The sequence below is a fragment of the Euleptes europaea genome, chromosome 3 (assembly GCF_029931775.1).
Source record: "Euleptes europaea isolate rEulEur1 chromosome 3, rEulEur1.hap1, whole genome shotgun sequence".
Lineage (NCBI taxonomy): Eukaryota > Metazoa > Chordata > Lepidosauria > Squamata > Sphaerodactylidae > Euleptes > Euleptes europaea.
This window is the reverse complement of record NC_079314.1, coordinates 99,807,349-99,868,807: the sequence shown is the minus strand read 5'-3', so window position 1 is coordinate 99,868,807 and position 61,459 is coordinate 99,807,349. Positions and strand designations below refer to the sequence as shown.

General features: G+C 44.2%; 2 protein-coding genes across 2 annotated transcripts; one reads left to right on the top strand and one right to left on the bottom strand.

Moving 5' to 3' along the window:
* The first annotated feature begins 14,360 nt into the window (after positions 1-14,360).
* On the top strand, positions 14,361-22,742 carry LOC130474884 (protein mono-ADP-ribosyltransferase PARP12-like). The gene is made up of 4 exons (XM_056846578.1): positions 14,361-14,387; positions 15,361-15,491; positions 19,296-19,447; positions 22,459-22,742. Exons 1-4 carry the CDS (start codon positions 14,361-14,363, stop codon positions 22,740-22,742), a joined length of 594 nt encoding a protein of 197 aa, XP_056702556.1.
* Positions 22,743-24,780: 2,038 nt separating this feature from the next.
* On the bottom strand, positions 24,781-61,194 carry AKR1D1 (aldo-keto reductase family 1 member D1). The gene is made up of 9 exons (XM_056846577.1): positions 61,102-61,194; positions 43,617-43,784; positions 39,284-39,400; positions 37,386-37,463; positions 35,757-35,879; positions 30,401-30,510; positions 28,706-28,871; positions 27,686-27,768; positions 24,781-24,860 (listed from the first exon to the last, which is right to left on the bottom strand). Exons 1-9 carry the CDS (start codon positions 61,192-61,194, stop codon positions 24,818-24,820), a joined length of 981 nt encoding a protein of 326 aa, XP_056702555.1. The 3' UTR covers positions 24,781-24,817.
* Positions 61,195-61,459: the final 265 nt, after the last annotated feature.

The window sequence follows — 61,459 nt, the reverse complement described above, 5'->3', positions numbered from 1 at the left end:
TCCGCCACTGACAGTTTTGATGTGCCTTAGGGTATGCTTTGGACAAGCCAAAGCAGACCCCCCAGAAACATAAATTACACCAGATATGTTACTTATGGGGAAGGTAGGCTGCGTGGTATAGCCCGATCTCGTCAGATCCTGGAAGCTAAGCAGGGTCGGTAATTGGAAGGGAGACCACCGTGGAAGTCTCTGCAGAGGAAGGCAATGGCAAACCACCTCTGCATCTCACTTGCCTTGAAAGCCCCTTGCTGGGGTCGCCATAAATCAGCTGCGAGTAGATGGCGCACGTTATTTTCAGGCGGGGCCATCATGGACTGCTCTTGGAGAATGCCCATGATAAGACTCCTCCCAGCCGTCCTGATCTGGAGCCCTTTTTAAACAATTTTAAAACGTTTTCAAAATATCGTTGTAGTTTTAAATTTGTGGGTCTGAAAAAAGGGTGCATAGCCGTTGATATGCTTGCGCAGGCCTTTGGAAAGGCAGCGTATTCTGAGGAATGAAATTGACAATACCAGAAGCTGCTTGTACTGGGGTCTAGGTAATATCACACCTCCATTAAACTAGAGAAGAAATAGAGAGTGATGTGGGGTCCATCCCCCCATATGCCTTCAGTTACCATTCTGGATGCTTGGTCAAGTTTCATGTCACCATATCAATAAGGGGGAAATCACTTGCATTGCTCCATAGGTGTAATCAGTTGTACCAAGTAATGGTGACAGATCCAGCAAAGCAATAGACACAAACAAGTGATTAACACAGGCACAGTGATGCACAGTCTTTTCTTTTGAAGCCTTTATGGAAAATAAGTTCTACTGAACTTCTATTTTTAATATCCAAACTGAATGGAACACTAGAATTAAGGGTGTGCACATAACCACCTTTTAAGTGAAAATTTAAAATTATGTACATGAGAAAATATGATCCGTAAGATATTTATAAAGTTGTATGAAAATGTACAAATATATCAAACAAAGCACAGGAGTCTGGTAGTCTTCCTGCTTTCAGATGGAACCCCTTCCATCTGCAAAAGCCAGCATGGTGTAGTGGTTAAGAGCGGTGGTTTGGAGCAGTGGACTCTAATCTGGAGAACTGGGTTGGTTTCCCACTCCTACACACGAAGCCAGCTGGATGACCTTGGGCTAGTCACAGCTCTCTTAGCCCCACCTACCTCACAGAGTGTCTTTGTGGGAGGGGAAGGGAAGGTGATTGTAAGCTGGTTTGATTCTGCCTTAAGTGGTAGAGAAAGCCACCAGCATATAAAAACCAACTCTTCCTCCTCCTTCTCACTAAAATCTACTTCATGAAGTGTTAAGTTGCTAAATATGTAGTGATTTTTCTGAACTGCCAACCTAATGTTCATTAGCAACGTAAACCTAAATTTTAGTATTTTCAGTTTAACACACTAGTACCTGTTACAAACACTGTATGAATTTTACAGTAGTTATTGATTGATAATGACTTGTACAAAATAGGAGATGGGAGTCTATGGAATTGTTGACTCTCACTACAGAGATTCTAGCTTGTATAGATTACAACATGTGAAGCATTTCTGAAGGAACAAATCCTTATTCCGTTTCTATTTAATGCAAGTTACTTTGATATTAAAGTTGTTTAGGTCAGGGTTGCCACCTTTATTACTAGACCAGGACTTAAGCAGCATTTCTGAGATGTGTATGTAATCAACAATTAAATACGTAAAGGACTTGAAATAAAGCAAAGGTTTTACAAGTTATTGAGGATTGTTCTGTCTTTCTTTCATGCTAAAACGGGGCTGTTTTGTAAAGCTGCTATTTCATTATTCATTTGTAATCAGTCTTGGAGTGACAACAGACATGCCATTTTCAGAGGCAGTGTGGGCAGTTTGTTACCGTCACTGCTGCCTGCAAAGCATATTTACATTTTTTCATTGGGCGAAAATGCATGGTCTCTTTATCCTTTATTCCCTGTTTCAGCCAGGATTCAGCCAGGATCAAACGCTAAAGCAACCATGCGTTTTCGCCCATTCTAAAGAGGGGGCCAGCTTTGGCAGGTTTTTCTGTGAGTCTAACTAATTTGCAGAGAATTTTCCATAGGTGATTATTGGCTAATGCCTGTCCATAGGTATCTATTGTCTAATGCCTGTGAGATCACCAACCCATCTTCTCCACAACAGCAGTTTTGTTACTGACTTTGAAATATTTTCAGGTAAGGTGAACGTGTGTGTGTGTGTGTGTGTGTGTGTGTGTGTACCTTTTGTCAATTTTTTTTCATAGTTTGACAACCCACTAGACACATGGTGGGAGAGGCAGGATGTACCCATTGCTGTCAGCATGAGAACTACCTGATTCAGTGTTTGGTTTTCTGAGTCCAACTGTTCTTAAAATGCAAGTTCCACTGCTCCTTGACCCTATGGACTCTAAACCTTGATGACACACACTTAGGTTTATGGGCTCATCGACAAATTGTAATAGCTATCACGAGCCAACACAGTCTTCCGTCTGCTGGGAACAAGAAGGAGGACTGGTTTGTTATTTCTGCAGCTCAGCAGCTGAGCCAGAGTGGTGTTGTGGTTAAGAGCGGTGGTTTGGAGTGGTGGACTCTGATCTGGAGAACCGGGTTTGATTCCCCACTCCTCCACATGAATGGTGAAGGCTAATCTGAAGAAGAAGAGTTGGTTTTTATTTGCCAACTTTCTCAACCATTTAAGGAAGACTCAAACCGGCTTACAATCACCTTCCCTTCCCCTCCCCACAACAGACACCCTGTGAGGTAGGTGGGGCTGAGAGAGAATGTGACTTGCCCAGTGTCACCCAGCTGGCTTCATGTGTAGGAGCAGGGAAACAAATCCAGTTCACCAGATTAGCCTCTGCCGCTCAAATGGAGGAGTGGGGAATCAAACCCGGCTCTCCAGATCAGACTCCACCGCTCCAAACGACCACTCTTAACCACTACACCACAGTGGTGAACTGGATTTGTTTCCCCACTCCTACACATGACACTAGTTGGGTGACCTTGGGCTAGTCACACTCTCTCAGCCCCACCCACCTCACAAGGTGTATGTTTCCCCACTCCTACACATAAAGCCAGCTGGGTGACCTTGGGCTAGTCACAGCTCTCTCAGCCTCACCTACCTTACAGGGTTTCTGTTGTGGGGAGGGGAAGGGAAGGTGATTGCAAGCCGGTTTGATTCTTCCTTAAGTGGTAGAGAAAGTCAGCATATAAAAGTCAGCATATAAAAACCAACTCTCCTTCTGCTGCTTCTTCTGCTTCTTCTTGGAGGTTGGACAGAGGGGTTTACTGATAAAGACCTGATTATCAGAAGTAGCTGGTGGTCTTGGGTGCTGGATGAACAGACAGCAGGGAAAAGCTGGTATGTTCTTTGTTTCCTGGAAGCCGGAGCCAGATTGGGCCCATTTTAAGAAAAAGCACCACCTGTTAGCTCCATTATTGTCATTGTATAAATAAATATGTTTACACAAAGGAAAATACTCTGCCTCTCAAGTTCTTTCGCTCTGGGAGGAAACCGACTCTGGAAACGCTGCTCTGAAACACTGGGCACGAGAAAGGGAAAACTATCCATCACTTAGTGCACGAAACGTTACGAGCATTGCTTATTACTTTTACAGTGCCACACTAGTGCAAGAAACTTTACGTACACGTGTGTCATCAAGTCACAATTGGCTTATGGCGACCCCCGGGCAAAGGCCTTTCAAAGCACGTGAGAAGCAGATGTGGTGTGCCGTTGCCTTCCTCTGCAGAGCCTCCCCCGATGGTCTCCAATCCGAGAACTGACCGTGCTTAGCTTCCAAGATGTGACTTTATTGGGCTATACCATGTGGCCTTCCCTTCCAAGGAACACTGCACAGCTGAATTAATAGACAGGAATCTACTTCCAGGACATTACTGTCTCAAGTTAGTTAAAAGACGATGAAAAGGACAACCTGATACTTAGGTTCAGGCCCTATGCCATGACCAAACCAGAGCTTGTTCATGACAGGCACAAACCTGATTTACAGAGTAATGTTAAGATCTTTCTCCTGGAAGTAAGCTCCATTGAATAGACCTGAGTAGGGTTTGGGGTAGACTTGCTTAGCTAGGATTGCTGAGTGAGTAGTACCTTTCTTCTTCCCCTTGCATGGCCTGCAAAGACTGAAGACAGACATCTTCAATTAGCTCCAATTTGTTGTGATATCTGACTATGGGCATATTGAACGGAGTTTTTTTTCACCCTTTCCTAGTAATCAGGTGTGCAATCCTAAGTAGAGTGACACCCTTCTATGCCCATTGGCTTCAATGGACTTAGAAGGTGTAGGTGTGCTCAGAATGACACTACAAAGTTCTTTTTAAAAAAAGGTAAAGGTCCCCTGTGCAAGCACCAGGTCACATCCCGATGTTTACTAGGCAGACTGTGTTTACGGGGTGGTTTGCCAGTGCCTTCCCCAGTCATCTTCCCTTTACCCCCAGCAAGCTGGGTACTCCTTTGACCGACCTCAGAAGGATGGAAGGCTGAGTCAACCTTGACCCGGCTACCTGAAACCAACTTCCATTGGGATCAAACTCAGGTTGTGAGCAGAGCTTGGACTGGAGTACTGCAGCATACCACTCTGTGCCATGGAGTGGTAACTATAGTTTAATCCTTAAGAATCCCATTTATTGGGAAAGAAATGAACATCTGTTTTTATTTAGTTTAAGGGCATAACATTCAAATCATAACATTCAGATGGCATAACACACTGGAGTTTGTTGAAGGCTTCCATTTTCAGTCTTGACACATCACGTGGAGGAAAGAGGGAGAGAGCACGCAAGCCAAATCATGTCATTTACAAATGGAGAGCACCTTATGGCAAAGAAATGCAACCAGGGGTGACTGCAGGGAAACAGCCCTGCATAAATGGCCTGGGTCTCCCAGATCTCAGTTGGACACTGAACCACTACACCACTCTGGCTTTTTTTTTTAGAGAGCCCCCCTCCCAACTTCTTTCACAGAACTACATTCCCAGTTTTTCTTGGAGAGCGGGAATAACTATTAAACCAGTTCTGGAGCAGATATAGTATCACAGCAACATACAGTTGGAAGGTACCTCCTGGGTCATCTAGTCCAACCCTCTGCACAATGCAAGAAATTCACAACGACCTTCCCCCACCCCCAGTGACCCCCTACTCCATGCCCAGAAGATGGAAAAACAACAAACACCCACCTCCAGGATCCCTGGCCAATCTGGCCTGGAGGAAAATTGCTTCCTGACCCCAAAGTGGCGATCAGTATTACCTTGGGCATGTAAGCAAGGGCCAGGAGAGCCAACCCTTGACTCATATCTTCCTGCCTCTCATGATCTACCGAAGCTCACAGAATCAGCACTGCTGACAGATGGCCATCTGAGCCTCTGCTTAAAAACCTCCAAAGATATGCCCTTAGCTGCTTGGAACCGTTGGCCTATCTCTCTGGGTTGGTGAGCACAGCTCCGAGGATGATGCTGGAAAGGGTTAAGGGGGGTGAGCCTTTGCCTCAGAGGCAGGTGATGATTATCCAGGCAGGAAAAAGAGAGGCCTGGAAGGCGGTGCTTTCTAGGCGGTGCTTTAGCTCCTGGTAGAGTTTAGCCTGCAGTAGGGGGGAAAGTTTGGATTTTGATGTTCTGCGTTGTGGAAGCTTCCATGTGGAATCTGTCTGGAATGACACCTGCTAGTAAAGATTAGTTGTTAAACTCTCATTTCCTTATTTTTCTTGGTAGTAGTTTTTCCTGCCTTATGCTTTAAAAAACGGTGTTAAGATTCTTAACTGTGCTGTTGGATTGAGGCTATGAACAAGGCTTGTTTGGAACAGAGTTATTTCACAAGAGGAGAACTTTTCCCCCCAAGGTTGTTTTTGCAAGAGAGTCACTGCCGATTTTCTCTACAGAGTCCTAGAGGTAAGAGCAGTTGGACAAATGCCTCTTAGCCCTGTGCTCTTAAGGATCCAACAAAAGTTCTGTTTTAAAACCTGTCTGTGTTTACAGTTCTGCTGTAGGAGCAATCGAATATCTTGGGGAGACAGATGGCGGGCCTGCGCGGAAGCCCTTCTTTTATGCAGGCATTGCCCATTACCCTTCATGTAATACCCTTCATGTCAATATACATGATGCATTCTATGTCAATGTCTAATAATATGAGTGTGTGTGTGTGTGTGGGGGGGGGAAATGTAAAACTAAGAAAGGGGTTACTTTTGGAGTGGTCCCATGTTGGGTTTCCAGAAAGTAGCAGCACTGATTCCTTGCTTGCCTCCTCATTCAGTCTTGCCCTGTTGCTTTCTAGGACGGTTATGCGTGGCAGCTTTTGCTCCTGTGTAAAAGGTATGTTGGTTACTCGGCATTAGGGTTGCCAGCCTCCAGGTAATAGCTGGAGATCTCCTGCTAGTACGACTCATCTCCAGCCGATCGAGATCAGTTCACCTGGAGAAAATGGCCGCTTTGGCCATTGAACTCTATGGCATTGAAGTCCCTCCCCAAACCTCGCCCTCCTCAGGCTCTGCCCAAAATCTCCCGCTGGTGGCGAAGAGGGACTGGGCAACCCTAGTTACAGAGGGTGGTGACCTTCGCCCCCACCTGTGTTCTCTGAAATACACAAATCTGCCTTTTAGGGTACTGACTTTGTATCTTGGAGCTGCAGACAGTAGGGTTGCCAGGTCCCTCTTTATAACCGGCGGGAGGTTTTGGGGGTGGAGCCTAAGGAGGGTGGGGTTTGGGGAGGGGAGGGGCTTCAATGCCATACAGTCCAATTGCCAAAGCAATTTGAACTTCTATAATTCAACTGAAAAAAAACCTCCTTGAACGTTTACATACTGTGGGCTCTGTCCTCTACCGCTGGGGTAAGAAATGAATTGCATAGTCACACTCAGCAGCTTCTATGTTTTTAGAATGGTATAGCAAATTACAAAATATTGTTGTACGTTTAATATTTTCAGGCTGATGAAGGCAAGCTTATGGTGAAAGCGCTACAAATATCCGGGATAGCGTTTCCTCTGTTACCTTTCACTTGCTTATATTGCGAAGCAGTCTGGATTCATCAAGCTATTAGCCTTGGATTTTTCTACATTGAACTTTCTCAGTCTTGTTGGAGACAGCCATTGCGCCTGATTTATCATTGCTGTCACACTGTGAGCAGCTTTTGTGTATATAATTTGTATTCCTTAGATAGAAATTGTTATTGTCAGCACTGTTGTTTGTTCATTGATGTGTTGCGCTGTCCTTGAATATATATATTTGATATAATTTGCCTGCACTGTTTCTTTGTTGCCACTACCTGGAGGATCTAACAATTTGCTACTTATGCTGAAACAACGATAGTTAAGAAAATCATCACAGGCTCAATATCAAGATAATAAACCCCAATTTATATAATTATATAATTGTACTACAAACTAGTACCAACTCAACAGGATGCAATCTCAACTTGGAAACATAAGAATTACAAGGGTTGCTTCACCAACATAATCAAATAACCGGTTGCCGCACCGGAAATAAAATTGGGCCAGTGATTTTTAATTCTTATGTTTCCAAGTGATTTTTAATTCTTATGTTTCCAAGTTGAGATTGCATCCTGTTGAGTTGGTACTAGTTTGTAGTACAATTATATAATTATATAAATTGTGGTTTATTTTCTTGATATTGAGCCTGTGCTGTGATTTTCTTAACTACCTGGAGGATGGCAACCCTAGGCAGATAGGCAGGGAATTTTTTTGTCATTTCAGTTATTGAGTGAATTGGTCAGTCTTGGGATGGAACCTGTACATATATGGTTCTGGCTCTTTTGAGAAAGGGCAGTATAAAATGAGATAGATGGGGAAGGTACAGTGGTTCCTTATGCCAGCCAATTTTTTCTCTGCCATAATTTCTTTCAAGTTACTTCTTTCATTAGGATCCTCAAAAACTAATGAACTAGTTGACTCCTTAGCTTAATAAGAACATGTGTTTCACTTTGCATTCCAGGTGTAAGGCCTGGACCGACAGCTTTCTCGCACCCCTTTCCCATGTGGTTGCTGCAGTTCAGGAATTCTTCCGACGATGACTGGCGCTAGGAGGCCAGTCTGACACCCCTGGTCATGCTCTTGGATTCTATTGTCAGAATAGAATTCATCTGGTATTGGCTGGATGGCGCTGGCCAGTGGATTGAATATGGCAAAAAGGTGAGCTGGCGACCCAAAGCCAGGTGGTTTTCATGCATCGATATTTTAGTTACAAAGCATCTTATGCAAATTGTTTATAAAACGTATTCCCATTCAAAGCATGTGGAAAGCAGTGACTGGGGATGCTTTCATGCACGCTCCATGCACGTTCACGGCCATTTGCAAGTGGATTTTGCTGTTTCGCACTGGAAAGTACAGTTGCAAACGATTGCTGAAGTGCATTGAAAGTGTATGAAAGCAGCCTGAATCATAATCTGAGGCCTTTTCTGCATGGCTGTTTCCCTTGTCATCACCCCTCCAACAACTTTGGGTTTTTGTGTTGATTATACAGACCGTTTCTGGCCGTCAGAGGTCGCCTTGCTCTCCCCACTCATTTCCGTGCATTTTGCCCACCTTTTCAGGGACCTGTTTTATCATGAATTAGAAAACTCAGGCAAAACCCGCAGAAATGCAGGGAGAGAACGAGGCGACCTCTGACGGTCAGAAACAGCATGCATAATCAACACAAAGACCTGAAGTTGTCAGAGGGGTGGCTGTGAGGAAAACAGCCATGCATAAAAGGCCAATGCAAATACAGATTTTTTATTTGGTACCCAGTTTTAGAGATGCTTTCCCATAAGCCTCTGCATTGGGTCAGATGTAGCCGGAACAAATCCTTTTAATCAACCTGGCCGCATGACAAAACTCTGCTGGGATTCCTGTGTTTCTTGCCGTGTCCTGCTGTACTTGAAATGTATCTTCTTCACATAATGAGCAAGTGGGGAAAAATGGCTAGTAGTAAGTGGCTGAGCAGTGACAGAAGCTGGAGAAAAGTTACCACACCAGACAGGTATCACTCGACTTGAGGGTTTTCCGATCCGAAATGGTCCCAAGAAGCTGTTTGCCTCACTGTGGCAAACACACAGCTAACCTGCCCGGTGACACAAATAGCATATCAATGGGGCTATTTCTGACCGGAAAATGGCGTGGGGGAAGGAAAGGCTTAAACCCCCTCCCCTTGTTCTGGAGCAGGGGATTTCCACGGGTGTGTTGGGATTTTCAAATTGTTCTCCCAAAAAGTGAGAATAGACTTTCCTTTAAGATCTCAGCAGAGGCCTAGTTCATTGCAAGAATGGTCAATGTCTGCCAGAGGCAGGGCTTCATCTGTGGCAGCACCCCAATTTCGAAACGGTCTCCCTGGGTGAATTTCCAGGCACCTACTTGGTTTTCTGCAGGTGCCCTTTTTAAAACAAAATTAAATTAACTGAGATGGCGTTTGATTGCTGTTTAATTGGTAGGGTTGCCAACCTCCAGGTACTAGCAGGAGATCGCCTGCTATTTCAACGGATCTCCAGCTGATAGAGATCAGTTCACCTGGAGAAAATGGCTGCTTTGGTAATTGGACTCTATGGCATTGAAGTCCCTCCCCTCACCAAACCCCGCCCTCCTCAGGCTCCACCCCAAAAACCTCCCACAGGTGGTGAAGGGGGACCTGGCAACCCTATTAATTAGGCAGTCATCTTATTGTTGCTTGCTTGACTGGCTCTTTTTGTGAAGGTGCAATTCTGATAGATCACACTGACCGTTGTCTGTCCTGAAGACCTTTGTTGGGTGTTTTAATAAATAGTATCCTAAGACAAGGTGGCTCAGTTACCTTGCATGGTGGATTAGGGGCTGTAGTCTGTTCAACATTGTATAATTCCTAAACATTCAAAGCTAATGATATGATTTTTGTTGTTGTCTCCCCGCTCTCTCCTCACTCCTGCATTTTATTGCAGCATTCAGAACACAGCGCTGCTACGATATCCTCTTCTGACTTGCAGGCGGCTTTTCTAGCTGACCAGAAAGGCATTGTATTCTTTCGTGCGGGTTCTCAGCTGTATGAACTCAACTTCCACGGTAGTGTGTGTGTGTGTTTCTGTGTGCTAATGATCATCCGTTACTCTCGCCTCCGTATCGTTCCTTCACATAAAGTCTCTTGAACTACCTCATGGGATTTTATCAGCCCCGGTCTTCATAAAACCTGACTGTGGTTAACTTACCACAGAAAGTAATGGTCCCTTGTTAGATGTTTCTTTATAGTATGCTTTCCAAGGTTGCAGTAGTTGGGAATGGTCCACACCCAGTCAGATAGGACTGTTTACTTGGCAGGGGAGAGATGAAAACAAGACCCTCTCAGGAGTGAGGACATATCTCTCTTTCCCCCTCTCCCTCTCCTTATTAGGTCCTGCTGCCCTGGCAATCAACTTTCCCCGGGGTTAGAAAGGACTGTAGAAAGGACTGTAAGGAGAAAATGTGAAAATTAGCATCTCTTTGCACCTTCAGTTGATGGGTTGCAGGATACAAACCATGGATATCTTTGTCGTATCTTTGGGACTGTCTCCCCTGGTATACCCCATGAAGAGCATTACGATCATCTGCTAATAATCTCCCGGTGGTCCCTGGCCCTAAGAGTGTGCAGCTGTCCTCAACGAGAGCCAGGGCTTTTTCAGCTCTGGCCTGGTGGAATGCTCTGTCAGATGACACCAGGGCCCTGCGGGACCTTAAGGAGTTCCACATAGGGTCGCCAAGCCCCTCTTTGCCACCGGCGGGAGGTTTTTGGGGCGGAGCCTGAGGAGGGCAGGGTTTGGGGAGGGGCGAGACTTCAATGCCATAGAGTCCAATGGCCAAAGCGGCCATTTTCTCCAGGTGAACGGATCTCTATCGGCTGGAGATCAGTTGTAATAGTAGATCTCCAGCTAGTACCTGGAGGTTGGTCAAATAAAACAGTAGTAGGCAAAAGTAAACAAGCAAAAATAGCAAAGTGCAATCAATGTATTACACGAGTGTAACAAGATAAACAAGCAAAGCTAAGCAACCGAGGTTACAAAGCAAGTAGGTAGAAACAATAAACTTAATACTAATAAATATGCAAAAGTTCATGTGAAGCATATAGTTGCGTTCTAGTCAATTTCATGTTCTTCGGACAACGGAGGAGTAGGTGGTGGTAACGCGGCTCCGGAAGTATTCCAGCGTTTTCGCTACACAAGGTAGCTTCATCAGCCACGAGGGCTTAATTGTACAATTCCTAGGATAAGTTTGGAGCTCCCGAACGGGCTGCTAGCAAAAAATTCATACGTGGAAAAGACTGGAATACTTCCGGAGCCGCGTTACCACCACCTACTCCTCCGTTGTCCGAAGAACATGAAATTGACTAGAACGCAACTATATGCTTCACATGAACTTTTGCATATTTATTAGTATTAAGTTTATTGTTTCTACCTACTTGCTTTGTAACCTCGGTTGCTTAGCTTTGCTTGTTTATCTTGTTACACTCGTGTAATACATTGATTGCACTTTGCTATTTTTGCTTGTTTACTTTTGCCTACTACTGTTTTATTTGACCAATATCCATTACAGTAGAGTGAGTTATTTGTATAGTACCTGGAGGTTGGCAACCCTAGTTCCACAGGGCCTGTAAGACAGAGCTTTTCTGCCAAGCCTACAGTTGAGGACAGCCACAGATATTACAACTGCTGGCCTCCCTAGTCTCTCACTTCCTCCTCCTATGTATATAAGATCAACCTGAAGGGATGCCTGCCCGTTTGCTTGGCCCATATGACTGGCTTGTTGCCCCACCTTTGGATTTTGTTTGATTTTAAATGGGATTTATTGTTATAAGTTTTAATATTGTTATAAATTTTAAATGATGTAACCCACCCTGAGCCAGCCTTGGCCGGGGAGGACAGGCTAGAAATCACAAAACAAACAAACAAATAAATATCACTTTCTCCATTTTAATTCTCACAACGTCCCTGCAAAGTAGATTAAGCTGAGAGGAGGTCTCTGGTCACCCACTGAGCTTCATGCTGCTGTTTCTCCCTGGTTCTAATCTGACACTTTAAGTACTGTGCTGCGTGGGCTCCATCATGAAAGCTCTGCGCTATCTAGAAATTTAAATATCTGGCCTATTTCTCCCCGCCCCCCAGCTTATCTAAAAGTATTTGAAGAATGTGAGGGTATGACATTGTGGAAAGCAGACCAGGATCCGGGTCTTATAAGAAAGGCAAGATTTATATTGTTCCGTAATGCTCTGCATTTATGCTAGAGCATTACATGAATTGTTACTTGGTGCCGGAGACGAGTCGTTTAATGTTAATCCTTGCTGTTTTCCTTCCAGACATGGTCCAGAGAAACCTGTACTATCGAACCCAGAGAAAAGTCTGCCGATGGCCCAGACTTGTGTTTTTTGGAGGTGAACACACACACGGAAAGGGGTACTGGCTATCTTCCTTCGCTCTAACGATAAAGCAGTGTGTGTGGAGCAGGGATCTCCAACGTGGTAGACGTGCAGTTTTTCTTCCCTCGGTTATCCTAAGTGTGGAGAATAGACTCAATGAATGGCTGTTTCCCTCTCAGTCACTCCAACAATGACTTTGGGTCTTTGTGCTGGTTGTGCATGCCATTTCCAACTGTCACAAGTCGCCTTGCTCCCCCCCTGCGTTTCAGGGACCTGTTTTATCTTGAATTTTAAAATGTGGGCAAAACGCAGGGGGAGAGCGAGGCGACCTCTGACGGTCGAAAACGGCATACATAATCAAAACAAAGACCCAAAGTCGTTGGAGGGGTGACTGCGAGGGAAATAGCCATGCATAAAAGACCATTGAATCTATTTTCCACACTTACGATAACCGAGGGAACCAAAACTGCAGTCTACCAAGCAGGTCGAGTGGAAACATGTCTTTGCTTGTTATCCTGCGTGTCCAGGTTTCTTGGGGAGGGGGGGTTCGGTTCTTTTCTCCAGGCAGTCAAAGCAACGCCAGTCTGGTAGACAGAGAGGGTTGTTTTGAAATATGCTGAGAAGCAATGCAGTGTTAGAATCACAGAGTTGGAAGGGGCCATACAGGCTATCTAGTCCAACTCCCTGCTTAATGCAGGATCAGCCGGCCCTAGAGCATCCCTGACAAGTGTTTGTCCAGCCTCTGATTAGAGAGTGCCAGTGAGGGGGAGCTCACCACCTCCCTAGGTAGCTGATTCCACCATTGAACACTTCTTACTGTAAAACAATTTTTCCTAATATCCACCCCAAGTTCAAAAGGTTGGAAGAGACCATAAGGGCCATCCAGTCCAACCCCCTGCCATGCAGGATCCCACAATCAAAGCGCGCTGCTCCCGACAGATGGCCATCCAGCCTCTGCTTAAAGACCTCCAAAGACTGGGACTCTACCACCCACCGAGGCAGTGCATTCCCTGTACTTTTCTGCTCGCAATTTAAACCCATTATTGTGAGCTCTATCCTCTGCTTAAACATTCTGAACTCCCTCAGCCTCTCCTCGTAGGGCTTGGTCTCCAGGCCCCTGATCATCCTTGTCACTCTCCTCTGCACCCGCTCCATTCTGTCCACATCCTTTTTGAAGTGTTGAGACTGTGTCATAGGTTACCCTGCCTTTTCAGGCAACAGCTGGAGAGTCCTCAATTTGAGTCTGGTAGCATCTTAAAGACCAACAAGATTCCCAGGATCTGGAGAGTCAAAGTTCCATTCATCAGATAAAAGCTGGAGAGACCTAGGATTGAGTTGACTTGCAATAAGGATAGCTAAGGGCCAGCCCACATGCAATACTCAGAATCTGGGGTTGGGTTCCCAGGCTTACCTCTTAACAGCAAAAAGCAGCTGCAGATGCCCCTGATATGAATCTGGGTTGCAGTTGGTGGGGTCAGCCGTACATGTGTATATGGGGTGTGGGGTGGAGTTAAGCATTTCTGCTTTGGCAAAATCCCACTAGGTAGAGGAAAGATACTTTAAAAAAAATCCTTTCTCTGACTCTGATCTATATCAGTCTCTTCCCATAGCTAAGATGCATGCTTGGAGGTATCAGGTCATGGATCTTCTAGGTCAAGCCCCTAAATGTAAAAGGAGACAAAGCTCTGCTACATTTTAATGGCTGTACAGGAGAGGGATTTCAGCAGGGGCTGCTCTGCCCATTTCTGTGTGATAAGCTGGTGCTACAATCCCTGCTTTTCTATCGCTTTCGAGAGCCCTCTTTCCTTTGCATCTGGTCATCATCTCCAGCATAGCTCTTAGAAAGTCACGGTGTTTGAGAACTGGCTGTCTAGAGAATGCCGGTGTAATGGGCTTTCTTTCTTGCTCTCATTTCCAGGTGTTTCTTGGAATTCCCTTCTCTTCCCTTCCATTCGTTTCCTTCAACCTGGGACCACTCAGTGCTGCCGGACCTAGGCTATAAGGTATTGATAAGGCAGCAGAAGCATGGCTTCCTGCAAGAAGTCGCTGAAGGCAAGGGGAGAGGTCTGGCTCATGGTGACTTTATCACATGTCAGTTGTGAATATAGTCACCACAGCACAGCAGAAAGTGGTTTGCTGTGGTCGTAGCACCCTTGCTGAAATGCTGTACCAACCTAGAGCAGGGGTCCCCAACGTGGGACCATGGTGCCCCCACCTACACCTTTTCTGGTGCCCGCCAAGTGTCTTTAGGAAGTGGGTAGGGCCAGGTAGAGCTTTTGCCCAGCAAGGCTTCTGATTGACTACTGGAGGTTTGATTGGCTGTGCAATTTTTTTTTTAATGTTGCTTTGGTAACAGCTACTACTACACTGCAAGGATCTACACTGGGTTACTGAAGTTAAGCTGGGGCAATCATTTTGTGGCTGCCTCTGCCTCCTGCAGCAGCCATTTTGTGGCAGCCATTTTGTTGCTGTGCCCACCACACTGGGTCAGAATTCCAAATATGCCTGTAGGCTCAAAATGTTTGGGGTCCCCTGGCTTAGAGGGTAGAATCTCAGAATGGGTTGCGTGGAATAGAATGCATTCATGCACTGTGTCCTGTAGGCTGATGCTCTTGTTTTATTAGTTTATTGGCTCTTAAGAGCCCCGTGGCACAGAGTGGTAAGCTGCAGTACTGCAGTCCAAGCTCTGCTCACGACCTGAGTTCGATCCCAAAGGAAATTGGTTTCAGGTAGCCGGCTCAAGGTTGATTCAGCCTTCCATCCTTCTGAGGTCAGTAAAATGGAAGATTACTGGGGAAGGCACTGGCAAACCATCCCGTAAACAAAGTCTGCCTAGGAAAAGTCTGGATGTGACATCACCGCATGGGTCAGTAATGACCCAGTGCTTGCACAGGGGACCTTTACCTTTTTACCTTAATGGCTCTTGACTTCTTGTGTGTGTAGTCCTAGTTAGAACTTGAAAAATGTGGCAAACATGGAGGACTTCACAAGTGCTCTGTTATTTGTGCTGTTGGTTGGTTCCTAGCTGGTGGCTGTTTCCAATTCTACTAAAGAATATAACAAAGTGAAAGAACTGTTTGAGAAGACGATGGAAGGATTCGTGATCCGGAGGCTACAAAGGAATCAGAACCCTTCTCTTTGGCAAGTCTTTCAGTGGTTTGTATTAGATCTTTACTTCATGGTAGTCTTGGGATGAATGATTATTGCATGAGGATTTACTCCTGGAAGAAGATCTGTAATCATGCCCCTGTTTTCTTGGTTACTGTTAACTGATGTGGACCTGACTCTCTCCTTCTGTTCCTTTCTGCATTAATTGGTGGAAGCTTTATAAAGGTGCCAGAGCTCACGTACAGATAATGATTCTTTCCAAGACATGAATGGGGTCGGACAAGGTTTAATTTTGTTCCTGTCTTACTCTAGTCAAGTATATACTGCAAGTTTCAGAAGTAATAGAAGGGCTGAACATGGGCTTATGCAAACATGGTTGGATCCTACAATCCATCCGCTGAAAGCATTGATGGCCGCAAATCTTCCTGGCTCTTCCATCCCTCCCACAGCCATTTGCAATCCCAGGAAAGGCTTATTCCTGAGGTTGCAGAACCTGCATGGAGTAATAACCACATGGGTCAGGAGGCTGTAGTAGAGAGGGGGTGAACTTGCTGTCTCCTGCCATTTGTGTGAGAAGAAGAAGAGTTGGTTTTTTATATGCCATTTTCTCTACCTTTTACAATCACCCCCCCTTCCTTTCCCCACAACAGACACCTTGTGAGGTAGGTGGGGCTGAGAGAGTTTGGAGAGAACTGTGACTCGCCCAAGGTCACCCAGCTGGCTTCATGTGGAGGAGTGCGGAAACCAACCCAGATCACCAGATTAGAATCCCACCTGTCAGGATCAGGCGTCTGTCCCTAGCATCCCATAAGCAAATTCATCCAGGCAGGTAGCTCTGAAGCAGTAATACTTTATTAGGAGCAAAAAGACAGATTAAAGGACTGACTGCCTACAGGCAGGTGAGGCTGGTAATGGCGAACATAGGCAGGTTACATGTTTAAAAGCACTGCAGGCTGTGAAGGTAACATGGCTAAGCTACCCCTGAGATAAGTGATTCCCAGGAAGGAAGACTAAACATTAGAGCGCAGCTGTGGAAAACAGGACGAGCAAAACTGTACACAGTTTACAGGCATGAGAACCAAGGACTTGACATGTAGCCAGAAGCTGGCCTACTCATGTCAAGAGCCTTTACTCCTGCTAACAGCAAAGGCCAGACACCACCTCTCCTAACCACTACACACCACGCTGGCAGCTCTGCTGCCAGAAGAAGCTGGAAGGATCGATTAAGCACCTTTCCCCTCCCAACCCATGCAGCTGTTACTCCACGCAGTTTCTGCAGCCATGGAAATTAAATATCCTGGAGTCAGAAATGCAGAAGAGCTGAAAGGACTGGGGACCCTTGCGCTGGATCCAAGCTGGGGGGCAGGGGGAGGTAGCTAGAAGCCCAGGATTTGGGAGCTAGGGTATAGTGGAGGCAAAAGACCACTGGCAAGTACTTCTAATGCTAAGTGTCTGGTGGGGTTGGGCTCACTTCGGGCTGAATGCGGTCCACTTCTTTTAAATTACAACATCTCCTGTGTTGAAGGATCTGGACATCTTAACAGCTGAAGCTGAACAAATCCGTGCCATAGGACCACGAACGTGCCTTCTTAAAAATATAAGGAGTGCCTTGCTGGATTCGACCAAAGTCTAGCATTCCCTGGAAGACTCCCAGCAACCAGCAGGCAATAAAGTAGTACAGTAGACATTGACCTGTGATCTGTTTGTGAACTGTAGTCTCTCTCCTGCCTAGTCAGGAGACCAGTGATAAGATCCAGGCGGTGAGTTCTCAATGGAAAGGTGAGCCTGCAATCTCTCAGTGAGAGACCTTTGGTCCAGGACTGTCTCACAGTGCCCTTTTCAAGTAGAGGCCCTCCAAACCATCCCCTCGCCTGTAGGGCTAGGTAAAGCTATCTTTATAATGGCCACAGAGGACAGGGGCATCCCTTGCTAGTGACTGACTCGCAACATTTGTCCTCTAGTTTCCACATTCCTCCTCTGCATGACATTTAGTTCTTGGCTTTTGCTTTGAAACCCTGGCTCTTGGATACGCAAAAATGTAAAATAAGTGTTTGATCTGTTTTTGTACAGATTTTGGTATGCAGTATGTAGGACTGACCAGTTTGATTGCTGTGACCAGGCCCTGGGAAGCCCCGTGAAGGCGCACGGGGGAGAGGGGCCAATTTCCCCCCGAACTCCGGATCTCGCACCGAATTTCGCGGATCCGAAGCGGGGGAGTTCGGACTTCGGCATGGCCCGAATTTAAAAGGGCCGAATTTTGCCGAAGCCGAACTGTACCGAATTTTTTTTTCAACAGCCCTACTACCTACCCCAGTACCTTTCTAATTACGGTGTTGGTTGGGTTGGTATTTATTTATTCAGGATATTTCTGTGCTGCCTCTTCACAGTCCTTCTTTAGGTGGAAAACAATACATAAAAAAGCCATTGGGAAAAATGGTATGGGTGTCATGAAAATAAATGCAACTTGATTTAACAAGTCACGACTTGTGGACTTACCCGGTCCGGCTCCGAAGGGAAAGGGGGTGTGTCCTCAAGGCAGGGGGCTGCTCTCGCCACTCGTCTCGCAAGGCCCCGCTAGCCCCGTGGATTCCTGGTGATCGGGGGTGGCGCGGGGAGGTGATGTCAGGCCGGCCACCTGACCTCAGTGCTTTCCCCTGCGCCTATTTAAACTGCGCGCAGCCCGGCCACAGTCCTGTTTGCGTGCGGGACAGTGGCAAGACCCATCCACCCTCCCTCTTTTATGGTAGTGTAATTCCTTTTCGTCACAGCTTTTGGGCGGTTTTTGCATGGGGTCTGATCCAAGATGAGAAGAGATGTTTTTTCTTCCCGTTTGTGAGGACCCCCATAAGGGGTTTTGGGATGGAGTACAACAGCATTACCCAGCTGGGGAGGCTTGTGTTCGGTGCTCCAATCCCAGGTGGCTTCCTGTCCTGGTGGGGCCATCTAAGCACTATTCCGGTGCTGTCCCATCAGGCGGTTGGGCTGTTTATCGATGCTTTTGATACATCGGATGACAGGGTGGTGATCCGATACTTGGATCCGCCCCCATGGTTTTCTGCCAATGCTCCATTCTGTTGTGATCAATAAAGCTGTGGCCATTTTATTACCCAAAAAGTACAGTGTTTGTGTGTTTATATTGCTGTTCCTCCCTCCCCCCTTTTCCAGGGAGCCGTTTGCCCGTGGGACCACAAGTAGGGCTATATAAATAAATGATAATAAACCAAAATGATCAGGGGACTAGAGCAACTGCCCTATGAGGAACAGTTAAAACGCTTAGGGCTTTTTAGCTTGGAAGGAAGGCGGTTAAGGGGAGACATGATAGAGGTCTATAAAATTATGCATGGTATGGAGAGAGTGGACAGGAAGAAGCTTTTCTCCCTCTCTCTCTCATCATACTAGAACGTGGGGTCATCTGCTGAAGCTGGAGGGTGAGAGATTCAAAACTGATAAAAGGAAGTATTTCTTCACACAACACATAGTTAAATTGTGGAACATGCCCCGGGATGTGGTGATGGCTACCAACTTGGAAGGCTTTAAGAGGGAAGTGGACATGTTCATGGAGGAGAGGGCTTTCCATGGATAGTAGTCAAAGTGGATACTAGTCATGATGCATATTCTCTCCAGGATCAGAGGAGCATGCCTATCATATTAGGTGCTGTGGAACACAGGCAGGACAATGCTACTGCAGTTGTCTTGTTTGTGGGCTTCCTAGAGGCACCTGGTTAGCCACTGTGTGAACAGACTGCTGGACTTAATGGACCTTGGACTGATTCAGCATGGCCTTTCTTATGTTCTAAATGTTTGTTTGGTTTCATTTTACTATTTTTTTAATGTAGATATTTCTGTTTCTAGGCAGAAAGAGCAGATGAGGAAAAAGAATGGAGGGAAAGAGGTAGATGAAAGGCTCTTGTTCCACGGCACCAGCGCATCTCACCTGCATGACATCTGCGAACAGAACTTTGACTGGAGGATCTGTGGGACCCATGGAACATTGTATGGAAAAGGTGCTGAAGGGGATGTCTGTTGGCATGAAGCTCAGGGTCTTCCTCTTCTGCAGCAAGGCTGAACAGGGAGAATAAATTTCTCATGTCTCAATTCTTACTAGAAGTCTCAAAAATGGAAGGTTGATGCTCTGAGAGGAACCATTTTCAAGAATGGTTTCCCTATAAGTCTGGGCATAAACCTGCTTCTACCAAGTTGGTCCTTTATTAAGGTCAGTTGAACATTGATTATAGGTGAACATTCAACTGGTGACCAAATATTCTTGAAGCATTCACTTCTTTAAGAACAACAAGGAGGATATTGGTTCTTGTAGGTTATTCGGGCTGTGTAACCGTGGTCTTGGTATTTTCTTTCCTGACGTTTCGCCAGCAGCTGTGGCAGGCATCTTCAGAGGAGTAACACTGAAGGACAGTGTCTCTCAGTGTCAAGTGTGTACACGGTTAACCTACAAGAACCAATGAACTCTGACCGTGAAAGCCTTCGGCAATATTAACAAGGAGGATAGTTTATCAGGAGTGATTCTTGATAAGAGCTGTGTTATTAGCCTGGTTGGATTTAAATGGATTTTGCTGATAACTGATAACGCTTATCCAAACTTTAGTTTCCACCCTATGCAGAGCGGCCTCATATCTCAACACCACATTGGAAGTACGTTTGTATGCGTTAAACAGGGCCCTTAAAATTTTTGATTGAACTCTTTTTAATATTGCAACGTTATTGTATGGTCCTAAATGCGCCCCATATGTAAGTTGGGATAAGGTTTTAGCCAAACATAGCTTAATAGCAGTTGGGATAAAACCTCCCCCTTAGGTTGTAAAAAAAACCCTAAGAATTGCATTGGAGCTTCCTTGCGGCAAATACCGCAGCTTGAACTTGCCCCGTTTGTTTCCCATTAAATTGAAACACTAGTCACAAGTACTTAAAGCACTTAACTTGTTCAATATAGTGCCCATCCACTAACCAAGTCGATTTATAAAACTTGTTATTAAAATATTCTATCGTTGTTTTTGCAAAGTGAATGGTTGGTTGTTCCTTTTGACATTGCTGGACTAATGCACTTCGTGTCTCTTTAGTCCCACTCTGGTTTGGCAGAGGAGAACCGTATCATCTGCATACATTAAGATGGGAAATTTTTTCCCTTCCATTAGTTTAGGTGCATGAATGTCCATCTCCTGAAAACACTTTATGGTCGTTTATGCATGGGAGTTTTACCTGAGGTTCGTTGCTTGCTGGACCCACACTTTCCTGTTGGGAATTTGTGCACTTGCAGTCTCCGAGCTTGAATCAAGTCCCACCCCTTTAAATGCTGCTCTGTAATTGGTAATCTGCTCTGTAATCTGCCCACGACCTGAGTTTGATCCCGATGGAAGTTGGTTTCAGGTGGCCGGCTCAAGGTTGACTCAGCCTTCCATCCTTCTGAGGTCGGTAAAATGAGTACCCAGCTTTCTGGGGGTAAAGAGAAGATGACTGGGGAAGGCACTGGCAAACCACCCCATAAACAAAGTCTGCCTAGTAAACGTTGTGATGTGACATCACCCCATGGGTCAGGAATGACCCGGTGCTTGCGCAGGGGACCTTTACCTTACCTAATTGGCTTACTTATAGTGCGTACTGTCAGAGAAAAGCCGCCCCCCCAACCCAATTGCTACATAAAAAGCATTTTAAGAAAAACAACAAAACAAAAAACAGAAAATGGAGCAATCTGAAAGGAAGGGTGGGGGGAGAGAAATCCAAGACTTGGTTTTAAAAAGATTTTCTTCTGCTCAGAACAAGTTCCGAGGAAGCAGGAAGGATTTCAATCCCCGCCTTTGGATATGCTGCTTTGTAATTGGCTGTGAGTGAAACTAAGCTTGCATGCCCGCACTTTGCCTTATGCATGGGGGTTTCACCTGGGCTGAGCTCAGGGGAGAGGGATGAGTCGGGTTAACAGAGGAATGGGAAGACCCGGACATTGTGAGGGCTGGCAGCGAGGTCCTCTCTAATGGATGGGGAAACTCACGCATAAATCCAAGGAACAACCGAGACAGACTGGGGGCGAACGTGAGTCAAAGTACCCATGCATAAACGACCTATGAGGGAATTAACATAGATGTTAAACAGGAAGGGAGCCAAGAGGCATCCTTGTCTCACACCCTTCTGTGTAAGAATGGGATTAGGTAGGTATACATGACTATACCTTATACGTAAACTTGTGTTTTCATGAAGTTTCATAATCAGATAAAGAAGGCATTTGTCTGTTGTTGTATTTGCCGTTTTTAACCATACTCACCCACGGGAGACCGTATCAAAGGCAGCTCTAAAATCTATGAATGCTGCGAACAATTAACCTTTTGCAAAGCACGCGTTTTTGGATAAGATAATCCAAGACTAAACATTGGTTCAGTGTCGACCTTCCCTGTCTAAACCCTGCTTGCTCCTCCTCAAGGTAGCTTACCTGATCCAACCACTCACAGAGTTTTAGGGAAAGGTGTTTGGTATAAAGTTTGTTAATTACATTCAGTAAACTAATTGATCTGTTACCTTTCTTAAAGATGGGGACAATAATAGCTAGTCCCCAATCCTGTAGAATTTGGGCTGTTAGATCAATAAACGTAAAGGGAGCTGCTAAAACCGTTGCCCACCAATCTGAGTTTGATTTTAAAAGCTCAGGAGGAATAAAATTGCTGTCAGGGGCTTTCCTGCACGTCAGTGGTTGTATCCAAAGTTTCAGTTCTTCTGGAAACACTGGCTTTATGTATCAACCCATCTTGAAAGGCCTGGCTCTAACTGAGCTCATGAACACATGAAGTTGCCTTATACTGAATCAGACTCTTGGTCTATCAAAGTCAGTATTGTCTACTCTGACCGGCAGCGGCTCTCCAGGGTCTCAGACAGAGGTCTTTGACATCACCTACTTGCCTAGTCCCTTTAACTGGAGATGCCAGGGATTGAACCTGGGACCTTCTGCATGCCAAGCAGATGCTCTACCACTGAGCCACAGCCCCTTCCTAATTACTGGTGTCTTTTCCCTCAGGAAGTTATTTTGCGAAGGATGCCAGCTACTCCCATCGGTACTGCCAGTCAGATACCCGCTTCAAGATGATGTTTGTTGCTAGAGTTCTAGTCGGAGACTATGTTCAAGGGAATGTGGCTTACCTTCGCCCTCCATCCAGACCTGACCGGCACAACAACAGCTTTTACGACAGCTGCGTGGACACCCTTCTGGATCCTTCCATTTTTGTCATCTTTGAAAAGCATCAGATTTACCCGGAGTACATCATAGAATACAAGCAAGTATCCCACTGCGCAGTCATGTGAAGTGGCAGCAATGTGTCCGTCGTCGTCTTTCCCCCCTCAGAAGCATAAATTTTATATCCCTTTTTTATAAACCTAATAAAATGTTTATATTAGACTGTAGATTACTTTTAAAACTTCCAGGCGTTATGAAACTGAAATGCTATTAAGTCAGACAAGCCAAATCCCATTTGGAATTATTGGCAATTATTTTATGATAGGGAGCTGGAGCTGGCTGGAATCCGTTTGTCTGTACAACAATAAACTTTAAACTGGTATCTTCGTAAACCTGTTTCCTTATGTTCTGGAGGTGAAATCACGGAAGGAGGTATGGATGTGCGTGCGCCTTGGGAAACGAGTAGCAGGCTGCTCGGTTTTGTTTTTAAATCGAGGTTGAGTACTCGGTAGTGTTAACTTCCCACAGAAGAAGTACCTGCAGCAAGGCCTCAGCTGAAGAACCGAGGGACAGCTGGGGCACGCACTTTTCACAGGGCCTACTCCAAACAGTGCAGATCTGGGGCTAGGGTTGCCAGCTCCAAGTTGGGGAATACCTGGACGTTTTGAGGGTGGAGCCTGAGGAAGGTGGGGTTTGGGGAGGGGAGGGACTTCAATGCCATAGAGTCCAATTGCCAAAGCAGCCATTTTCTCCAGGGGAACTGATCCCCGCCACGTGGAGATCAGTTGTAATAGCGGGAGTTCTCCAGCCACCACCTGGAGGTTGGCAACCCTATACGCCCTGTAGGTGTGGTGTTCAATTTGTAGTGGATTGCTTTAAGGGCAAAAACATGGAGGGGGGATAAATGGCAAATAAAGGTGGCTCGCGAACAAACCAGCTGCCAACAATGACTGTTGCTGTCATTGAGAAGAATTGGCTGACTTCCCATTGGTTGGAGCCTGACTGAGTGAAAGCTGGCTTTGAATTGTGCTAAGTGTTACAGTAGGATTTGCCATATGCTAGAAAGTGTTAAAAGGCCCCATCCTGAGTTTTGTAGCCTGGCTTAGCATATCCTTGGCATAAGCAATGTTTCCTATGCTATCATCATCTATGTATGTATTTCCCAAGTGCGGCCCCATCTGCGGTTATCTAAATCCATGGATCGGGGCCATGCCACAAACAGATTTTTCTGCAAAATTGGGGGGGGGCCCTAAGTTTTCTGAAAAGGTAAGAAACCACTCATTGGTGGGTTTAAATTCCTTTCAAATTAACTACTATTGGTAAGCTGGAGAAGGGCCTGGCAGTGGCTACTGCAACAGCAGAACTCAGGAGCTGCTCTGGGCTTGATCGTGGCAAACACTGGGAGCTGCTCCAGGCCTGGCCACATTGGTAGCAGAGCCCAGGAGCTTCTCTGGGCTTAGCCGTGAAGGTAGTGGACACCGGGAGCTTAAAACAATACCCATTCCCATGTGGGCTACTAGTAGTATAAGTTGTGCACAGACATAGATTTGTCCAAGGCTTCAGTAAGCCACCTTCCCTCTTATACAGTGTAAAGAGGAACACTACTGCTGAGACAACAGAAGATGAGAAGAACTTTTTGACGTAGAAGAGGATAGCTTTATTCTTTAAAAAAAGTTCTGCTTCCAAAATTTGCATCATTTGTTTTGAATAATTGCAACTCCCAAACAACATTTCCTGAATATTGTCGAAGGCTTTCACGGTCAGAGTTCATTGGTTCTTGTAGGTTATCCGGGCGAAACATCAGGAAAGAAAATACCAAGACCACGGTCACACAGCCCGGATAACCTACAAGAACCAACATTTCCTGACTTTGCATCTGGCAGTTTAACCATAGAGATTCTTTAAAAGTTTTTAGCACCTGATGTTTTTGAGAAAAGTAGTGAAAAAGTGGAATCCAGAGTTTAAGGCAGAAGATTTATCCCCTTTTCATCAAAATGTGAGTCGCAATCTCTAAAATTAGGTGCACATGAAAACTGAATTGCTCTTCTGAAGGCACCTTGGTTTACATATCCATAAGTGGTGGTATCGAGGGAGCGATTGTGTGTTATGATGAGAGAGTAAAGTTTTGCCAATATAAGAAACAAAAAGGAGGAGGGGGGAGTGACCACTACATTAAGAATTCGTCCTTGGCAGCATCATAGTTTCAATATTCATCATGGAAGGGATATTCAGGATGGTCTTTCCACCTGTTGAAAATTGGAAAGTATTATTATTATATTGAAAACATACTCCAGAAGAGTGGCTGACATTTTACCTATCCATCCCTCTCCCAGCCAAAAGACACCCATTCGGTTTGCTAGAGGCATAATCCCCAGGTAAGTTGTTTTTTTTCCTGCACAAGCCACCTGTTACAGAAAGGAGAAGCTGAAGAACAGGGTAGTTTGTGCATCTAGTTCACAACGGACCGCCAGTAGCACAGGACTCTTCAGAAAGTCTAATAAATCAACATAAGCTGTCTATCAAAAAAGCATGATTAAAAAACCTGGTAAGAGTGAAGTGTTACAGAGATGGGCCATAGAGGTCAGACACCAGTAACAATGAACTCTTGCATTGGCTGCTGGAGTGTTTCTCCTGTCCTCTTTGAAACCCAAAATATTTGGCCTAGGCACTGCTTTAGCCCAGTTAGGCTGCAATGACTTCCTTCAGTACAATCTTAAGGCCAAACTGAACTGCAGGAGGAGTGTAATGCCTTGCCTCTCCAGACTCGGCCCACACACATGCAGTTTCTTTTGGCAGTCAGAAGATGACTTCCATGGAAGCTCATATATTATGGATTCTGACTGGCCTTATAAAAATGTATTTCTTTGCTGTTCCTCTAAACAAGTTGCACTGCATTGTATTTCTACAACCCAGTTAAAAAAGCTTGTTTTTGTTTAGGGGGCATGCTGACTGGAGCCAGGAACCCTTTGAAAAAGATAATTTTGTTCTTGCAATAGATGATCAGTGCATTGCTATGGTAAGACCATCAGACTGGAAATTGGGAGATCCAGGTTTAAGTACTCAAGCAGCCATGAACATAAGAAAGGCCATGCTGCATCAGACCAAAGTCCATCAAGTCCAGCAGTCTGTTCACACAGTGGCCAATCAGGTATCTCTAGGAAGCCCACAAACAAGATGACTGCAGCAGCATTATCCTGCCTGTGTTCCACAGCACCTAAGATAATAGGCATGCTCCTCTGATCCTGGAGAGAATAGGTATGCATCATGACTAGTATCCATTTTTACTAGTAGCCATGAATACCCCTCTCCTCCATTAACATGTCCACTCGCCTCTTAAAGCCTCCCAAGTTGGGAGCCATCACTACGTCCTGGGGCAGGGAGTTCCACAATTTAACTATGTGCTGTGTGAAGAAATACTTCCTTTTATCTGTTCTGAATCCCTATGAAATTCATAGGGATGCCATAGGTCAATTGCCCTTATAGACTAACCTGCCTCAAAGTGGTACTGTGAGGACAAAAGGGAGATGGGCAAAACTACATAGGTTCCTGGAGGAAAAATGAAAAAAGGATGGACAGCTGGACTTGAGTCCAGTAGCTCCTTTGAGACCAATGAGATTTTTGGGGTCTGTAAGGTGCTACGGGACTTGAATCTAACTGTTCTACTGCAGACCAACACGACTACTCTCTGAAACTATCTTCAAAAAGGATGGATAGATGTTCACATGGACACACTGAAATATGGGTGGCAACCACAGGAGATAACAAAGCAGAGTATTTGGCATCTTTATCTTTTTCTCCCTTACACTGATACCTAAAATTGTGTAACTGTGGCTCAGTGGTAGAGGAGCTGGCTTGCCTGCAGAAGGTCCCAGGTTCCGTCCTCAGCATCTCCTCAGTCCTCAGTTAAAATGATCAGATGATGCAAAAGATTTCTGCTCGGAAAGCCACTGCTTATTGACCTTGAGAGAACCATGGGCTAAGAAACTATAAGGAAGCTTAATGCATCCAAGTCTTTCATATTTCTATGCATCTCTTCCTCCAAAGGTAACATACACAAGCCTTTCTTCCTCTGTTATATCCTCCGATCAACTCTTATGTAGATTAGGATGATCCATTGTGAGTGACTCAGGGATCTAAAAAGGCAGAGCTGGGATTTGAGCTCATGTCTCACTTCTCCTAGCATGACACTCTAACTAGTACTCCAAGACTGCCTCTCCATAAGCCTGGCTGCAGTATATTCACAACTGAGGCTATTCACATTACACCAGTGTGGTTTCAGTAATCATGTCCTGGTTCCATGCAGTAGGACTTTCAGCCAAAAACCACTGCCTTCATTTAGCTCCTTGAGCTGGCAAAGGATGAGCTGAGCTGGCTTTTTAGGCTTGGCTCTCATATTTTCTCCCCCACCCCCATCTTCCAACTATTATGTTAGGTGCTGTGGAACACAGGCAGGATGGTACTGCTGCAGTCGCCTTGTTTGTGGGCTTCCTAGAGGCACCCGGTTGGCCACTGTGTGAACAGACTGCTGGACTTGATGGGCCTGGGTCTGATCCAGCAGGGCTTTGCTTATGTTCTTATGTTAACTCAGTCATCCAAATGAGACTTGGCTGCCCCCTCTAATTAAACTTCTGGGACTTGAACCACTGGATTCTGGATGCCTTCACTGGTTATGTAAGGACAGTAATGTCCCCAATGTATATTTCCTGAAGTCTGTTTAAATGGGAAGCTGGCATCTGTGCAATTCTTTTCAAATCTATTTTGCTGTAGAGCTGCCAATAAAAAAACGTCAACGGTGCAATTCCCTAGGAAAGATTTAGCAACGCTATAAAAATATCACATAATGTGTGATTCAAGCTTTATTGAGAGCAGCTATAAATTCCCCCCAGGAATCATGTAGGTTATCTCAGGCTGTGCAACACACACAGCTGCCACCCGAGGCCTTCCCAAGAATCTGTAGCAGCCCTAAATGAATTTAAGGCCAAATCAGGCATATTACTGGCAATTCTGTAAATGAGCTCCCAAGCCGCCCACCCATCCTTTTAGAAAGCAGGTGTGCCAGACTGGTACTTACATTAGCATCTCCACATAGCGGATATTTTTGTTCAGCGCTTCAATCTCCTTCATTTCCTTGTCAGTGAGGGAAAAGTCAAAGATCTAGTGGCAGGAGGGCCAGAATAAGGAGAAACAAACACTAGTTATTTTCTGCCTTGGGGTGATGGGTAGAGCAATTCTAAAGGGGGAGGTAGTTGCAGGTCACCCGGAGACGGCGCAGCCACGTCGCCTCCTGAGTGGCTTTGCTGGCCTGGTGCAGCAATTTCCCCCCAAACTCTGTGAAACTGCTGTATGCAGTTTCACGGGGCTGCACCACCATTTTTGCAGGCACAAGTTCGCGCCAGCAAAAAGGGGCATTCCCCCGGGGCAAAAGGGCTCTGGGAGCTGACTAAAGTCAGCCCCACCCCAGGGAACACCCCTTTGGCACCAGTGTGAGCCCTTGGAGAAATGCTTCCGGGGTGACTCTGCTGGCACCCATGCGTGGTGCTGCCACGTGGCTCCCTAGCACCAGTGTTCACTTGGTGTTGTGAAGGGGGAGAAGGAGCTGATGGTTTCCCTCCCGCTGCACTTTTGGCAGTGGAAAGGGTGGTGGGGTTCTTTGCTCCTTTTCCCTGGCTCCATGTGCCTGCTTCCAAGAAACTCATGGGGGTTATCCCATTTTATGCTCACAGCCACCATGGAATATAGGTTAGATGGAGTCATGATTATTGATCCACTCCATAGGGACCATACTGAAAGATGGACTGTGACTCAAGTCCAGCACTCCAAGCGCTATACCCTACTGGCATCTTATTCTCAAGAGCATGAATATGTCCTCCAGGACCCACAGATGGGGGAGCGTCCAGAAGGCTGTTGCTATATCCTGCTTCTGCTTAGTGACCCTGGACTTCCTTGGTGATCTCCCATCAAAGAACTAACCAGGGCCAGCTGGCTTAGCTTCCAAAATCTGATGAGATTGGGCTAGCCTAGGCCAATGAAAGCTCATACTGGAATAAAATGTGACACCTGTGAGGTGCCACAAGATTCCTGTTTGTTTTACCTGGAAGTTCTGCCTAATACGCTCTGGGTTGAAGCTTTTGGGAATGACCACCACCCCTCGCTGGATGCTGAAGCGCAGAGCCACCTGTGCTGCCGTCTTGTTATACTTGTCTCCAATGGCATTCAGCACCGGGTCCTCCAGGAGAGGAGGGGAAGATACGTTGACCCTTGCGGAAAGGAAAATGAAACGAAATAGATTTTTTCTTGCACAGGAAGATTTGGGGAAGTGGGGGGAGAGGGAGGAAGAAAAGACTGGACCAAACAATGAGGTTAGAAAACAATACTTTAAATTGCTCCCATCTCCTGAAGGTGTTCAATTCACGGGGTTATATCAGGACAACTAATATGAATTATGGAAATAACCAGACCTTCTATTTTTAGGCGAGCGGGTTATAAAGCTTCTCCTTTGGCGTTCCTTCCAACAGACAGGGCATGCTTGTCTACACTGTTCCTGTCTTGCTCTCTGTGTAGTAAGTCCAAGGCAGTTTTTAGAGTGGGCAAAGAGAGAAATGACCTGTCCCTTCGAAGGGTATCAGGATGCATGAACTGCTATGGTGAGAATGCCTGGAGAAACAGTGGTTCTCCAGCGGAGGGCCCTGCTCTGTCTCTGAACTGGGAATGATTGAATGATTTAACGGCAACCAGTGTATGGGTGCAGCAAACTTGCCAGTCTCCACTGGAGGCTGATATGGAGGACACCAACCCAGAGCAGTAAATCATGCACAGGCACAGTGGGCAGTCTCCTGCAAGGCCATTTCTTCATCTGCATTGGCTTGTATGAAAAACTTCAGACTTATGCAGAGCTCCATGTTGATTTCTCGAGTCTTTTATGCATGGCTGTTTCACTTGCCATCACCCCTCCGAGGACTTTGGGTCTTTGTTTGGATTATGTATGCCATTTCTGATCGTCTGAGGTTGCCTTGCTCCCACCTGCATTTCCCCACGTTTTGCCCGCGTTTTCAAATTCGAGATAAAACAGGTCTCTCAAAACGTGGGGAAACACAGTGGGAGAGTGAGGCGACTGCTGATGGTCGGAAACAGCATGCATAATCCAAACAAAGACCCGAAGTCCTCGGAGGGGTGACAGCGAGCGAAACAGCCATGCATAAAAGACCTTAGTCTTTAAAAGATTTTTTTAAGGAAAAGGAGCCACTGTAGGCTGCAATTAGGAGCTGCAGAAAAGCGGGCCAGAAGGGGATGCTTCAGGATTTTTTTAATCCTACTGTTTCCCCCTTCAGGCTGCCTTACTCACACAGGCGAAAGGTTGTAGGCCAGGGGTGAGTTACATAGAACTCTGGGTAACAGGTAACTGGGACACTGTGGGCTGAGAAGAAGGGCTGGTGTAAACATGATACCATGTTTGTAAATATATATATATATATATATATACACACACACACACACACACACACACACACACACACACACACCCTTATCTCTGCTAGCTGGTATCCAGTGTAAACCAGTTCACCTTCTCTACATGCAGTGTTACCATGCCAGAGACCTGTAACCCATAGGGTGCTGGGCAGGCATGTTAACACATTTCTTTTTTAAAATTCCAGTATGTAGCACACTCAGTACCCCATTGTCTGAAAAAACTGTGACAGCAGCTTGTCAACTTCCAAGGAATCAACAACTATGAAACTCAGTCACCCCATTACAGAAATTACCATTTCAAGAGATAAACCTTACTTACCAAGATTCATCTCTTGAAGTTCCTAGAGGGCTGTACCCAACAAGGACAATGTCGTGCTGTCTGCAAAATTCTAAGAGTTTGGGCTGGGTAAAATATGGGTGGCATTCAATCTACATAGGAAAAACAGAGACGAACCAGGCTGAGAACAAAATGAACTGGCAAAAGGCAGAGATTGTTTACAAAGTTAGGCAGTATGTTTGCGGAAGCCCCATTCCACAGGTGGAAGGAAGCACTGAACATCAATATCATCCTGCTCTTGTGGCTGTGAAGCCCTAGTTGGATGAGTTGCAACAGATTATTCATGAACATTCCAACTGCTCAGGGACAAGACTGTAGAAAAGATGGGAAAGGACACTCTGGCCTCTCGCGCTGGCCAGAAGAACAAGCAAGACTACCAGAAAGGGGACACCTTGTAGTTAGAAACCCTACCCCAAACTTGCAGTTGGCAACGCTTACTCAAAAATTTTAACATACGCACAAAAGGCAGCCATGAAAGGGTGAAGAATTTTTCTGTTAAAAGTCCCCATTTGTTAAAAGTCCCCTCACAAATGCTTTTCTTGTAGGGGAATACAGGTACCTATCTTTCTCCCCTTATTGAGCATGTATATGTATGACTTTTAGCAAAAAAGCCACCAGAGGGGAAGGAAGCTCTTCCCTTATCTGAGTTTTTCAGTTCCCACCTCCTGCATTAAAAAAAAAATGGAAGGAAAAATTTACCCCAGATCAAGCTATAAAAATATCATACCTTCCTCCAGTTAGTTAATACTCACTCCCAAATTCCGATTCTATAATCCAGTTGGTATTAATCGCTCCCATCACGAGGCTGCCAGGTAGAAGAGGCAGCATCAGGGGCTATCCGCTTCAGACCTCCTATGAGAGTCCCTAAACTTGGCCTTGATGAATGGGAATTCAGATTACCTCATAGAATCAAGTCACAAAAAATGAAGCAATGGAATGTCTCTCTATTATACAGTATAGTTGGCTTGTGGGTATTGTAATATTTGATGTTATTTGCAGAGGTTCCTACGGTTTTAGGAATGGGATTAGATTGGTTTTATGTATTTGTATTATTTCGTTGGCCCCGGTTAGTACTTGGATGGGAGACCGCCAAGGAATACCAGGGTCGCTATGCAGAGGAAGGCAATGGCAAACCACCTCTGTTAGCCTCTTGCCTTGAAAACCCTACTGGGTTGCCATAAGTGGGCTGTGACTTGACAGCACTTTACACATACACATTTGGATTATTTTATATGATTATCCAGGATACCTTTGCATATTTATTAAATTATTCGTGTGCCTATTTTAATTGATGCAATTGCTCATCGATGTAAACCACTTCGAGCTCTTAGCCGAAGAGAAGCGGTATAAAAATGAAATAAACCAAAAATAATAGTATGCTACACTACTTGAGGACGGAGATCACTAGAATGCATGATAAAGCAGTCCGATCACAAGACTCGTTTTAGCTGTAGGTCGGCCTGTTGCAGAACGAGGGGCGCGGCCCTGCGGCCTCACCCTTGACTGATGGGCATAGACATTGATGCACATTAGCCAGGGTAACAATGCTTCAGCCAAAACTGTTCCCTCTACAGAATGGGATCTTCTGATAGAAATCTCCTTTGACGACAACACTCAAATTGGCTCCAAGAAAAGCAAGAAGATAAATCAACTTCCACAATAACAGTTTTATTATGAAACAGGAACAGGAGTACTATACTTGCAAGTCAACCCAACAGCATTTTTTTTTTTTTACTTATTTTGGTTTTCAGGACGTTCAATTGTGTCAAATTCTGACATCAAAGGAAGATAGTTTTCGAAAAGGTTTTCTCCATATCTGTTTTTTCCAACTGAGGAAAAAATGACACGGGGGGGGGGGGGTGGCTAGCAAGCTCAGAATGAACATTCAACCCTCGAGTGTGGTGTAATGGTTAAGAGTGGTGGACTCTAACCTGGGGAACCGGGTTGCTTTCCCCACCCCTTTACATGAGGCCTGCTGGGTGACCTTGGGCTAGTCACAGCTCTCTTAGAGCTCTCTCAGCCTCACCTACCTCACAAGGCGTCTGTTGTGGGGAGAGGAAGGAAAGGAGTTTGCAAGCCGGTTTGATTCTCCTCAAAAGGTAGAGAAAATTGGCATATAAAAACCAACTCTTCTTCTTCTTCTTCAACAAAAACAGGCCTGACTTTAGTTTTAAAATCCAGAATGGAGGAAAGTGGTTTAATTTTGCCCTGGGCCTCTGAGAACTCTAGCTGACCCTGTTAATTCTCATCCGGGCCAAAATCTTGTAGCTACAAAGCTCCACACAGCTGCCTCATTTTGCCTCACAACTAATGGTGGGAAGTTTATCACAATACAGGGATACCATTTGCTCACCATTTGTTCCAATTCATGTTAAATTACTTTTGCTCACACTGGAGAACGTACTCAACTTAGGTTAGTCAAAGCGTTTTGATTCCAAGCTCAGCCTGAGTTGGTAGAACACACCGACCCTTTCCTGTTGCCAAGAAAACCATGTTCCAGCACTCATAGTGGATTCTATCTTGAGAGCTTAGAAATTCATCATAAGTTAGATAACCAGACCCACAAAAATAAAAAAGCAGCTTTTCCAGCTTCATTGTTTCCCATTTAACAGGTAACATTATATATATGTGCTGGCAGCGTCAGACCAAGAAAGGTGGTAGTGGGGTGGTAGTGGATAGCTCAATGAAGATGTCAACCCAGTGTGCGGCTGCTGTAAAAAAGGCAAATTCCATGCTGGCCATAATTAGACGAGGAATAGAGAATAAAACTGCTGATATCCTACTGCCCTTGTACAAATCTGTGGTGAGACCACACTTGGAATACTGTATACAGTTCTGGTCACCACACCTAAAAAAGGATATTACAGAACTTGAGAAGGTGCAGAAAAGAGCAACCAAAATGATCAGGGGACTAGAGCAACTGTCCTATGGGGAGCGGTTGAGACGCTTAGGGCTGTTTAGCTTGGAAAGAAGGCGGCTAAGGGGAGACATGATAGAGGTCTATAAAATTATGCATGGTTTGGAGAGAGTGGACAGGGAGACGTTTTTCATCCTCTCCCATAATACTAGAACATGGGGTCATCTGCTGAAGCTGGAGGGTGAAAGAGTCAAAACAGATAAAAGGAAGTATTTTTTCACACAACGCATAGTTAAATTGTGGAACTCCCTGCCCCAGGATGTGGTGATGGCTGCCAGCTCGGAGGGCTTTAAGAGGGGAGTGGACATAATAACCGGTTACTGGACTTAGAAGGTTTTGATAATAGATATGGGTGGCATGGTTACCTATGGTATGATAAACTTAAAAATCATAAGTCTTTTCAACATCATATTGTAAAATCTTCATTAATAAAAATTTGGTTAAAATATAAACATCTCTTAGAACCTAGAACACCCTTATGGATCTCTGCACAAGAGATGTTAACATTGCGACCATTGAGACCATCTCAATTCGTCACTTATCAAGACCTTTTGGTATGGGAAGATAATAAATGTGCCCTAAAGGAATATGAAGAATTGAAGGAATATATGACTTGGTTCCAATATCATCAGATACAATCAGTATATTTACAAGATATGAAGACTGGCTTTACTAAAGATAAACCAACTTTTCAACTAATGTTATTGAAAAACAACGAACATTTAATCTCAAAAATGTATAAGATGTTGCTGATATTATATACGGAACAAGACCAAATCAAACCAACGATGATAACCTGGGCACAGACATTGGGTCATGATATTCCTTTGAATAAATGGGAAAGACTTTGGTCGAAAGATATGAAATATATACTCTCACAATCATTGAGAGAGAATATTATAAAATGATTTATAGATGGTATTTGACACCAAAGAAACTAGCCAAAATGTATGGAGCAATGTCACCAAAATGTTGGAAATGTCATGAAGAAGTTGGTTCTTTTCACCATGTCTGGTGGCTTTGTGAAAAGGCAAAAAAAATTTTGGGATATGATTTACAACGAATTAAGGTTGATAGTACAATATAATATCCCTAAAACACCGGAAATGATGTTGTTAAGTATAATACCAGATTCTATAGTGACTCAGAGATCATTTGTGATACATGCCACCATTGCCGCAAGATTGGTCTATGCAATGAAATGGAAAACATCTGAGATACCGGATAAGACTGCCTGGATAGACAAAATGATGGAATTGGCTGAAATGGCAAAACTTACTGCATTAATAAATCAAAAGGACATTATGGAATTTGGGGGAGAATGGGAGGCATGGACAACATACTGTGTAAATGAACTTAACTTGGGAAATATTAAGGGATATGTTTTGATCTAATTCAAATTGTTTGAAATAATTAAGATCTCAAAGTTAAAGATTAGACTTTAAGATAATGATCAATGTAGGTTATTATAATGAGTTAGACTTAAATACAAAGAGAGAAATAAGGATATTAAATGGATAGAGGAGGGGAGAGGGGAAGTCAATTATATATATCTTTTTTAGTGATAAGATAGAAACTGTTTATATTATACACTACGTGAATGGAATGATACAATAGAATGTGAATTAGTTTGAAAAATAATTTTAATTTTTTTTTTTTTTAAAAGAGGGGAGTGGACATGTTCATGGAGGAAAGGGAGTGGACATGTTCATGGCTATTAGTTGGAATGGATGCTGGTCATGCTGCATACCTGTTCTCTCTAGTATCAGAGGAGCATGCCTATTATTTTAGGTGCAGTGGAACATGGGTAGGATGGTGCTGCTGCAGTCGTCTTGTTTGTGGCTTCCTAGAAGCACCTGGTTGGCCACTGTGTGAACAGACTGCTGGACTTGATGGGCCTTGGTCTGATCCAGCACGGCCTTTCTTATGTTCTTAATATCTGCATTAAATTGGGTGCACTGTATTCATTCACTACCCAGTCTGATCAACCCAGTCCCTTCAGGTACATAGCTCCTTTAACAGCAACCAAAGCCACAGTTCAGGATGCTGACTCCTGATGAATCAAAGACAGGTTTAAACACTGGACTTCCCTATCAGGATCATAAAAAATGGCAGTGGCTTTAAAGAGGCAGGAAAACCATTTCCTAGTCCAGATTTCAGTGCCAGAGAAAAAAGATCCAACAATGCAGAGAGGTCATATGAATATGCCTTATAGTGCAGACCACCTAACTCAGTATTTCTTCTCTGACTAGCAGCAGCTCTCTGTATTCAGAAACTTCTCTGTGTAAAACATGGGCTCTGCCACTAGCCATGACCCTTCCCCATTCTCCCTCATCAGCTGCTGGTGGAAGACACACTTCCATTGGAGGAAGGCTTCAAACTTGCTGAGTTGAATGGTTAGATACAAGCCATGACCATTACCTGGTTGGTGACAGGTTTGTGCTTAAGACCTGGTTTGTTCAGGATCATTTCCAGCTGCCTGCGGTTGAAGTTGGACACACCGATGGACTTTGTCAAGCCAGCGTCTTTGCATGCTTCCAAAGCCTGCCATGGTAAAGCAAAGAAGAGACCCTTAGAGCAATTTACAGTTATTTTCTCAGGCAGGACAGGGAAAACAAATTAGCAAGGCTGATGCATGAGGGAAAGTGGGGTTATAGATAAGTACAAGAAGGCAAAAGAATGCTCTCCAGCACGACCTTAAAATTAAAAAGCGGTCTAACAAATGCAAACTGAGAACCAGTGTGGTGTAGTGATTTGAGCTTTGGGAGACCCAGGTTTGAATCCCTACTCTACCATGGAGGCTTACTTGGGATAGTCACACACACTCATTCTAACCTACCTCAAAGGGATGTAGTGAGGATAAAATTGAGGAGAGGAGGTTGAGGTGATCTGCTTTGGGCCCTCATGGGAGACGAAGCTGGGGTATAAATATTTGTTCATTTATAATAGTTACCACATGCATTTGATGTATTGAGTTGGTAGCAGGGCACCTCAGAAATCTGGCAAGAATTCCATGATGATTTCATGTAATCATTTTGGCTCATGGCAATGGAAACATTTCTCCTGTGAATGAGGCTTTTAGTAGCTGCTGACCATAGAGTTCTGATTCCAAACTATCTGAAAGCATGGAGGTAGGGTTGCAAACCTCCAGGTGGTATCCTGGTATCCTTTGTAACTCTATGCACACAGTTGTGGGCAGATTTAGCCCACAAATTGAATTCCAAACACATGTGTAGAAACACCCTACAGTGAAAAGCTAGGATTCTGTACCATGCATCCTTTGGAGGTAGGGCTGCCAACTTCTAGGTGGTGGTTGGAGATCTCCTGGGATTACAACTGATCTTCAAGTGACAGAGATCAGGTCACCTGAAGAAAATGGCCACTGGAAGGTTAACTCGATGACATTATACCCCAATGAAGTCCCTGCCCTCCCTAAACCCTGCATTCCTCAGGCTTCACTCCCAAAATCTCCAGGTATTTCCCAACCCAGATCTGGCAATCTTACATTCAGAGGAAGTCTCTCTTGATGTGTAGATGCTACAGAAACCTACAGGAAGCGATGGCTCTTTCTATCATGTCCTGCTGGCTAACCTTGGTTGAAGAGAGAATACTGGACAAGGTAGGTAATGTTCATGTGCTAGCCCATACAACTTATTGGGACCATATGGATAAGGATCACAATCTGAAGAAATGAGTTGTGGCTCACAAAAGCTCATACCCTGCCAGAAATTTTGTTAGTCTTTAAGGTGCTACTGGACTCTTGCCCTTTTCTACTGGGACCATATGTAGAGTCTACACAGCTGGTTTCTTGTTGTGAGCCTACAAGTGTTTTTCATATATAGTAGATACAGGGGGGGTGGGATATCAAAGTAACAGATTTCTATAGAAATGCATTCCTCTTTTAAAGTTGGATAATTTACAGCATAGGGAGGAAGGGCAATAACCATTCCTGCCTGTCAATCAACAAAACGCTTGTAGCCTACTCAGGGTAGGGCATGTCAACAGTTGAAACAATTATAGCCATACTGCCGTGTTAGATGAACAACTCACCTCCCAAGTGGCACACAAGTTTGTCTCATGGTATATGTATTTTCCATTTTCATCCAAAGGATAGATGGCCTCTCCAGGCTGAAAAATAGAAAAGAAGGAGGGGAAAGACCAGCACTGCATTAAATATTCACATTTCACAGGCAGGGTTTCCTTTGGACATGCTGAGAAGGTATGTTTTCTCATTCATCATCGCTCAGCACTTGCGTGCAAATAAAAAATGGGTATATGGAATATGCCGAAGGAAGAACAAAGAGGTATGCAGAAATGTTATTGCCCAACAGCTGCAAAATATAGAAGCCCAAATACGAATCCGGGAAGAAAGTTCATCCTTCCTTGAAATGCCTTTAAAAGAATGAAATGAAGGAAACAAAATCCTCCCGCCAGGGGTGAAGAGGGAGCTGGCAACTCTATAATATACATATAAGAGATAGCATCATATATATGTGAGAGGTTTGGCTAGCTCTCCAAAACACTCCCTCCAAGATTTCATGTGACCTTACACCACATGGTTTGTGCAATCCACACCACAATTGCTCTCTGAACTAATAAGGTATCTGCACAGGCTGTGGCTTTATTTATTCTATGGTGCTTTGAACGCCATGTGGTAGAAAGTTAAATAACCGTGCATGGCTGGGTGCCATACGGTTTGCAAAGGCAATAGGGGAGAAAAATCAATGCCTGCAGGATAGGGAAATCATAGTAGCAGTTTTGCAAAACACCTGGCTGTTCGGATTGCAATAGAAAATATGGGCCACAGGGCAAGGTCTGAAGGCACATGATGCAGCCACATTGCTGAAGGTAAATACCACTGAAGTCCAAGGCCACCTTGAAGACTAACAACATTCATTCCTGCATAAGCCTTTGTGAGTTGGAGCTCACTTCATCAGATTAATGAAGCATTCATACATTACAATTTATTATTCTTAAAGTTACAAGCAACAGAAGGGAGGGAGCAATAAGAAACAAATTTGAAACAACAATCAATCAAAGACAAACCAGTCCATTCAAAGTGGGCAAGGACTATACCTACCTGTTGATGGGCAGAGTAGGATAAACATTAAATCTAATCAAGAAAGGTGCAGTGTGAGACTAATTCACACCTGTGAGTCATATCAAGCTATTAATACCCAAAGTGAGTGAGGAAGCCCATATCTTAGTTCAGGCCTGGGAGAGAGCTAGCACTGAATCTCTTGATGATCCTAATTCAGGACTATCACATTAGATTCTACCTTTGAAAGATTTCCCCACCTGCTTAAAAAAATAGGACAGTAACTTTTAGATAAGCTACCACATGATTTGGAAGATTAAAATGTCCAACTACTGACTTCCAAATATTGTGATTTTTAATGTCAGTTCTCTGCCCATTTATTCTTTTACATAAGGACTGTCCTATTTGCCCAATGTAGAGAGAAGGGCACTGTTGACACATCAGGGAGGGAGGAACAAAACTACTATCACACAACCAATCCAAAGTCACTGTGGTCATCCACTAACAAACACAAGAGGAGGGGCTGTGGCTCAGTGGTAGAGCATCTGCTTGGCATGCAGAAGGTCCCAGGTTCAATCCTAGGCATCTCCAGTTAAAGGGACTAGGCAAGTAGGTGATGTCAAAGACCTCTACCTGAGACCCTGGAGAGCCGCTGCCGGTCTGGGTAGACAATACTGACTTTGATGGACTGATTCAGTACAAGGCAGCTTCATGTGTTCATGTGACTTTGGGAATATTTTTAGGCTATTAGCCATGTTAGGAGGGGGATATTTTTATGTGACTTTGTCACATGTAGTGATTAATTAAGGGAAAGGAATGGTGGTCTGTAAATTTGAAGTTGACTCCATGTAGTCCACCATTCACATCGGCGCACTCCAGGAGCAACTCTAACCCAACTCCTCTTTTATACCTTAAAAGCCATCGGCAGCTCAATAATGTAGAGATCAACGTAGTCAAGTTTCAAAACGTCTAAGGTCCTCTCCAAAGTTGGGCGCACCAGATCAGGTGGGTGACATGTGTTCCACAGCTAGGAGGACACAAGAAAGAGAGAAGTTAGGAGCCACCAACTTAGTGAACTTGAAAATTAAGCACTGTCATCCTTCAAACATATAACATTCTGACCAGACTGACAGGAGGTAGTCAGAGACACCACACTTACACCCCAAACCCCACCCTCCCCAGGCTCCACCCCCCAAATCTCCAGGTATTTTCCAACCCAGAACTTGCAACCCTAGATCAAACCCAAAATCCTCCTAGCTGAGGCTATTAGCCATGTTAAGAGGGGGATATTTTTAGATTTCCTCCTGTTTCATAATAAATTCTCCCCACATTTATGCCTATTCAGTTCCACCACTTTGTATACATAATTAGCCAAGTATCAGAGACCCAAAATACAGAAAATTGCCAAATTACTGCATTGTCCCAGGACATCATATTCGATGGGAACTTTGCTTTTAGACTCCTAAAAGAAAAGATCTCTTGGACTGAAACGGAAAGAGGCAGAAGCAGACCACAAAAACACACAACCCTCTAGCATTTGCAGTTGGGACAGTGTGGAACTCTCCCCCCACCCTATGAAATGGACATTAAAAAAAAAGAATGACTGCTTTGAGCAATTTGCCAAAGTACATCCACTGAAGATTTCAGCCAACAGATATTTTATGGCTGGGCAAAGTCATTATTTCAGGGACTTTGGCACTTAGTAAGATTATTCTTACTGCAGTTTTATATTACATCAAGCATGCCAAATGAGACTGATATTTTATAGCTTGATTTTACGGGACAACTTAAGAATATTTTAAAATGATCGAGATATGTTTTAGATATGTTGTGGGCCACCCTGAGCCTGGCTTTGCCAGGGAGGGTGGGATATAAATTAAATAAAATAAAAATAAAAATTCATTTTGTAATTTTGCAATGCACATATTTCAGAGATCTAATTCCCAATAACAAGAGAGAGAAAAATAACCAAACAGCAAAAAAAAGCACATTGAAATATACCCCAAGAGCAAATTAAGCATTTTTCATTAAAACTGACTGTTTTGGTCCTTGAAGGTAGGCTGGAGGAGATATTTTAGTTGCGATTTGTAGATTTAGAAGTAAGGCCCACTGGTTTCAATGAGGCTTACTTATAGTGTTGCCAGGTCCCTCTTTGCCACTGGCGGGAAGTTTTTGGAGAGGAGCCTGAGGAGGGTGGGGTTTGGGGATGGGAGGGACTTAAATGCCATAGAGTCCAATTGCCAAAGCAGCCATTTTCTCCAGGTGAACTGGAGATCAGTTGTAATAGCAGGAAAGTACCAGCTATTACCTGGAGCTTTGCAACCCTACTTACGATTGCCTTTTTAAGCAAACTTACTTGGAAGTAAGCCTTACTAACCTATGGGAGGTTCTTAAAGCAATTTCTTAAAAATTTCTTAAAAACTGAGGTCTTGGTGTTTGTGTGCCCCAGGTCCCATTGTGCAGCAATGCCCGAGCCACCATGGCAGCAGCCCAGTGAGTAGGGGCGCAGAGACAGAGAAGGAGTGGGAGAAGAAAGAAAGAGGAGGAAGAGTGATGGAGAAGAGGTGGGGGTAGGGTTTCCAGGTCTCTCTTTGCCACCAGCGGGAGGTTTTGGGGGCACAACCTGAGGAGGGTGGGGTTTGGGGAGGGACTTCAATACCATAGAGTCCAATTACCAAAGCGGCCATTTTCTCCAGGTGAACTGATCCCTATCGGTTGGAGGGTTTGGAAATTAGCACAGAACCAAAGTTGTATAACAATGTGCAAACATATATTAAGTGCTACAATAATACAATTATATACAGAAAGACTTGTATTCTATTCCAAAGCATATAAAAATTGTCCTGTATACTATGTGGGAGTCCTTTAGACTTTGTTCGTATAATTCCATCTATATTCCATTCAACAAGGGGTCCCATGCTGGTACCAAATCCTGTTGAATGGAATACTCCCCTTCTACTCCTCTTTGGTACCAGCTTGGGACCCCTGTTGAATGGCATGCAGATGGAATTATATGAACAAAATCTAAAGGACTCACACATAGTATACAGGACAATTTTTGTATGCTTTGGAATAGAATACAAGTCTTTCTGTATATAATTGTATTATTGTACCACTTAATATATGTTTGCACATTGTTATACAACTTTGGTTCTGTGCTAACTACCTGGAGGTTGGCAACTCGATGTCGGAATTCCAAATGCTCCCCCAGGTTCAAAAAAGGTTGGAGACCTAGTTTATAATAACAAACTGAGGAATGTTGGGGATCGAACCAATGTTAACAACTCATTTGTTCTATCAGACGTCAGATGACTACTTATTTCTTCAGACAGCCCTTGCATTATGTGGCCAGAATTTCAAAATAACACTTCCTGTGCTATCCAAAGCTTTGACACACATTTCTCTAGCACAGTTTTGTTTGAGGTAACACTAAATATTCCTGTTGCAATTACGGTGGCCTCTTCTTCCCTTTTCAATAAGCAAAGGAAACAATCAAGCCTTCTATATCACCAACGCAAGAAATTAGCCACTTCCTGTAGTCTACAAATGCAGACATTTCCGGCACAGATCACTAAACAGCTTCAGAAATGGAGCCTTAAGAGAATCTGGCTTTTATTTGTCCCAATTTTCCTTCTCAAAATGTCTGAAGTGATTGTGTCAAGGTTAATTGGAACCAAATGTACACCTACCAATTATTTTTCAAAAACCCATGCAGTTATCTAGGAGGCTTCCCCACTGTCTATTCCTGTAACATAAGTGTGTTTGAATTTATTTTTTTAACTGTGAATACCACAAGTCAGCAATAGAAAACCTCGTGTCAAATGGAACTGAATTTGATAGATGGTCTTGAGTTCAACACTGCAAGGAGTTATTGTGTGTATGTATGTGTGTAAAGTGCCGTCAAGTTGCACCCGACTTATGGCAACCCCTTATGGGGTTTTCAAGGCAAGAGACTAACAGAGATGGTTTGCCAGTGCCTTCCTCTGCACAGCAACCCTGGACTTCCTTGGTGGTCTCCCATCCAAATACTAACCAGGGCTGACCCTGCTTCGCTTCTGAGATCTAACGAGATCAGGCTAGCCTAGACCCTCCAGGGCAGGGCGCAAGGAGTTATTAGAAGTTGACAAATCCCCAGGGCTGGTTTCTTTTATTTATTTATTTTAAAGGTACAGTTAAGGCACCCGTTCACTCCAACTATGGCCACCACTCTGCAACATACCTTGAACCACGCTGTGCTTCTCTGGTACCACTAAAATGTGGTGGCCTAAAATGACATTTTGGGCTAAACCTGAACTAATCAAGGATGAAGCACTCCACAAAGGTTTGTTTTATGGACACCGCTCTACTATTGTGTGATGGACACATAAGCATCACCATATACTGGGAAGCTGCTGGATCTAGTAAGGGTAAGAGATGAGGTTCAACAGGCCTTGATCCTAAGCACAGCTAACAGCAACACTGGATACCTCCCTCTTCCTCTGCTTCTCAAACTGGCAAGGGCTGAAGAGGTCCAAACCACCCCCAACTAAAAAGCATAACACCCTCAGATATACACAACAAAATCTATGGTTGCTATTTAGAGAGAAGCAGGTAACTTAAAAGGGGCTCTATTCGGGCCTCAGGCTAAGCAGGGGTCACCTGTTCCCCAGACTACCAACAATAGGTTTTCCAAGTACTTATGGTTGCCAGCTCTGAGTTGGAAAATACCTGGATTTGGGGGACAGCGCCTCGGGAGGGCAGAGTTTGAGAAGGGGATGGACCCCAGCAGGGTATATGCCATAGAGTCCACCCTCTAAAGCCATTTTCTCCAAGGGAACTGATCTTGTTCGTCTGGACATCATCGACTGTAATAGCAGGAGATCTCCAGGTGCCACCTGGAAGTTGGCAACCCTATTGCTTTGTTCATCTACAGTCCTGAAACTGCACCTTTGATCTGAGGGAAACACACTCCACGTTAAGCAGCCCAACAACATGCATAGAGAGCCAGCAGCATGCTGTAGTGGTTAGAGTGTCGGACTAGGATCTGAGAGACACCAAGCTTGAATCCCCTCTGCATGGAAGCTCACTGGGTGATCTTGGCCCAGTCACAGGTTACCTTACCTCACCAGCTCCTTGATAAGTGTAAAACGGAAAACAGGAGAATAATGTAAGCCCCAGGAGAGGGGGAGGCATGGTATAAGTGTAGTAAATGAATAAATACATAATTATCACACTTTTTAAAAAAATCACAAGGGGTTTCTTACTTTGCCGCAGTAAAATATATCTTCCCGTTTGACCTTTCCTTCAGCAATTTTCTCTCGGATGGCTTGCCCCACTTCATGTTCGTTGTAATACACATAAGCACCATCAATGTGGCGGTAACCTGTATCAATGGCTATTCTCACAGACTCTAAACAAGTGCCTTTCGGGGTCTGTAAGAGAAAAATAAATAAATTATCATGGCTTTGTTTTTGCATTTATTTCATAGCTCCTCCATTCAGCCTCCTAGAAGGTATGACAAAAAGACCCAGTTGAGCAAAGCATTAGTGAAACAGTGAAATAAAAGTCAAGCTGCAGCCCTGAAGATCTTCTGAATGAATAAAGGAATTGCTGTCTCTTTAAAAGAGGGGAGGAGTTTTGCCAACACCCCAGTGTTGTGGTTTTCAGTACATTTATGGTTAATGACAAACTGCAGCATTGATCCAAGTAATGATTTTAGGCTTCAATATTTTCAATGGCTGGACTATGATATTTTAATGAAAAGTTCTAATATATTTTAACGTCAGCTGTCTTCAGGAGACGAAAAACTATCAAATGTTTCCAGCAAAGTGGTAAAGTGACTTGCAATTCTTGCTGGCCATTGGCTGTAACAACAATAAACGAATAAACGAAACTTGCAATTCTTATAAGAAATCTTTGAAGAAATTGTAAGTATTTTGGACATTATTGAAACATTTTTGAAGCGAACAGTTTTCATGGATATTATACCAAGACTCTTATTTTTCATTAAGACAGATTGTCTTCATGGCTCAAGCATTTCAATAATAATGGAAGAAACATTTTCTAAAACTCTGAGACTCATCAATGACATATATTCTACAACAAACAGAAATGTCTTGCATACTCATTTTTACTACAACAGTTTCCATATCAATGAAGAATATCTAGACTGGAGTACGGTATGTTTGCCGATATTGTCTTCAAGTATTTGATGAAGATTTCCTGAAAATTTCTTTTTTGTGAAGATTTATCCTTTTATGAACTGGACACAACTGTTTATCTCAATTGAAAAGAATCAACTACATACATCTTCACCTTCTGCTGATGAAGAAATTCCACTACCTGATGACATCAATCTACCTGAAGAAATATTCAACACCGAATAACCTGAATAAATAATATGAGATTTGATTTCTGCAACTAACATATGATTTGCTTATGAAATGCTAATACTACATGCAACATTTTTATTTGCTTATGAAATGCTAATATTACATGCAACATCATATCGATATTATTGTAATGTTTGTGAGTTGTTTGTGAGATGGGGTGGCATTTAGAAAACCACAGAGCAAGGTCAGTTCCCAGACATTGTATAATCAGTTGAAGCCTGGGAATATAGAGACAAACAGGTTGCTGATAGCAGATGTAGAGAAAAACAACTGTTATCTGTCTTCGTGGTTTCTTAAGTATTTTCCCTGCCTTTCAAGTCTGTTATGATAATGACCTATTTTGTCTTCGTGGTTAATAAGCCTTGAAGACAAAAGTGTGAAAACTGGGAATTTGTTTTGAGAAAGTGTATTTCTTATGTCATCTATTTGTCTGACATGAGATCAAGGTTAGGGAAAGATGTTTGTTAAAGGGATATTTGTCTTTTTATGTCTTTTGATGTCTGAGAATACTGTAGAATTACTGATTCTCAAAGCAATTTTATTGGTTCTCTGGGAGCTGGAAGAGTGGTCCGCCTTAGGGATAGGGTTGCCAGGTCCCTCTTCACCACCGGCAGGAGGTTTTGGGGCGGAGCCTGAGAAAGGCAGGGTTTGGGGAGGGACTTCAATGCCACAGAGTCCAATTGCCAAAGCGACCATTTTCTCCAGGTGAACTGATCTCTATCAGCTGGAGATCAGTTGTAATAGCAGGAGATCTTCTGCTATTACCTGGAGGTTGGCAACCCTACTTAGGGACTGAACCCGGGGCTTTCGGCAAGGCAGAGAATGTGTGCTACCAGTAGCTTGGCATAAACCCTTCCTCCCGAAAGTCAGGTTGCTGTCCTTCAAGACTTCTTTCAAAATGGTATTTGAGAACAAAAACATTTGGATGAAAACTAAATCCCAGAGAGGGGACAAGGAGGGGTCCAAGAGGTGACAGCCAACAGTTTGGGAACATCTGTTGATTCTGCTGCCTGCAAAAGCTGCAATAGAAAGCGTGTTGCTCAAAACACTCACACAAGCTGTAGTGCGTTGTCTCACCACTTGTTCTCTGGCAGTCAGCATAAAAGCAAACAGAAACATTGCCAGGCCTCTATTTGTTAAGGATCTGCTGACAAACTTGCCCCATGAATTGCCATAGTGCCTTCTAGTTTATGCAGCGTTGCATTTCCTTTGCTGATCTTACACCTGCAGATAAAGCGTTTTGATACACGGCAGATATGTTCCTTGCTAGGATTTAGCCAAGGGTACACAAGAGGGAATTGCCTTTATTACTGTTGTTCCAAGGACACTCTGTGCCTTTCTGGAAAGGATAATACTGATTTAATGAGAGGTCCAGTTGCTCTCCCTACTTGGGAGCTTGCAGGCTGCAGCTGCCAAAGCCCCGCTATGGGAGTGGGGTGGGGAAGCCATCAGGATGTTAAGCCATATCCAGGCCCAGGCTAACAGCTGGCTTCACAGGGTAGCAAAGTCAAGCAAGGGCCGTGCCAGCATCAAGCACCAGCTGAGGTGTGTGGGGGAGAGATGCTGGAAAATAATTGTTGTTTTCTCAAAACTTGCAAACTACAACCCTCGATCAGTTTAATGAAAAATGGAAATTATTTTATAGATATATAGAAACTGACCGCTGAAACTCTATAATGATAGTAGCAGGTTAAATGGTATAAACAAAGGTTACTCTATAGTGAAGTTAACTCTTAGTAGAAAAATCAAAAGAAAATGTCAAGAGAGAGTCTGCTTGATTAATCGGAAAATTCAATGCTGTAACTATGTTGTAACTTTCTTTTTTATATATACTCTATCCGCAGACAGATCCCCTATTCATGATAAACAAATATAAGTTATTTACAATGAAGTTAAGTTTTCATACTCACATGTCCTTACATATGATTCATTCGTTATCACAGTAACTTGTGAGGTCAGACCCGACAAAGATTCTATCTTGTTCACAGTCATATGGCTGATAGTTAACATCACATTTAAATACATATTAGTTAGATCCCAGGTGCAAGAAAGGTAGTTACAGAAAAGAGGTGAGGTCATTCATCATGTTTAACCCTTTAGGTGTTACACAATCAAAAAGATGTGCAAAACGTGCTTCCTACCTTATCTATATCGGTCCTTTGATATTTCTTAGGCAAAAATTGCCAGACCGGAAAGAATTTTAAATCATCCTCAGAGTGTTTGAATCGAATCCAATGTTCTACGACGGGCATGTCCATCACTTGATTTCTGATTCGTGAGCAGTGCTCCCCAATTCTTAATTTTCAATTAATAATGCTGGCATTGTAATTAACAGCTAAAGCGTTTCTGAGGTATATATACAAACCCAGACGCTGAACTAAATTGAATAAGGCTTCAGTGAATTATTGGGGTGGCTGAAGAAGATTTGAAACAGGCATTTACCGGCATCCTGTACCACTACCAAACTGACAACAGCCTATAATACTTAATTTCAAGAAGAAGACTTTGCTATATTTATATTTATTTTTTGATGCCTGCTTTGCAGCAATTTTTGTTGTTGATGTGTATTTGTGTTACATTATGGAAATAATAATGTACATATAACAAAAACTACTTGTTCTTTTCATGCCACATGTTATATGCTTTAAATATAACACAATTGGTTGATTTATATAGCCTACAACTGTGTTTTTGAGTACAACTATACCAACAGTTGAAATTACTGATTTGAAAACCTCCAGGTACTAGCTGGAGATCTCCTACTATTACAACCGATCTCCAGCCGATAGAGATCAGTTCACCTGGAGAAAATGGCTGCTCTGGCAATTGGACTCTATGGCATTGAAGTCCCTCCCCTCCCCAAACCCCGCCCTCCTCAAGCTCCGCCCCAGAAGTCTCCAGGTATTTCCCGACCTGGAGCTGGCAATTCTACCCCCCCTCATCAAGTTTAGATGGAAGAACTGCACAAAATGTGACTGAACGTTTAGTCAATGTTGTTTTGGTCTCGAGACCTAGGTGCAGGTTCTGTTTACACTGTTTTTTAAACTGTGTGTACTAAGGAAAGAGTCCCATTGTTTTCAGCAAGATTCACTTTGAAGTTGTGTACTGACTAATGGGCCAGAATGCAGTGGTACAGAAGGAGGAGGCAGTCCAATTTCCTATATTAGGTTGAACCAACCAGCCAGTTCTTTGGCTTCAGCCAAACCTAATAACACTACAAGGGATTCTTTTTCAATAGAAATGAGCTGCTGGCATCCATTGTCTGAGCTGGTATCTTCTGAGAAAAGTTATCAATTTCACGACAGTCCAGCTTTCTGAAAGGTCACCGTGTCTGAAAAGTTCTCGCCACAAACCCCAGGGGTAGAAGGAGCTATATGAGGAAAAGGTGGCAAAAGCGCACTATGATATCGGTACTGGCTAATTACACAGAGATGCGGCAGACTCACTGATTTAAGGTAAAGTTAAATGTTTATTAGGGAACTACATTTCAGAGAGGAAAGCTGAGAGACTATCTAACTAGCTAAGGATAGGGAGGAGGAAGGGACTTCAGAGAAGGAGGAAATTAGACCTGAGATTATCAGTCTAAGGACAAACAAGAGGTGACACAAAAAGATGGAAAGGTCTCTAACCTTACAGCCCTTTCTAGCTGACCATTTGCCCACCCCCTGCTGGGTCTTCTTCTCAGTTTCTTGCTTGAAAGACATTGTCACTTCCAACACCCCTTCTCAATGTGCAGTGTGCAAAGTTCACAAGATTCATCTTCTTACGTAGACTTTCAAACTTGTCTCCAGGTAAGGGCCTGCTGAAAGCTTCTGCAATTATTTCTTCTGTACGACAGTACTGCAAACCAACAAGCCCATCTTCACACATGTTTCTCATGCACTGTTGCTTTACATCCGTATGCTTGGATCTGGAGTTTATCTTCTTCGTCTGTGCAAACTTTATGCATCCTTGGTTGCATTCAAAAAGCTGTATGGGTTTGGGTTCATCTATCTCAAAGTCCTGCATCAATTGCAGTATCCATTTGAGTCATTTGCATGCCACAGTTGCAAACACATATTCAATTTCAGTCAATGATTCAGTTACGCTTTGTTGCTTTCTGTTGCTCCAACTGATTGCTCTGTCAGCATTAAAAAAAAAAAAAAAACAGGTGCCCACTGGCTGACTTTCTGTCTTTTGTATCTCCTGCCCAGTCTGCATCCTGGGATTCTCATTTGCTGGCAACATTAGTTTCAGATGAGTAGTGCCATGTAGATATCTGGCACCTTCCAAAATGGCCATTTTTTCCAGGTGAACTGATCTCCATCACCTGGAGATCAGTTGGAATAACAGGAGATCACCACCAGGAGATTAGCAACCCTCACCCATCACTTCACAAACCATTTCACAGACCTACACTGCAACCCTAAACTGAGTTACAGCCATCCAAGCTTGTTGAGTGCAATGGACTTACAAGTGTGCAGCTCTATTTAGGACTGAACTGCTAGTAACCTTCAGTAGTCTGTCTTGCCTCTCCTTGCATGCTTCAGGCAGTCCGAATGCCATTTTTTTGAAACGCCACATGTTTAGTTAAAATCTGGCAAATGCACCTCCATAGTAATATCACTGCTCAAAATTATGTGCATCTGGACACCTACCCTAAATGACTGTTTGCATTCTCCTTGAAGTACTAGAATGGGCCTCTTTCAGTACTCAAGTTGCAAAGTCGCATTCCAATTCAGACAATTTGCTCTTTTCCCCTCCCCCCCTTTTAAAAAGTTGCCTGCATTTAACGTTTTAGCTAGTTAGTAATATTAGAATTTCAACTAACAATGTTTTTAATCTCCTCCCTGGAATCTAAACAATCTCCGCTCTCTACCCAGATACTTGCTTGGCTCAATTCATGCACCTGGAAACCAAAGCTTTAAGGTTCCTGTGCAATCCCTCAACCCCGAAGATAATATTCATTGTTGTTTCAATGTTTATTTGCCTAAGTGCTGTAATACAAGAGAAACTCTTCAGATGCCTCAAGCAGTAACTCACACAAGCCAATGGAATTGCCAGCCGATTCTTGGCAGGGCTCCTGTGCCTTTAATAGCTGCTTGATGTTAAAACTTTCCACATTGCTTCCTTGCCCACCAGATAAAAATCACTGGCTAACTGTCTGCATTATTATGTAATTTTGAGAAATTTCACTGTGATAAATGGGATTTCAAGGCAAGTGGAGGAGAATGAATTAAACTTAAAAAGGAATCAAGTACGCTAAACCAACATAAAATTTGAGTGGGCACACCTCCGTGTCCTGCTATTTGAAAGGCTGCCACGAAAAGCAAGCAATTGCAAAAAAAAAAAAATCATCTAGGCTGCCACTTCTCTGCAGATTCCTTGACAGGCAGAAATCCAACTAGTGCAGAGATAAGAAGAGCTGTTGGGCGACCATTAAAGGCACACATTTCACATGGGGATGGTGGGAAGTTGGAGAGATGGGTTAAATTTTTAGAAGTGTTTCCGAATACAAGCCTATTTTGCCTATTTAAAGTGGGCTTTAAGTCTGATGAAAAATTTCCATTATAGGTTTTAAGAGCCAGGTAGGTAAACATCTGTCAAGGACAATTTGTGGTATAAGCCCTCCTCAGTTTTTAAGGGGCTGGTTTAGACTATACAAAGATTCCCAGGTTCCAGTCCTTGAATTCTATTATTCTTGTTTGTACATGAACAGGGGGCTTAAACTTTCCATTAACTACCCCTGCATGACATTTCTAGTATAAACACAATATGAGAAATTCCGTAGACACCTCCCCCACCCACCCTGAACCTCAGGTTTCTATCTCCCCTTCTTCCTGTTATTGAAGCTCAAAAAGATTCTTCCTTTCTAACAATTGTTTCCTTTACTGGGAAAATACTACCCTAAAAACCTCTTCACTCAGAGGAGGCAATCTCTGCTGATCAGTATCTGAGTAGATTAGAAAACCCCCCCCCCTTAAAAACTGCGACCCTCAAGAAAACTTTCAGTTAGGTTATTTTTAGCCACCTCTTTGGAAAACAGCTTGAGATGGCTTACAACATTTTTAAAACACATTAAGTGATAAAACAATCAATAGCAATTTAAGATAAACCACAGCAATAAATCACAAAATAAGCAAATAATAGCATAAAATAGAAAACACACCCAAGAATGCAGCAGCAATAAAATAAATAAAAACCAAGTCATAATCAAATAGGGTTGCCTGGTCCCTCTTCGCCATCGGTAGGAGGTTTTTGGGGTGGAGCCTGAGGAGGGCGGCGTTTGGGGAGGGGAGGGACTTCAGTGCCATAGAGTCCAATTGCCAAAGTGGCCATTTTCTCCAGGTGAACTGATCTCTATTAGCTGGAGATCAGTTGTAATAGCAGGAGATCTCTAGCTAGTGCCTGGAGGTTGGCAACCCTATAATCAAAGTACACCTAGAAAGAGACAAACCAAGTAACACTAAAATTAACAAACGCAGTAAAGGGGGCAGGCAGCAAAGACCTCAAGTAAAAGCCCAGCAAAAGCCCAACAAACAAGGCAATAAAAACACGCAGTAAAGGGGGCAGGCAGCAAAGACCTCAAGTAAAAGCCCAGCAAATTGAACTTTCTGGCACCCTGAAAAACAACAGAGGAGGTGCCTGGCAGGTGAGCTTCCAGGGGAAGACTGGTTTAGGGCTAAAAAAAAGTGCTCTCTGGTTGGTGATGCCTACTTCACCTCTGTAGCAAGAAGCACACAAAAGTGGCACGAAATGAAGATGGGCAGAATGGTGTGAATGGAGGGTTCACTGCAGATAGCAAAAGTTGCTTCCGAGTAAGAGCCGTTTGAAATGCACAGATTCTGTAGGTGAAGAAGCATCTTTTGCCTACCTCACTTTGTGCTTTTTCAGGTTCTGTTAAAGGTACAAGAAACGGACCGGTAAAAGTTAGCCTCCATCCTTCCAAAAGAAGATTTACGGGGTTCCCGGTGTTGGACCTGATGGAGGTTCTGTGCATGAAAGGCAGAAAGGTCAGCTAAGGCAGCATTTGCATGGTTATAAAGCAATAAGAAAATCCCTATCTGCTGACTTAAAAAAAATGTATATAGCTGCCACAGCACCAATTATTGGGCAAAATACACCCTAGAAGGAGTTTTGTCTGCTTCCACCAACCACTCTGGCATGTTTCTTGGTTCACAGGTGGTGCTATCCAGTTTACTCAGCCAGGACATAGAGAGATGACCTCTCAATAGAACACCCTTCCCTTGGATGTTTGTCCAAGGCTAAATGTTTTTCCAGATTTTAATACCTTCCTGCCTGGGGTGGTGTTTAACAGCAAAGGGTTGAGGTGGCCTGCGATTGTTTCCATTATATAGGAATCTAGCAGTCTTCTATTGCATTTTTCCTTCTTGAACTGATCTACTTCCAAGAACCTTGGGGAAAGGGCAAGAGGTATGGTTGCCAGCTCCAGGTAGGGAAATACCTGGAGATTTTGCAGGTGGGGCCTGCAAAGGACAGGGTTTGGAGAGGGAAGAGTCCTTAGTGGGGTATAATGCCATAGTCCACTCTCCAAAGTGGCCATTTTCTCCAGGTGAACTGATCTCTGACACCTAGAGATCAGTTATAATAGCAGGAGATCTCCAGCCACCACCTGGAGGTTGTGAAGAAAACAAGAACCTCATGCTAAAAGAGGAGTTTAACAGAACAGTAGCACTGTGACTAAATATTATTTTAACAATAGATACAATGAGTCTAGTAAATCACCAATAGTAACTATTTCAAATTATTTCAAATATAAAGATCCACGAGCTATACATTCCCATAGAAATTTTTAATATGTTTATATATGCCAATGAATTGCAATACAGATGTCATTATTTAACACATCAATATGACAACATGTGTAACAAATACCAAAATGTTATACAACAGCACACAGGCAAACTGAGCCAGTTAACAGATAATGGTCATCTATGCATGGTCGCTGTAACCTCCTTTATTCCCTGTTTCAGCCAGGAGCTAACTTTTCAGTATGCACAATATCCCATTCCTTGGTAGCTCAATGCTGTTCCAACGCAAAACCAACCCGGGTCCTCCCATTCCTCTGTTAATCTGACTTTTCCCTCTCCTCTGAGCTCTGCCCGGCTCAAATTTCTGTGCAGATGTCAAGCAGGGGAAACAGAAGATTGGCTCCTCTCACAGCCAGTCATAAAGCAGTGTGTAAAGAGGCGGGGATTCAAGTGCTTCCTGCTACCTTGGAGCTGTTTCAGAGCAAAATAAAGGCTTTTTAAAAACAAGGCTTGGATTTTATTCCCCCCACACACTTTTCAGATTGCTTTGTTTTTTGTTCTTTGTCATAAAATGCTTTTTATGTGGCAGTTGGGTTGCAGGGGGGGGGAGAGAACATCTTTTCTCACGGTGAGCACTGCGAAGTAAGCCAATTGTGTGTGTTGAGCGCCGTCAAGTTGCTTCCAACTCATGGCGACCCTATGAATCAGTGTCCTTCAAAACGTCTTATCTTTGACAGCCTTGCTCAGATCTTGCAAACTGAGGACTGTGGCTTCCTTTATGAGTCAATCCATCTCTTGTTGGGTCATCCTCTTTTCCTGCTGCCCTCAACTTTTCCTAGCAGGACTGTCTTTTCCAGGGACTCTTGTCTTCTCATAATGTGACCAAAATACGACAGCCTCAGTTTAGTCATTTTAGCTTCTAGGGTCAGTTCAGGCTTGATTTGATCTATAACCCACTGATAACCCATAACACTCTCCTCCAACACCACATTTCAAAGGAGTCTACTTTCTTCCTATCAGCTTTCTTCAATGTCCAGCTTTCACACCCTTACATAGTAATAGGGAATACGATGGCCTGAATTAACTTAATCTTGGTAGTCAGTGACACATCCTTGCACTTCAGAATCTTTTCTAGCTCCTTCATGGCTGCCCTTCCCAGTCTCAATCTCCTTCTGATATCTTGGCTACAGTCTCCCTTTTGGTTGATGATGGATCCAAGGAATAGAAAGTCTTCAACAATTTCAATTTCCTCATTGTCAACCTTAAAGTTGTGTAATTCTTCTGTAGTCATTACTTTTGTCTTTTTGATGTTCAGCTGTAGTCCTGCTTTAGCACTTTCTCTTTTAACTTTCAGCAGTAGTTGTTTCAAGTCTTCGCTACTTTCCGCCAGTAATGTAGTATCATCGGCATATCTCAAAATGTTCCTCCGTCCAATTTTCACTCCACCTTCATCTAAATCTAATCCAGCTTTCCTAATTATATGTTCTGCATATAGATTGAAGAGATAGGGAGATAAAATACATCCTTGTCTGACACCTTTGCCAATTGGAAACCATTCCATTTCTCCATATTCTGTTCTAACTGTGGCCTCTCGTCCAGAGTACAGGTTGTGCATCAAAACGATCGGATGTAGTGGCACACCCATTTCCTTTAAAACCAGCCACAGCTTTTCATGGTCCACACAGTCAAAAGCTTTGCTGTAATCTAGGAAACACAAACCAATTACAGAGCAGCGTTTAAAGAGGCGGTTCTTGATTTGAGCTTGGGAAATGGCCATTCAGAGATTCCCAACAGAAAAGTGTGAGTCCAGCCAGCAACGAACCTCAGGTAAAACTCCCATCCATAAATGACCAATATAAGCTTTTCAAACCAGCGCTTATACAAAAAATAGCAGTTTGCAATCAATTTATAAACAGGATTCCTGAGACTGGCTAGGATGCTATCCGTGGATTATATGGGATGCACTTTAATCAGTGGTGTGAATTTACCCATCAAGTACTGTTCTGTGTGCAATCTTCAGCGCTGAGCGTGGCTTGTGATGTTGCAGCGAAATATTTCTGCTACTGAAGACACTTGAATGTGAAATGGGTCTCACACTGGTTGCCTGTCTCGCTTACCATTCTCTATAATTTTGCAATAACACAGTATTACACAGTATTACCTGCTATACTGTGGTGCAAATGCCGCTTTTCGTTATTAGCTTATTTGTAGAGCTTTATTTACAAATTGATTGCAAACGGCTATTTTTCGTATAAGCGACGTTCTTCGTGTCAGCGCTGGTTTGAAAAACTTATATTATCTGTTAACTGGCTCAGTTTGCCTGTGCGCTGTTGTATAACATTTTGGTATTTGTTATACATGTTGTCATATTGATGTGTTAAGTAATTACATCTATATTGCAATTCATTGGCATATACAAATATTTTTTAAAATTTTCTATGGGAATGTAATAGCTTGTGGATCTTTACATCTGATATAATTTGAAATAGTTACTATTAGTGATTTACTAGACTCATTGTTATCTATTGTTAAAATCATATTTAGTCCCAGTACCACCTGGAGGTTGGCAACCCTAGTGAGAGATGTACAGTCATACAGCTGCCTGCTGGGCTGAACTTCAAAAGGTCCCCTTCCCCAGTGCTGGAGGGATCTGATTCTGCCATTTCTTTGGCTGTTGTATAGCTTCCAAAGGTACAGAATATCAGTTTGCCCCTTTGTATTATTCCTAGTAAACCATTAAAAAAAGCAAAACCACCCTTGTGGTATCTTGAAGAATGACAGGTTTATAAGATTTTTGTTCACTGGGGCTCACTGCCATCCAAAGATGTGAGCTGTAGTCCATGAAGGCGCATACCACAATAAATCTGCCACAAGACACCTTTTTGTTTTCGCCGTTCACAGACCGAAAACACCACCGCTCTGGAATTAAGTAAGAGCTTGCTCTCTTTCTTGCTCGGCCTCCAAGGTAATCGTTCAAGTGGATTTTGCTTTGATCTTATTTACCCAGAAGTGTTTGCTGGCAAATGCTCCAGTACACACACATTGTCGCCAGCATACCCAATAAAGGGAGTGGGATCAAAACATACAAGAAAGTGTGCATTTTAACACTCCTTTCTCCTGTTGCCCTCAGGCTTTTAGTTCCAAGCGCAAGATGGAGAGAGCTCTATCACAGTTTTAGCTTATCTTTCCTCCAAGGATCTCAGGTTGTCATCCATGGTTCTTACCTGCAAGGTAGATCAGGCTGAAAACCTGTGACTGGCCAGAGGTCACCCAGCAACCTTCATCACAGAATGAGGATCTGAACCTGGGTCTCCCAAATCCTCATCCAACACTCTAACTACTACATCACACTGATGGTCAATAAATAAATTGAGGAGGGGCACAAACAGCTGTATGGTGGGACACACAGGGCACTTTCATAGATGCTTCATAATGCACTTTGTGTGTGTGTTAAGTGCCGTCAAGTCGCTTCCGACTCATGGCGACCCTATGAATCAAAGTCCTCCAAAATGTCCTATCTTTGACAGCCTGCTCAGATCTTGCAAATTGAGGGCTGTGGCTTCCTTTATTGAGTCCATCCATCTCTTGTTGGGTCTTCCTCTTTTCCTGCTGCCCTCAACTTTTCCTAGCATGTCTGTCTTTTACAGTGACTCTTGTCTCATGATGTGACCATTTGCAAAGTGCACTGAAAGTGGAGTCAAAGTGCATAATTCAGTGTGTAGGAAAGTTGCCATAATCAAGAAAGGCAAGTTCATAGGGTGGCTCGTTCATTCACCACATATTTATTTATTTACTTTATTTTTACCCCACCAGTGGGACCCAAAGCATCTCACATCATTCTCTTCTCTGGCATTTTATACTCACAACAGCCCTGTGAAGTAAGTTAGGCTGACAGTGTGTCACTGGCCCAAGGTCACCCAGTGAGCTACTATGGTGGAGTGGGGATTTGAACCTAGGTCTCCCAGATCCTGGAGATTTTTAAGCAGAGGCTAGATGGCCATCTGTCAGCAATGTTGATTCTATGACCTTAGGCAAATCATGAGAGGGAGGGCATCTTGGGCATCTTCTGGGCATGGAGTAGGGGGTCACTGGGGGTATGTGTGGGGGAGGTAGTTGTGAATTTCCTGCATTGTGAAGGGTTGGACTAGATGACCCTGATGGTACCTTCCAACTCTATGATTATACTATCCTAGTCTGACACTCTGCCCACTACACCATGCTGGCCTTCCAACATATATTAAAAGCAACAGCGTACAGTAAGGAAGGGTAGGGGTTGCGGTGGAGTCTGATATGGAGAACTTGGTTCAATTCCCCACTCCTCCACATGAGCAGCAGAGGCTAATCTGGTGATCTGGATTTGTTTCCCCACTCCTACACACGAAGCCAGCTGGGTGACCTTGGGCAAGACATAGCTCTGTTAGAGCCCTCTCAGCCCCACCTACCTCACAGGGTTTCTGTTGTGGGGAGGGGAAGGGAAGGGGATTGTAAGCCAGTTTGAGTCTCCCTTAAGTGGTAGAGAAAGTTGGCATATAAAAAACAGCTCTTCTTCTCCTTGATTTAGATTTTCTCTTTTAACCCCCCCCCCCAAACCCCATGCTCTGCATGTGAACAGGTGTACACTCACAAAGCGCATGAATCCTCTGTCTAATCTAAGCCATGTTTTGAAATGTGGGTGAAACAAGAGTAGAATATAAGCATCAGGAATGCTGCAATATATTTTAGGTCAGTTAAAGGGGGTTAAGCGTGTACACACATGACACCAAGGGGCACACGGACGCTTGGGAGGGACTATTCCGATGGCTGGTCTGGTATTTGGAGATCCCAGAGCCCTGGGAATTGAGCTCTTGGAATCCAGTCTTTTGTTGCCAGAACAGTCCTTTGAAAGCATCTGAGCCAGCTGTAGCAGACTCTCACACAATTTATGCGCCTTTTATATTTGCTCAGCGCAGCAGGTCTGATTGGGGGGTAAAACAAAGCTTCGGAAGGGGTATGGGGGGTGAGGGAGATCTCTATCTCCTTCTGGCCCAAACAGCCTCTGGTCCACAGCACCTGTCCCTTGGGAAGTCTCATCCCCAAGGTGCTTACAGTCTACTCCTGATCCTGCTACCAGTGTGTGAAAAAAAAAGTACAAAGGCAGCCCTAAAGATGTTTTCTGAATTGATCCAATGCCTGTCCAAGAAGGTTGGTTTTTAATCAACTTTCGGCTTCCCTGCACTTTACAACCTGAGGACTGCCATCCAGATTTCTAGGAACACCAGCCTAAACCAAAGATGCTGACGATGCTAAAATGACCGAGTTCCTTCTCAGATTCCTTCCCCATTTAGCATCTTTTAACTAAAATCAATAGCAGGCAGGCTGCCAGCCAGAGAATGGGGTCCATATGGATGCCTTTTCCGATTAACTGGAGGGGGGGGGGATAGGTATATGTGCAGCTGCTGCTCAAGAAGCTTTCTTTTGATGAAAGAGAAGTAACAACCCTGTGTTTCTTTTCTGGGGGAAAGGTCTGATTTCGCGTCTGCTTGCTACCACACCAGTTTCAATAAGCTGGTGCCGTTTCATCTGTGGCACAGGGCTTTATGGGCACCTCTTGTCCAACACAAGACGTCGTGATTAAGTCAGGTTGCCAAGGTTTTTGCAGTCCCCACTCTGGTGACTTTAACAGCAGCCTAGAGCATATAACGTTATTGTGTGTGTGTAAAGTGCCGCCAAGTTGCAGCAGACTTATGGCAACCCAATAGGGTTTTCAAGGCAAGAGACATTCAGAGGTGGTTTGCCAGTGCCTTCCTCTGCACAGCAACCCTGGTATTCCTTGGTGGTCTCCCATCCACATACTAACCAGGGCTGACCCTGCTTAGCTTCTGAGATCTGACGAGGTCAGGCTAGCCTGGGACATAACATAATTATTAAGAGTCCTTTGCTGCCACCGAGATCAAGGGATGGGAAAAGCTGCACCTGTCCATGCATAGGAACAAGATTGGGATTGTGGGGGGAGGTGGCAATTCATCCCCTCACAAAATTGTATAAGAAGACGTTACCACCATTTCCCATCAATAATTTGCTTTAAGGTTTTTTTTAAAAAACTTCTTCCCAAGCTAAGCATCCTGGCCGCTGTGCTAGTGACAAATGCCTTTAAAAGACAAAAAGAACAAGAGCCCTTTCTCACGTACTTGTTTTTGGAATCTGAGTGTGTGTGTGTGTAGGGATGTGGGGTGTAGGGACATGGGGTGTCTTTTAGAAATGGTTCTTTGAAGAAGGGGTGCGCATAACCTCCAGGAACAGAGGCATGTACTTCCCTCCTTTAAACAAAGAAAAAGGAAATCCCTCCGCCCTCCTACCAGACTCTGTCCACCCACAAACTTCATTTGATCAAGCCAAGAAGCTGGGTGCCAAAATTTTTTGCTTAGAACAAATAAAGCCTACAACCTGGAAGAGATATCACACCAAACCACATGTTTGCAAGGGCATCCTCACAAACACACAAAGAAGTTGGTTCATGTCATGATTGTCTGTCACATGATGGGCTACGGCACCCAGGTGAGCAACTTTTACACCATCCCAAATCAAACACCACCAACTAAATTGGCTCATTACATCAGCTGCGATGCTGTTTACTGGAGCATTGTTTAGATGCCAATCACATCTGCTAAGCATTCAATTGGAAATCAATTAACCTTTTATGTACAAGAGCTGGATTGTGACAGAACCACCCTGCGTGGTTATGCTGCATGCTTGTAATACACACAGTAGTAGCCAGGAATGATTCTTCCTCTTAAGAAGTTTGAGAAACATTCTGAAACCCAATTAACATGCAAATCCTTAATTCGGAAGCAAGCCCCGTTCCTTTTACACAGGACTTACTTCCTAGGACAGCAGTTTTAGGAAGCTTGGTCATGACACAGGGCAGCTGCTTGGATTCAAAGACAAAACTAACATCTTGCGGACACATTTCCAGAAGCATCATGGGTGGCAAACAGGAGCACTCCTAGGCAAGACACCAGTAATGTGTTGAAGGATATTTCCAGCACATTCCCCACCGCATCCTCCCCCTAGATCTACACCCCTGCGACGAAGATGCTCCCAAGAGCCAAATGTCAACTCAGAGAAGACTGAGAGGGGATATGATAACCATCTTCAAGTACTTGAAGGGCTGTCATATAGAGGATGGTGCTGAGGGGTTTTCTGTTGCCCCAGAAGGTCAGACCAAAACCAACGGGTTAAAATTAAATCAAAAGAGTTTCCATCTAGACATTAGAAAGAATCTTCTCTAACAGTTAGAGCGGTTCCTCAGTGGAACAGGCTTCCTCGGGAGGTGGTTAAGCAGAGGCTAGATGGCCATCTGTCAGCAATGCTGATTCTATTACCTTAGGCAGTTCATGAGAGGGAGGGCATCTTGGGCATCTTCTGGGCATGGAGTAGGGGTCACTGGGTGTGTGTGGGGGAGGTAGTTCGGAATTTCCTGCATTGTGAGGGGTTGGACTAGATGACCCTGGTGGTCCCTTCCAGATCTATGATTCTATCTCTTTTCCAGCCTCACTCTAAATGCTATGGGTAGAAAGTCACCCATCTGCACCAAGTTGAATGCGTCTTGCTTTTCACGAGAGGGAGCGAAGCATGCACTTTAAACTATCCATGTCATACCTTACCACCACATTCCTATATCCCACTCGCAGCCTGACCCTTGACTCAGAAGTAAGCCCCACTTTATGGGCTCCCTAGAATGCGAAAGTATTAGGGGGCAGCCCCCCGGGGGTGAATCTAAGCAGGTTCTGGGGCTGACCAGCGTCTCAGTGGAATCTCTCTTCCTCCACCTTGAGCTTCATGAAAGATGGAACAATACAAAAGGCACAAGACAGTAGGAGGAAAGAAATTCCATTGAGCCCAGCAGGATTACTTTTATGCCGCATGCACGGATCGCCAGGCGAGGGAGAACACGCACATTTCACCTTCCATTGTATTGATTTCTGCCCAGCCGAGCTTTGGTCAAAGGCCGCAGATTGAGATCAGACTTTCGCGAAGTACACTCTTCCCCTACATTTCAAAGCCTCCCTTCTACCCCAGGGTGAGGAGGTTCCTTCTGAGCAAGCATGCACAGGATCGCTCTGCAAGCCAGGAATCCCATGCTCATCAGAGACTGGGAAGGTGGGGATGGTGGTGGAATCTCTCCTCCTCCACCTTGAGCTTCATGAAAGATGGAACAATACAAAAGGCACAAGACAGTAGGAGGAAAGAAATTCCATTGAACCCAGCAGGATTACTTTTATGCAGCATGCACGGATCGTCAGGCGAGGGAGAACACGCACATTTCACCTTCCATTGTATTGATTTCTGCCCAGCCGAGCTTTGGTCAAAGGCCGCAGATTGAGATCAGACTTTCGCGAAGTACACTCTTCCCCCACATTGCAAAGCCTCCCTTCTACCCCAGGGTGAGGAGGTGCCTTCTGAGCAAGCATGCACAGGATCGCTCTGCAAGGCAGGAACCCCATGCTCATCAGAGACTGGGAAGGTGGGGATGGTGGTGGTATGAAAAGGTGGGGGGAGATATGAAAAGCAAGGAAACCCTACCCATAGGTCGAGGGTCATGCCACAGAGAAGCCCCGGGGGGTTACCTTTTTGGGGTCGGCATAGGTGCCGAGCCCGATCAGCGGGATGCTGTTGCCATCGCTCAGGCGCAGGCGGTGCTGCTCCGCGGCGAGGGTCATGGCGCTGCGCGCAGGCTGCCCTCCCGATGCGAGGCGTCTTTTGTGCCAGCGAGCGCGGCTCCGCGCGGCAGCCTCTCCCGCCGGCAGGGGGCGCGGGAGAGCAAGGACCAGCCGCCGACCGCCTGCCTCTCCCGGCCCGCGGCCGCTCGCCATCTATTTAAACGCCGGCCCGGCTGGGGAGTTTGTCCCCGCAATGATTGGCAGGAGCCGCCCCCCCCGCCTTCCCGGGGCCAGGCCTGAATGGCTCAAAGGAGGCGGGTTGGTC

What these genes read in the sequence shown, in the direction of transcription:
- LOC130474884 (XM_056846578.1), top strand. Translation starts at nt 14,361, where the DNA reads ATGGCTTCCTGCAAGAAGTCGCTGAAG. An exon ending in CCTGCAAGAAGTCGCTGAAG is followed by an intron (nt 14,388 to 15,360) that starts GCAAGGGGAGAG and finishes GTTGGTTCCTAG; the next exon opens with CTGGTGGCTGTTTCCAATTC. An exon ending in TGGAACATTGTATGGAAAAG is followed by an intron (nt 19,448 to 22,458) that starts GTGCTGAAGGGG and finishes CTTTTCCCTCAG; the next exon opens with GAAGTTATTTTGCGAAGGAT.
- AKR1D1 (XM_056846577.1), bottom strand. Translation starts at nt 61,194, where the DNA reads ATGACCCTCGCCGCGGAGCAGCACCGCCTGCGCCTGAGCGATGGCAAC. An exon ending in AGCTGCCGATGGCTTTTAAG is followed by an intron (nt 37,464 to 39,283) that starts GTATAAAAGAGG and finishes TCTATTTTTCAG; the next exon opens with CCTGGAGAGGCCATCTATCC. An exon ending in ACTTCAAGAGATGAATCTTG is followed by an intron (nt 28,872 to 30,400) that starts GTAAGTAAGGTT and finishes CCTTTCCGCAAG; the next exon opens with GGTCAACGTATCTTCCCCTC.